The 70,391-nt window shown below is 41.1% G+C and overlaps 1 protein-coding gene across 1 annotated transcript; it reads right to left on the reverse strand.

Annotated features, from left to right (window-relative positions):
* Positions 1-768: 768 nt before the first annotated feature.
* LOC115177964 (integrin alpha-L) lies at positions 769-27,781 on the reverse strand. The gene is made up of 31 exons (XM_029738967.1): positions 27,634-27,781; positions 25,883-25,997; positions 24,956-25,053; positions 24,663-24,730; positions 24,187-24,301; positions 23,845-23,975; positions 22,859-23,001; positions 22,575-22,728; positions 16,286-16,421; positions 15,986-16,062; positions 15,612-15,735; positions 15,327-15,469; positions 12,720-12,860; positions 12,318-12,515; positions 12,065-12,195; positions 10,278-10,432; positions 9,605-9,771; positions 9,282-9,404; positions 9,061-9,131; positions 8,807-8,948; positions 8,291-8,389; positions 7,915-7,994; positions 7,607-7,684; positions 7,429-7,507; positions 4,391-4,498; positions 4,247-4,288; positions 4,011-4,127; positions 2,715-2,828; positions 2,579-2,608; positions 2,369-2,479; positions 769-2,273 (listed from the first exon to the last, which is right to left on the reverse strand). The coding sequence occupies exons 1-31, from the start codon at positions 27,680-27,682 to the stop codon at positions 2,049-2,051; spliced, it is 3,564 nt and encodes a 1,187-aa protein (XP_029594827.1). The 5' UTR covers positions 27,683-27,781; the 3' UTR covers positions 769-2,048.
* Positions 27,782-70,391: the final 42,610 nt, after the last annotated feature.

Consider the following 70,391-nt stretch of genomic DNA (forward strand, 5'->3'; position numbering starts at 1 on the left):
TCAACTGGTCCTTATTCCCATTAGGAAAATGTTATACACAAAAAAATAGCATGTATTGGTTCTCCCTCCTTATAGTAAGGTATATCCTACCTAGGATATAGTAATCCTTCTAACCCCCCCCCCCCCCCCCCCCTTAAAAGATTTAGATGCACTATTGTAAAGTGGTTGTTCCACTGCATATCATAAGGTGAATGCACCAATTTGTAAGTCGCTCTGGATAAGAGCGTCTGCTAAATGACTTAAATGTAAATGTAATGTAAAATATTATGTTGAGGCTTTTCAGGATTTGGCTGTGATTAGTATTAAACGTTTGTTCATAGTTTTTGTTTCTTTTGCATGTTAATTGTTTTTTATGATCTGATCATGAATTTTTCTCAACTTAGTATTAACAGTTACTCAAAAGTATATTGGTATGCAATTAACAAATACACTAGATCTTGAATATACAGTACTTCCCCTGTATACTCTACCCACTTAAAGTTGAAATGAAAGAAGTAACATGTACAACTGAACGTAAAGGTTGTCATGCCTTCAGAAAGTATTCACACCCATTTACTTTTTCCACATGTTACAACCTGACTTTAAAATGGATTATATTGATATTTTGTTTCACTGATCTCCACACACCACCCATAATGTCAGTGGAAGTTTGTTTGTAGATGTATGTCTTTAGGCAATAAGTATTCCTTTCTTTTGGCAAGCCTAAATGATTTAAGGAGTAAAAATGTGCTTTCACATAATAAGTTGTATGGACCCCCCCACACACAATTATCTGTAAGACAACTTTATTGATTAGTTAATTTCAAGCACAAATTCAACCACAAAGACCAGGGAGATTTTTCAATGCTTCGCAAAGAAGGGCACAGATTGGTAGATGTGTAAACATGATTAAAGCAGACGCTGAATTTCTCTTTGCGTATGGTGAAGTTATTAATTAGGCTTTGGATGGTGTATCAATACACCCAGTCACTACAAAGATACAGGCATCCATCCAGTTGCCGGAAGGAAACTGCTCAGGGATTTCATCATGAGGGCAATGGTGATTTTAAAACAGTTGGAGTTATTAATGGTTGTGATATGAGAGAATTGAGGATGGATCAACAATGTTGTAGTTACTCCGAAATACTAATCTGAATGACCGAATGAAAAGAAGAATAAATAAATATATTCCAAAACATGCATTCTGCTTGAAATAAGGCACTGCAAAATAAATACTGCAAAAAATCCAACACAACACATCACTGGCTACCACTCGTCGTATTTTCAAGAAATGGTGGTGACTGCATCATGTTATGGCTATGCATTACTGAGCTCTTCAGTAAGGCCATTCTACTGCCATGTTTGTCTATGGAGATTGCATGGCTGTGTGTTCAATTTCATACACCTGTCAGCAACAGGTGTGGCTGAAATAGCCGAATCCACTAATTTGAAAGGGTGTGCACATACTTTTGTATATATAGTATACATCTTACAGTATAATGTACATTTCTTTAGCAAGAACACAGTCATTTCAATTAATGACATTACAGCAATCATACAAAGTCATATTTTTTACCTTGACATAAACATTGAAACAGTATTTACATTTTAGTCATTTAGCAGACACTCTTATCCAGAGCAACTTACAGTAGTGAATGCATACATTTAATTAAAAAAAATTCTTCCTGTACTGGTCCCCCATGGGAATCAAACCCACAACCCTGGTGTTGCAAACACCATGCTCTACCAACTGAGCCACACAGGACCACTCGTGTATAATATTGAATCACTTTGGTCATGTTTTATCAAACATAAATATCCATGAAACATCTATTTTTTAAAAAGTATTTCAGACATAATCACATATTGAGTGATATGCATGGTTCTGTAGTCAGGTCAGACTCTATATTAATTAATCTAACAATTATTCTATATCTAAGTTTTTTTTGCTTGGACCTCTACTCCTTTCTCTAACCTGCTGCATTAATTATCTTAACCTGCTGCGTAAGTTCTCCTAACCTGCTATTAAAAAGTCCCTTCCATATGGAAGTGGCATGAAAAGAGTTTCTCTACTCCATTAGCCTGCTTCTGACTGACGCATCCTGCTTCTCTTTTGGTCCCTCCCCTACCGCCTCACTAGTGGGGAAGCCATTGTTTTCTGTTTGACTGTCGTCAAGGAGAAGGTTTGACTCCTTTGCTCCACTCTCAGGCTGTAGCTCTTGCTCACACTGTTCCCCTTCTTTCTCATCTTCCTGTGCATTATCAACAGGCCTTTTTCTCTTGAAACATCCCAGCTGAGTAGAAAGGAAAAACAATGTGAAAAATGTGAATCAAAGTGTTGGTCCTTACAATGCAGAAGCAAAGGTTCTGTCGCAGCTTTGATACTCACCATATACATGGCCATTGTGATGATGATCAGGAGGAAGAGTCCTACTCCAACTCCTGTCCCTATTATCAGGTCTCTATGGGGAGGAATGATGATCTCAGCCTGAACATCAATCTGGAGGAATACATTTTGAGACAATGAGTGACGATGGAACAAGCAATTTAAAAACCATTCTTATACAGTAAACCAGTTTCATTCCACAAATGGAATTACCTGTGTTTGGTGGAAGCTTGAAGAGTTATCCTAATGAGCAAATAAATACATACAAAATTGATGCTTTTGTGAATCTTTGCTCAAGAAATATTTATATCTTTGTTGAAGAAAGTTTTTTTTTTTACAGGAAACTTACCCTTGGGTCACTCGCTGTCTGGACAAATCGTTTTTTGTCATAGCTGAGTTTCACAAAACTGATGAAATGGACTGTTTCTCTATCCCCAGTGAATTTCTTTGGCAATGACAAGCTCTGTAGAGTGAGATATTGTTAGTAGAACTAGGTGGTAATTTTACATTAAGTAAAATTGTGTTACTTGCTTCAGTTCTTTAAAAGTATTTTGTGGTAGTAGAAGAAGTGTTCTGAATACAGATTTAAATAGCAGAAAAGTTAGATGAAGCTCTACGTTTTTGTCTAACTTGTTGGGAAAGTGGTCAAAACGGCAATTGTTTCAAAAGTTTAGACGAAAATAGTTAATACTAGAACTAGAACAGCTAATAATACTAGAACAGCTGTCTGATATCAGATTTGAATAGCAGAGAAGTAGACCCCTATGTCATAACGTCTAAGTTGGAATAAAATGCTCGGAAAGTGGTCAAAATTTCAGATTGTAAAAGTTGACAGAAAATGTAGTTGGTGCAGTTACTAACAAAGCTGCATCATTTGATAGGTAGAAGATATTTCTGTTCTGATTTTACATATGAAAAGCAGAGAAGTAGACCAAGATGTCATACCCTCTAAGTTTTTGTCTAAGTTGTTGGGAAAGTAGCTGATTTGTCAGTCACCGTTTACTCATTGTCTCATGCTTAGAATGTGTTCACCCAGTGCTATTCATTTGAAAGTTCTCTGGCAGTTAATAAGCCAAGCAAGTGACACGTTCCTACGTCATACTTCCATGTTCATATCCCTGGTCTTTTGCATGAGCTTCAAGTTTATTAACTATTGCGCTACAATTTTGCCCATTGAATACCATTCAAAAGCCTACAAAAGTTTTTTTAAACTACTAGGCTATTTGCCACGTCTGTTGCATGGCATACTCAACAGTGGGAAGTCAACTTAATGAATGAAGTTGATGCTGTTATTAAGACATCTATCTCTTGATTTGTATAATAGAATGTTGGAATTCATGGGAGTCTGTAACAATGGAACTTTTCGAATGTTGAAGAAATCCCATGGAAGTAGATGGAGGACAAAAAGCTCAATAGTTTAAAAAGTATAATATTTATCAATAAGTTGTATGCAAGCACACTGGTCCTGACCACTCTGCACATTTTAAAGTTTGAATGGCGTTTCTAGCTTAAATGGTGTAGCGTGCTAATGAATAATAAGCATGACAAAGATTTAAAGAGAGATGTTTGCTGTCCCAAAGTCTCATTAATTATTAGCATGTTGTTACTCTGTACCATCATTTGTTCAAGTTGGCTTAATACAGACCCTTGCATGTTGATCGAGGTCCTTGAAGGAAACATTTCCAGACAGCACAAATGTAATTGTCGAAAACTTCTCCAAAAGGAAACTTTCACACTCAATCGATTTTTCTGGAGAGCGGTACTGTTAACACAGCCAGGACAAAATGTGTGTTTCAGTAACATGATTACTATACTGAGTTGTAACCTGATTGGATCGGTTACCAACAATGTCAAGAGTGAGGGGCATATTTGAATACTCACCTCTGTTGTTGAATTGATAATCTTTCCACATTGAGTATGGTTCTTTATAAAAAAAGAAACAAAACTTGTATTAGGCTGTTTCCTATTGAAATAAATTGTGGCAGTAAAATGTCAGCATTTTCGTAAGCAATGTGAACAATTTACCTGTAAGACAGATATTTGGTAGTCCTTCATTTCAAATTTGTGCTCAAGCTTAGTTGGGAAAGTGAAGGTGACTGTGACGGGTACAGGCATAAAGCCTAAGTTCTGCACCTGTAAACAATGACACATTCAATCAATCATTTATATTGAGATTTTATACAAAGGCATTTGTCACAGAACGTGTAACAAAACATATACTTAAACCCCCAAATGAGCAAGCTTAGGGCGACAGAGGCAGTGGAGGCTGCTGAGGGGAGGATGGCTCATAATGGCTGGAATGGAGCAAATGGAATGGCATCAAACATGTGTTTGACGTATTTTATATCATTCCACTGATTCCTCTTCAGCCATTACCACGAGCTTGTCCTCCCCAATTAAGGTTCCACCAACCTCCTGTGGACAGAGAATATGCACACAAATAATTCAATATTTAACTGATTATAGCAATACTAAGTTTAGCATTAGTCATGTAAACACCTTTCTCTGATTATCTTAAACGACGTAAGCTCATGAGCGACGTAAGCTCATGAGCGAAGTAAGCGTAAACCTATTAAAACATCTTATTTGCAATCTTTTCAAATTATTGGAACATGTAAACTCCTTTAAAGGGACACTGTGAGAGAGCTATGCTACCGTACCTATAGACTTCCAGTCATTGCGATAGCTAACGCTAGTTAGCATTGGCTCGCAAAACGACCACTAACTTCCTTCATACTGCACGCAGAGAAATAAATTATTTCCACAAGTTCATCCGACTCTAGGTGAGTAGAACAAGAATCTTGCAGTATCCCTTTAACGGTGTATCTGTATCCTGTGGTGTATCTGATCTGCTCATTTGCTATCATGAGCACCGCGAGCATCCCTCTGTGTCGCGAGTGATGCGAGTCCAGAAAATCCTAACGTATGCATCTTAGAATTACTTTTCACATACAAACTTTATACACTGAGTGTACAAAACATTAAAGGACACCTACTCTTTCCATGATATAGAAAGGTGAAAGCTATGATCCCTTATCCCTTGTCTCTTGTTAAATCCACTTCAATAGGTGTAGATGAAGAGGAGGGGACAGGTTAAAAGATTTTTAAGTCTTGAGACAACTGCGATATGGATTGTGTGTGTGCCATTCAGAGACTGAATGGGCAAGACAAAATATTAAAGTGCCTTTGAACTGGGTATGGTAGTAGGTGTCAGGCGCACCGGCTTGTGTCAAGAATTGCAACGCTGCTGAGTTTTTCACGCACCACAGGTTCCCGAGTGTATCAAGAATGGTCCACCACCCAAGGGACATCCAGCTAACTTGACACAACTGTGGGAAGCATTGGAGTCAACATGGGCCAACATCAAGGGCAACTGCAAGGCTCTCCAGAGGGTTGTGCGGTCTGCCCAATGCATTACCGGGGGAAAGCTACCTGCCCTCCAGGACACCTACAGCACCCGATGTCACAGGAAGGCCAAAAAGATCAGGACATCAACCACCCGAGCTACTGCTTGTTCACCCCGCTATCATCCAGAAGGCGAGGTCAGTACAGGTGCATCAAAGCTGGGACCGAGAGACTGAAAAACAGCTTGTATCTCAAGGCCATCAGACTGTTAAACAGCCATCACTAGCACATTAGAGGCTGCTGCCTATAGGCATATACTAGAAATCACTGGCCACTTTAGCCGCGACCGGGAGACCCATGGGGCGGCACACAATTGGCCCAGCGTCGTCCAGGTTAGGGGAGGGCTTGGCCGGCAGGGATATCCTAGTCTCATCGCGCACTAGCGACTCCTGTGGCGGGCCGGGCGCAGCGCACGCTGACACGGTCGCCAGGTGGACGGTGTTTCCTCCGACACATTGGTGCGGCTGGCTTCAGGGTTGGATGGGCATTGTGTCAAGAAGCAGTGCAGCTTGGTTGGGTTGTGTTTCGGAGGACGCATGGCTCTCGACCTTCGCCTCTCCCGAGTCCGTACGGGAGTTGCAGCGATGAGACAAGACTGTAACTACTACCAATTGGATATCACGAAAATGGGGAGAAAATACAAAAAAAAGAAAAAAGAAAGAAAGAAATCACTGGCCACTTTATGGAATGGAACACTAGTCACTTTAATAAGGTTTACATATCTGGCATTACTCGTCTCATGTGTATATACTGTTTTCTATACTCTCTCATTCACTTAATGTTTCCATATCTTGCATTACTCATATGTATATACTGTATTCTATACTATTCTACGGTATCTTAGTCACTTAATAATGTTTACATATCTGGCATTGCTCATCTCATATGTATTTACTGTTTTCTATACTCTCTCATTCACTTAATGTTTCCATATCTTGCATTACTCATATGTATATACTGTATTCTATACTATTCTACTGTATCTTAGTCCATTCCACTCTGACATTGCTCGTCCATATGTATATAGTCTTAATTCAGTCCTACTTAGATTTGTGTGTATTGGGTATATGTTGTGTAATTTGTTCGATATTACTTGTAAAATATTACTGCACTGTCGGAGCTAGATGCACAAGCATTTCGCTACACCCGCAATAACATCTGTTAATCACGTGTATGTGACCAATAAAATTTGATTTGATTCCTGTGGAACGCTTTCGACACCTTGTAGAGCTCATGCCCTGACGAATTGAGGCTTGTTCTGAGGGCAAAAGGAGGTGTTTGCCACTCAATATTAGGAAGATATCGTTAATGTTTTGTACACTAAGAATCTAATGGGCTTCCCAAAAATGATATGATCGTTGTGATACAACGTTTATTTTGATTGGCGATCTTCAGAATTTCAGTCCGATCAGGTAGCCTGATTATCAGCTGTCCATGTAAAATGGATTTTAAGGGACTTTTTTTTTTTTGCAATGCATTTATACATTTTAATCAAACAATTATATTAATCAGAGAATTCACAATAATCTTATTATTGAATGAATGTAAATGGTTTGAGTAACAATAAAGTATGTTTTGTTTAAAACACAGAACATTACCCCCCACATCGTGTGAATCACACTTAATATCAGTCACAGCAATAGCAGTTGATTGTTTACCTCATATACATTCACCAGTCTTTTAGGTGATGTGTCCTCCAGAGTAAAGTTCATGTAAGTGGTGGAGTCTTGGGGAAGGCTTCAACAACAAGATATATAAGTCACCTTGATTTTATTCAATTAACTTGATGGAGTCATTCTCAAACAAAATGTTAAGTACAGGCTTGTAAAGACTTACGCTTTTACTACCAGGTCAACTGCAAATTGAACAGGGATGGTCCTGGTAAGGGAACTATTGATTGAGTTTCCATTGTCACTGTGAATAAAGGAAAGGCAAATTAATTTTTTGTGTACATAAATGGAATGCTATGAAGTCCTTCAGCTAATTGAGTAGAAGGTATTGAGGTTGTATAAAACGAGTTAGTTTTAAGCAATGTATGTTGAAAACTTCGACTACATGGGGAAAGGAAGGGTGTTTCCTGGACTGATTCTAATCTCTCGTCTAGCTACTGCTCTAACATATTCACACTGGAAGCAGATTTCTACCTCAGTCCGATGACGGTCATCTCCATTGTGTCGTTCCAGTCGTATGTATTCAAAACATGGAATTTACTGGTGAACACTGCCTGAGAAGGAAGATGGCATAGTTCCGAAGAAAAAATAAAGACGATTTGAAATGAGATCATAAAAACTGGGAAAGTGGATTTTTTTTTTTATATAGCCCGAATTCAAAATTGATTAAATTGAATTCTTTCTTTACAAGGCATGTATCACTCAGTGATCAAAGCTGTTTTAATGACATTGAGTTACTGCTTTGTCACTGCTTTTAGCTCTGAGTCTTTATCATCGAAGGACAACATTTTAAAAGCTTTACCAGTGGATTCACAGTATTATTTGCGGGTATATCTAAGTAATCACTCACTGTAGTTTTACTACGGTAGACCGGTATGCTGACACTGCATGTAGTTCTGTCCATTTCACCTTCCAGACCACCACAGCTGAACACCGTTCTCCTTGTAGACTATGGAATACAGACATGTCAAGTGTGTAAATAATTCCGGTTTGTACATCTGAGTCAGTGACATAGTCTAAAATTAACAAACAAGCATATTAACAGTTTAAGGAATGAATCAATTCAACACTAAATATGTTGCTACATTTTATGAATAATTAGCACATGTCGTGAACATTTAAATGTTTGTCGGAAAACTGATGTTTAAATTAACATTCTCCTATCCTGGTTCTGCAGTCCCACATGACGAGCAAGGCAAGCTTTTGTTCCAGCCCAGAAGGAACACCCCTGATTAAACTAATCATCAAAACCTTGATTGCCTGAACATGTTTTAGGTCTCCAGGATTGAATAACACTGGTTTAGATGAGAGCAAGAAGAAAACATCAGAATGAATTACACAATAGATGGAGGGGTGTCGGTATTACCTTCAGAAGATGCATCATGGAGAATGAGAGGCCAGGAGGGTAGAGGAGAGTTAGACTGGTGTTGTAGGAGTCATCCCCGTGATTGGACAGTCTTATAGTCACGTTGAAGTAACTCTGGTCCACCACTAATAAAGTTGATGTGCTGAAAGAGAGACAAAATACATACAGTCAAAGAAAACATGCTTTTTTTGAACAGTCAGTAATTATTACAGCTACAAACAAGTTACTTTATGTTGCCTCTATCAGATACCTACATAAAGTTGAAGTCCACCTCAAGCTCTGCCACACATATTTCATTTTCTTTGCAGTTCTTTTCAAAGGGCACCTATGACGAAGTCAAGACAACTGTGAATGTGTTTAGATGACCTGTTTTTACAGGTCTTTGGCTAAATTACAGTACTCAGTCCACAGTCATTGCTAGTACTTTTGATCATTGTGAACAGGTTTTAGTCAGACCCAGAATGTATCTTTGTACCTCGACCACAGCCTGTGTAGGACTGGCAGTATTCAGCATGGCAGTAAGACCCTCTTGTTGGCTTTCAGATTGAGAAAAATGAAGTTGGATGATTATGGGCGATAATGTGTCGATCACGCATTGCTGGAAGAAAATAAAATGTGGCATTAATTTCCCTATCCATAGTCCTGAAAAACCCTCATTCTTCTCATCACTGAATAAGATCAATACACAATAAGAATTCAACAACCTAACAACTTAATGTTAATCATTAAATCCCCTCCTTACGAGATACATTATAGTTGTTGTATTGTTGCATAGCTACAGTTTGTCATTGTTCATACTGTCATGTAGACTGAGTGGTTGAAGCAAGTCCGCTCCTTTCTCAGCTCCACTGTAGAGAGAAGACTTCTGGCCCCTTTGTTCGTGTCACTGTAAAAGGCTCGGCTCCTCTGTCTCACTGGATCCACATCCAGCGAGTAGGAGACGTTCATCCCTGCACTCAGCACCTCTGGAAAAGTACACAAGAGTCTTCCTTATCAGGGAGAGAAGTTCTGAACCTCATGGTTGTCTGCTGATGAACACCATTAGAAAGGAGAGATGGAGTCAAGACCTTAACTCTTTTGACCCAGATCCAGACCAAGGCCCAACCTTTCGATACACTTGGACTTCATCTTCACCACAAGTTGGTGGCACCTTAATTGGGGAGGACGGGCTTGTGGTAATGGCTGGAGCGGAATAGGTGGAATGGTATCAAACACATAGTTTCTATGTGTTTGATGCCATTCCATTTGCTCTGTTCCAGACATTATTATGAGCAGCCTCCCCTCAGCAGCCTCCACTGGTCTTCAGAATAGGAAGAGACCAAGACACACTTATTGTGGTCAGTGATTTAGCTATTCACAGAGGCTCCGACCTGGACCACCAAGGCCACAATTATGTGGTCTCAGATCATGACTCCATTTCTGTTGGAAAGCACAAAGCCTTTAGTGTTCCTAAAGTTCTGAGAGTTCTTACCAGCTTTACTCTTTGTTGCCTCTGCCATGTTAAAGCAGGCTGTTAAAGTGACCACGGGGGAAATGATCTCTTTTGCCAGACAGTCAAATCTATCAGTGCTGATCTCCGAGGGATGGAAGTGGAGATGAGCAGAGATGCTGAGGACCGGTCTGGACCTGTGAGCGATCGAGATAAAGATTGGGATGTTAGCCTACATTGTACGATGTTGGGTAGCTCTGCCCACACCTCATTGAGCGCAGCCACCGTTCAGTGCACCCTAGTGGGATATTTTTACTGGTTAACCTCTTATGGCTAGGGGGCAGTATTTTCACGGCTGGATAAAAAACGTACCCGATTTAATCTGATTAGTAGTCCTGCCCAGAAACTAGAATATGCATATAATTATTAGCTTTGGATAGAAAACACTCCAAAGTTTCTAAAACTGTTTGAATGGTGTCTGTGAGTATAACAGAAGTCCTATGGCAGGCAAAAACCTGAGAAGGTTCTGTTCAGGAAGTACCCTGTCTGAACATTTCTTGCCCTTGTTGATTCTTTCTATCTATTACAAGGGATCTCTGCTGTTACTTGACACTTCCCATGTCTCCAATGGGCTCTCAGAGCCCGGGAAAACAGGAATAACGTAATTCAAAGCCCTGGCTGAAACACACGAGAGCAAAAGCTAAGTGGTCTATCAGCAGACAAAGGCTTAGGCGCGTGACCTGCCCAGCCCCCGTCTTTCGGTTTTTCCCTCAGTTTAGAGACACGCAGATTCCCGGTCAGAATATTATCGCTTTTCTACGAGATAAATTGCATAAAAATTGATTTTAAACAGCGGTTGACATGCTTCGAAGTACGGTAATGGAATATTTAGAATTTTTTTGTCACGTTCTGCGCCATGCGCACGACCGTGATTTACCATTCGGAAAGTGTCTAGAACGCACTAACAAAACGTCGCTGATGGAACATAACGATGGATTATTTGGGACCAAACCTACATTTGTTATTGAAGTAGAAGTCCTGGGAGTGCATTCTGACAAAGAACAGGAAAGGTAAGACCATTTTTCTTATAGGAAATGTGATTTTGGTGAAGGCTAAACTGGGTGGGTGTCTAAATAGCTAGCCCGTGATGGCTGGGCTATGTACTTAGAATATTGCAAAATGTGCTTCATCCGAAAAGCTATTTTAAAATCGGACATATCGAGTGCATAGAGGAGTTCTGTATCTATAATTCTTAAAATAATTGTTATGCTTTTTGTGAACGTTTATCGTGAGTAATTTAGTAAATTGTTAGTAAATTCCCCGGAAGTTTGCGGGGGGTATGCTAGTTCTGAACGTCACATGCTAATGTAAAAAGCTGGTTTTTGATATAAATATGAACTTGATTGAACAGACATGCATGTATTGTATAACATAATGTCCTAGGTGTGTCATCTGATGAAGATCATCAAAGGTTAGTGCTGCATTTAGCTGTGGTTTTGTTTTTTGTGACATTATATGCTAGCTTGAAAAATGGGTGTCTGATTATTTCTGGCTGGGTACTCTGCTGACATAATCTAATGTTTTGCTTTCGCTGTAAAGCCTTTTTGAAATCGGACAGTGTGGTTAGATAAAGGAGAGTCTTGTCTTTAAAATGGTGTAAAATAGTCATATGTTTGAAAAATTGAAGTTTTCGGATTTTAGAGGAGTTTGTATTTCGCGCCACGCCCATCATTGGATATTGGAGCAGACGTTCCGCTAGCGGAACATCTAGATGTAACAACTGTCTATTTAAACCAGCTGTCTTTTCTTATCATTTTTTGGTCTCGTACCTCAAGACAACAACTGCGCCACGCGCTCCTACTACGATATCAGTCAGTCCATCCTCACCCAGGTCCATCTTCCCATCAATTGACTGGCCAAAGAACTGGAGCTTAGATCTCATCATCACAGCTGAGATGCGCTGCAGTAAGAAAACATACACATTTAATGAAAAGCCATTGATATTGATATCCCAGGAGGGATGTCTGTTTTATTTGATTGTGAAGGGCCGTTTTGAATGATTTCCATCTTCGTCGGCCTCACCTGGCTGAATTCAGGGCGGATCCCCTTTAGCTTTTCACCCAGGTAGATGTACACGGCCCCCCTGTGATCATCCTCAAGTGGAGCGCCCACAGCTACATCCTTCAGCCCATCTCCATTCAGGTCTGTGAGAGACGAGATGGAGGAGCCGAATCTACCCTGAGACAGCACTGAAACATTCATCTCCATCCTCAGTTCCAGCTAATAACGGAAGGGCGAGGAGAGATCACATGAAGATAAATACATATTACACTGTCTTTTTGTGCATTATTATTGAAGATGATGGATATTTATATCCAAATGAATATATTTTGGCTTCCAGATCACCTTGTCCCTGATGAACATATTCAACCAAAAAAATACAGCATTTGAATCTGTTGTTCAGAGGTTCACAGTTCAGCCCACCTTATCACTCAGTGTGTAGACGTAGATCCTGCCCTCTCTCGGAGGTTGGTGAAACATTGGTGCACCCACCAGTAGGAAGTCTGTGTTGCCGTCTGAGTCTATGTCCACAGAACACAGCTCTGCCCCGAAGTAGGAGCCCATCTGAGAAAATCAAAACTTACATTCATACAAAAATAGTTTTGAAATGTTCTAAGAAGTCCCTTGGTTTTGAATGAAACTCATAAGTAAACATAAAAAGTGACATCATGTGTTCCTCTTTACTATCAGAGGAGTGATTCAACCTTTGAAGTAACCCCATGTATCGCCCTGGCCATAGAGAGGGGTTTTTTGTTCTTTATTTTGGTTAGGCCAGGGTGTTACATTGGGTGGGTGTTCTATGTTCCTTTCTCTATGTTTTTGTATTTCTTTGTTTTGGGCCGTGTGTGGCTCCCAATCAGGCACAGCTGAAGCTCGTTGTTGCTGATTGGGAGTCAGACATAAGGAGCATGTTTTTCCTTTGGGTTTTGTGGGTAATTGTTTTCTGTTTAGTGTGTTCCTAACAGAACTGTTGCTAGTCATTTTTTGGTTTCTTTTGTATAGTGTTCGTTGATCATTAAAACCTTTTATGATGAACACTAACTCCGCTGCACCTTGGTCTCTCTTTCACGACAGCCCTTACAGAATTACCCACCACAAAAGACCAAGCAGCGGAGAAGAGGGCAGATGGAAGTCAAGGAGGACTATTGGAAGCAGCGCGCTCGGGAGGAGATGGCATCCTGGTCGCTGGAGGTGTTGGAGTCAAGGATTGACTGGACATGGGAGCAATTGCGGGACCACTGTGACAACCTGCCTGGGAGGCAGGTAGAGCCCGATAGGCAGCCCCCCAAAAAATTTGGGGGGGCACACGGGGTGTGTGGCAGAGTCAGGTTGGAGACCTGAGCCAGCTCCCCGTGCATACAGGAGGCTACGTAGTACTGGTCAGGCACCGTGTTATGCAGTAAAGAGCACGGTGTCCCCATTACGCGTGGAGAGCCCGGTGCGTTACATCCCAGCTCCTAACATCTGCCGGGGGAGATTGGGCATTGAGCCAGGACGGGTTGTGCAGGCCGTGCGCTCTAGACCTCCAGTGCGTCTTCAGGACCCGGTCTCTCCTGTGCCGTCTCCACGGACCAGGCCTCCAGTGGGTCTCCCTATCCTGGTCCGTCCTGTGCCACCTCCCAGGACCAGGCCTCCAGTGGGTCTCCCCATCCTGGTCTCTCCTGTGCCGTCTCCACGGACCAGGCCTCCAGTGGGTCTCCCTATCCTGGTCCATCCTGTGCCACCTCCCAGGACTAGGCATCCAGTGGGTCTCCCCATCCTGGTCAAGCCTGTGCCTCCTCCACGGACCAGACCTCCAGTGGGTCTCCCCATCCTGATCCGTCCTGTGCCGCCTCCTAGGACTAGGCATCCAGTGGGTCTCGCCAGTCCAGAGCCGCCAGAGCTGCCCGCCAGTCCGGAGCCGCCAGAGCTGCCCGCCAGTCCGGAGCCGCCAGAGCCGCCCGCCAGTCCGGAGCCGCCAGAGCCGCCCGCCTGTCCGGAGTCGCCAGAGCCGCCCGCCTGTCCGGAGCCGCCAGAGCCGCTCGCCTGTCCGGAGCCGCCAGAGCCGCCCGCCTGTCCGGAGCCGCCAGAGCCGCCCGCCTTCCAGAGCAGTCAGAGCTGCACGCCAGCCCGGGGAGTCCTGTGCCTACGCCTAGGGCCAGGCCTCTTACATGTCTTCTCAGCCAAGTGAATCCTGGGTCAGTGCCGCCGGAGCCGCCAGGGACGCCCGCCAGCCGGGCGCAGCCTGGGACGCCCGCCAGCCGGGCGCAACCAGGGTCGCCCGCCAGCCGGGCGCAGCCATCACCGCCAGCTGGGCGCAGCCATCGCCGCTCGCCAGCCGGGCGCAGCCATCGCTGCCCGCCAGCCGGGCGCAACCAGGGTCGCCCACCAGCCGGGCGCAGCCATCGCGGCCAGCCGGGCGCAGTCAGGGTCGTCCACCAGACCTTCGGCGCGGCCAGGTGCGCCACCTAAGAGGGCGACGCCAATGGTGGAGCAGAGGCCACGTCCCGCACCTGAGCCGTCGCCGTAAGAAGGCCCACCCGGACCCTCCCCTTCAATGTCAGGTTTTGCGGCCGGAGTCCGCACCTTGGGGGGGGGGGGTACTGTAGCGCCCTGGCCATAGAGAGGGGTTTTTTGTTCTTTATTTTGGTTAGGCCAGGGTGTTACATTGGGTGGGCGCTCTATGTTCCTTTCTCTATGTTTTTGTATTTCTTTGTTTTGGGCCGTGTGTGGCTCCCAATCAGGCACAGCTGAAGCTCGTTGTTGCTGATTGGGAGTCACACATAAGGAGCATGTTTTTCCTTTGGGTTTTGTGGGTAATTGTTTTCTGTTTAGTGTGTTCCTAACAGAACTGTTGCTAGTCGTTTTTTGGTTTCTTTTGTATAGTGTTCGTTGATCATTAAAACCTTTTATGATGAACACTAACTCCGCTGCACCTTGGTCTGTCTCTCACGACAGCCCTTACACCCCAAAAGCTGGTTTCATGCTGTCCCTATTGTATAACTTGATTCAGATACCACACTGCTTGCAGAAATAGCTAATGTTACCAACCTGTTCTCCAGGCAATCTTTGTGCCACAATCCAGTTGTTGTTAACCTTGTTAAAAAGTAGGATCCGTCCCATGTGTTCAGATCTTGGTGCTCCGGTAAAATATAGAAGGTTCTCATTCTTCTTCCCAACAGCTACAGAGTATCCTGTAATAACAATGAAGAAATGTAGGTCCATTGTAACTACACTCCTTTCACTGAAACATCTGAACTAACAGAGCCTTGAAAATAGTGTTTGTTCAAATTCACATTTGAGCAATATCATTTTTTGAGCTTAATATTCCATTACCCATATAGGAATCTTTGTCCAATGTGGGGTCCTGAATTTCCCTTTCCTCTGATCTCAGACCCTCAGTCTCAAAGAGAGATCCACGCCAGTTGTTTGATCCCACTGAGCCCAGAACCAAGGTGTCCTGTAGAGGAAATAAAACATTGGGTCATATTGTATGACATTTTATTAATAAGCATTCATTAACTATATACTGTGTCTATAAACTAGCTGCAATGGTGGTCATTACATTTATAAATGCGTATTTAAGCATTTACAAGGATTTGTAGTACAATGTAGAAGCATTGTACTAAACATTTTAAAACAATTGATACATATTACAAATGAACATTTAAGATGATAAAACATGCTGGACATACTATTGTGTATCTCACCTTATCAACGTAGACAGCACTGAACCCACTCTGAGACATCTCCTTAGTCAAGTTTCCAGCCAGAGCAGTCTTGGAACCTAGAACATACGGACACTGATATAACTAGCGATACATTAATACTTCTACTGTGGAATTTCTTGAGTAAGGTGTTATCACCAAAAATAAATACCAGTATATTTCAGGAAGTGACCAGTATTTCCACTTCAGGTTTTTTAAATGAATAACAACTTTCAGTTGACAGGGACTTTGCTGAAAAATAAGTAAGTAGTACTAAGAGTTTATCTGAATCCGGAGTTGTACCTTCAATGTTGAAGATCTTTTTTTGAAAGTTGTCAAGGATTCCTTTTAGTCCGTTGTAGTCCTCGATGAGGAAAGTGTTGTTCTCTTTTGGCTCTGATGCCAGGGACTTTAGTTTCGTCAAATCGACATTCTTGACCTGCCAAGAAATATAGCATAATGCAATTGTAGATAAAATAAAAACCTGATATCACATTAAGATAAGTATTCAAACCCTTTACTCAGTACTTTGTTGAAAAACCTTTGGGAGCAATTACAGCCTTGAATCTTCTTGGGTATGATGCTACAATCTTGTCACACCTGTATTTGGTGAGTTTCTCCCCTTCTTCTCTGCAGATCCGCTCAAGCTGTCAGGTTTGATGGGGAGCGTCTTTGCACAGCTATTTTCAGGTCTATTTCAAGTTCGGTCTCTGGCTGGGCCACTCAAGGACATTCAGAGACATGACCCTTAGCAACTCCTGCGTTGTCTGGGCTGTGCTTAGGGTCATTGTCCTGTTGGAAAGTGAACCTTCACCACAGTCTGAGGTCCTGAGCGCTCTGGAGCAGGTTTTCATCAAGGATCTCTCTGTACTTTGCTCCGTTCATCTTTGCCTTGATCCCGACTAGTCTCCCAGTCCCTGACGCTGAAAAACATCCCCACGGCATGATGCTGCCACCACCATGCTTCACCGTAGAGATGTAGCCAGGTTTCCTCCAGACGTGACACTTGGCATTCAGGGCAAAGAGTTCAATCTTACTTCATCAGACCAGAGAACCTTGTTTCTCTTTTGGCAAACTCCAGGGGGCTGTCATGTGCATTTTACTGATGAGTGGCTTCTGTCTGGCCACCCTACCATAAAGGCCTGATTGGGTGAGTGATGCAGAGATGGTTGTCCTTCTGGAAGGTTCTCCCATGTCCAATCAATTGAATTTACCACAAGTGGACTCCAATCAATTTGTAGAAACATCTCAAGGATGATCAAAGAAAACAGGATGCACCTGAGCTCAATTTCGAGTCTCATAGCAAAGGGTCTGAATACTTATATATACACATTACACACACATTTGCAAACATTTCTAAAAACCTGTTTTCGCTTTGTCATTATGGGGTATTGTGTGTATATTGCTGAGGATTTTTTTTATTTAATACATTTTAGTGTAACATAAAATGTGGAAAATGTCAAGGGGTCTGCATACTTTCCGAAGGCACTGTATACAATACATAGCCTACCGCATATTACACATGGCAGAAAAACATTTTTAAAAAACACTGATTTAAGATTGGTACATAATTGGTCTAGCCTAATGATGCTAATTCAGAGTTAGCCTATAGCACATTTGTATTTGATTTTGAATAACCTAGTAATAGGGAATTTTATATATTTTCAAAATGAATAGGTTGACACCTTTAGCTACAGAATATCTCAACACAAAGTGTGCAGAGAGAGGGGCTGAACAGTTTAATGAAATATGTTTAGTTGTGAAAACATGTTACTGTCGATGTTCCCGAACAGATTTCACTTGGTTTCCCAAATTAAGCACTCGGTAGCTGCAGGAACAGGGTTGGAGAGTCCATGGCATACAGAGTTTGGGCGAAATATCACCTGTCACGCAGTGAAATAACCGGAGTAGCTTGACCAATGCCAGTTAAAAATTTACAAGCGGGAAAGTGGCCTCCATTCGCTATTTGAGTGCATACCCATGACATGTCTTTTTTCTTGCCCCTGTTCCTGCCCATTTGACAATAGGCCATTCTAAATCACAACTAATTTTACATATTAGTAAAGTAAATATTTAATTGAGAATATTTAGATGTGCGAAAATATGATCACTTGATGGGAGTGTGTGCAGCCTGAGACAATGAACAGAGCGCAAGATTTTTTTGCGACTTTCTCAAATCACCAACAGCCTATAGTCACATCATGTAGCCCATATATCTTTTGATTTCTAAGGCATTCTAAAGGTTTGTATCGTTCACAACTAAAGATTCCAAATAACTATAAATCTAGTTTATCGGACAAGTGTCACGTGTGCTACCTCTCCGGCCTCTAGGTCACCAGGCTGCGCGTCATCAGAATCACCTGGACTCAATCACTTCCCTGATTACCTTCTATATATATATATATATATATATATATATATATATATATATATAAACACACACACACACACACACACACACACACATACACACTATATATATAGTATAGTAAGTTGGTGGTTGGAGATATCCCTCCAGTGGTGTGGGGGCTGTGCTTTGGCAAAGTGGGTGGGGTTATATCCTGCCTGTTTGGCCCTGTCCGGGGGTTTCATCGGATGGGGCCACAGTGTCTCCTGACCCCTCCTGTCTCAGCCTCCAGTATTTATGCTGCAGTAGTTTATGTGTCGGGGGGCTAGGGTCAGTCTGGTACATCTGGAGTATTTCTCTCTATTATCCAGTGTCCTGTGTGAATTTAAATATGCTGTCTCTAATTCTCTCTTTCTTTCTTTCTTTCTCTCTCTCTCTCGGAGGACCTGAGCCCTAGGACCATGCCTCAGGACTACCTGGCATGATGACTCCTTGCTGTCCCCAGTCCACCTGGCCGTGCTGCTGCTCCAGTTTCAACTGTTCTGCCTGCGGCTATGGAACCCTGACCTGTTCACAGGACGTGCTACCTGTCCCAGACCTGCTGTTTTCAACTCTCTAGAGACAGCAGGAGCGGTAGAGATACTCTCAAAGATCGGCTATGAAAAGCCAACTGACACTTACTCTTGAGTTCCTGACTTGTTGCACCCTAGACAACTACTATGATTATTATTATTTGACCATGCTGGTCATTTATGAACATTTGAACATCTTGGCCATGTGCTGTTATAATCTCCACCCCGGCCGGCACAGCCAGAAGAGGACTGGCCACCCCTCATAGCCTGGTTCCTCTATAGGTTTCTTCCTAGGTTTTGGCCTTTCTAGGGAGTTTTTCCTAGCCACCGTGCTTCTACACCTGCATTGCTTGCTGTTTGGGGTTTTAGGCTGGGTTTCTGTACAGCACTTTGAGATATCAGCTGATGTAAGAAGGGCTATATAAATACATTTGATTTGATTTGATATACACTGCTCAAAAAAATAAAGGGAACACTTAAACAACACAATGTAACTCCAAGTCAATCACACTTCTGTGAAATCAAACTGTCCACTTAGGAAGCAACACTGATTGACAATAAATTTCACATGCTGTTGTGCAAATGGAATAGACAACAGGTGGAAATTATAGGCAATTAGCAAGACACCCCCGATAAAGGAGTGGTTCTGCAGGTGGGGACCACAGACCACTTCTCAGTTCCTATGCTTCTTGGCTGATGTTTTGGTCACTTTTGAATGCTGGCGGTGCTTTCACTCTAGTGGTAGCATGAGACGGAGTCTACAACCCACACAAGTGGCTCAGGTAGTGCAGCTCATCCAGGATGGCACATCAATGCGAGCTGTGGCAAGAAGGTTTGCTGTGTCTGTCAGCGTAGTGTCCAGAGCATGGAGACGCTACCAGGAGACAGGCCAGTACATCAGGAGACGTGGAGGAGGCCGTAGGAGGGCAACAAACCAGCCGCAGGACGGCTACCTCCGCCTTTGTGCAAGGAGGAGCAGGAGAAGCACTGCCAGAGCCCTGCAAAATGACCTCCAGCAGGCCACAAATGTGCATGTGTCTGCTCAAACGGTCAGAAACAGACTCCATGAGGGTGGTATGAGGGCTCGACGTCCACAGGTGGGGGTTATGCTTACAGCCCAACACCGTGCAGGACGTTTGGAATTTGCCAGAGAACACCAAGATTGGCAAATTCGCCACTGGCGCCCTGTGCTCTTCACAGATGAAAGCAGGTTCACACTGAGCATGTGACAGACGTGACAGAGTCTGGAGACGCCGTGGAGAACGTTCTGCTGCCTGCAACATCCTCTAGCATGACCGGTTTGGCGGTGGGTCAGTCATGGTGTGGGGTGGCATTTCTTTGGGGGGCCGCACAGCCCTCCATGTGCTCGCCAGAGGTAGCCTGACTGCCATTAGGTACCGAGATGAGATCCTCAGACCCCTTGTGAGACCATATGCTGGTGCGGTTGGCCCTGGGTTCCTCCTAATGCAAGACAATGCTAGACCTCATGTGGCTGGAGTGTGTCAGCAGTTCCTGCAAGAGGAAGGCATTGATGCTATGGGCTGGCCCGCCCGTTCCCCAGACCTGAATCCAATTGAGCACATCTGGGACATCATGTCTTGCTCCATCCACCAACGCCACGTTGCACCACAGACTGTCCAGGAGTTGACGGATGCTTTAGTCCAGGTCTGGGAGGAGATCCCTCAGGAGACCATCCGCCACCTCATCAGGAGCATGCCCAGGCGTTGTAGGGAGGTCATACGGGCACGTGGAGGCCACACACACTACTGAGCCTCATTTTGACTTGTTTTAAGGACATTACATCAAAGTTGGATCAGCCTGTAGTGTGGTTTTCCACTTTAATTTTGAGTGTGACTCCAAATCCAGACCTCCATGGGTTGATAAATTGGATTTCCATTGATTATTTTTGTGTGATTTTGTTGTCAGCACATTCAACTATGTAAAGAAAAAAGTATTTAATAAGATTATTTCTTTCATTCAGATCTAGGATGTGTTGTTTAAGTGTTCCCTTTATTTTTTTGAGCAGTATATATAAACACACACACACACACACACACACATATACACCCATTGGAACCCTTTGGTTCCTTCCTCAGGCGTTATTGTTTCTCTTTCAGTTTCCTGTCTGTGCGTTGTTCGTGTTTATTGTTTTGTTTATTAAATTATGCTCTCCTGAACTTGCTTCCTGACTCCCTGTGCACTCGTTACAACATGTTTCAAATTATATATATGTGGTTAAAGATGCAAGAGCAAACTACTTCTCAAGAGCAAACTACTTAAATCCTTTTGCATGACAATAACTGTATGACAAAATTTCCTGACCACCACAGCCCTTCATTATTGATTTTCAATAAACCAGTTTCCGTGCTGTGAAGTGAGCTGAAGCCCGATTGGCACAAACAATATGTTCAATTGTCTTAAACAGAATTTTCGAGTTGTGGGAGTTCTCAGAGATCAGGGTAGAGAAGTAGTTTGCTCTTGCATCTTTAACCACAACATTGTAATTTCACGTTCAGCATTTTTTTTAAAACCCTTTTTAAGGGTAACGAGTGTGGTCATCTAACCAAGATGAGACTCTGGCAGACAGTTTATTCTTGCTTTTAACTGGTGCCACTGAGTCAAACGTAGCCTGACATACAGTATGTAATTGAACCTGTTCAGCAAATCATCAGTGTGATGACACAGAACAGGATCCTTAGTAGAGGATTAAAAAGCATTTGTAAATTTACTAGCAGTTGTGGAGGTATTGATGGGAGTGGGAACAGACACATTTTTAGGTGGGGGGGAAGCATTTTAAAAGCAATACTGATATGGTCAGAGACACACACATCAATAGTTTCCAAGCTATCAATATTCAGACCATAGAACAGCACGAGATCAAGAGTATGTCATTCGTTGTGTGTAGGCCCTGTGGAATGTAGATTATAACAGGTTAAAGATGCACTATGCAGAAATCACTCTGCCATTTCCTGGTTGATGAACTTCTAATAGTTCGCTTAATTTCAGTTTGTGACAAAACAAGCAAGTGTGGAGAATCATTGTACCATCCAAATCGCTGTAGAATATATTTTCCATGATCAAAAATATTGTATTTTCAGCTGTTTGAGGCTGGTGTACAAAACGGAAAGTAAAAGATGCAAAATCGAAACTTAAAAACGGGGAGCATAGAAATAGCGCACATAGAAGATATCTACCAGAGCTACCGCTTCTTAGACTTGCATTCAATGAGAATGACAGATCTATAACACACATTTCTATGTGAAATTGGTCAGGTGGCCCAAAAAGGTACATACATTGCAGCTTTAAAAAACTCCCACCTAGTGTAATATTTGAGAAACACACATGAATGTAAGCAGCATACATTGAAATCATACATTAAAAGCACTAACACTGGTATACACTGGTGATCAACTAGTCGAAACGGCCATATGCCAATACATTTGCACCTCGGTGAAGTTCAAGTGAAACAATTTGAAAATGTATCTCAATCCAGGGATGGAAGGTGTTGCTGTACTCCTAATTATCCCACAACAATTTATGGTAAATGGAGAAGATAAAAATACTGCTTCTTTAGCATTAGCTAACTAACATGAGGATGAACAGTTGTAATTGAATTAAGTCATACAATTGTGTGGTGTTGTGTAGGGGGTATTATAGGTATTATAGGACTTACCCCGATGACAAAGCGGATGATGTTTTTCTCATCACTTCTTTTGATAGAGTTTAACCTTCTATCACTATCACTGGGATTTCCATCTGTTATTATGACCAGTACTTTAGTTGCATCTGCGGTGGCGCCGGCAGCTTGGTTTTCAAAAATGTTGTTCCTGAAATAGATGTATTCAAACAACAGATCAAGCTATCTTTCCTACACCACATTCCCCTTTGATCAGATTCAGAGTATTCGGTTAGAACTTTGAAAGTAAAACTGATTAATAATTATCAACTGGGACCTACAAGACAAAGTCTATCGCCTTATGTGTGTTGGTTAGATCAGCCATGTGCTTTTCTTTCCAAAGATTATCCAAGGCTCTCTCCTCTTGGTAGTCTCTGAAGTTGAAAACTGTCCTGGTGTTTGTTGAGAACTGAACCGCTGCGAACTGTCGTTTACAAAAGAGGAAAAGATGACTAATATTGACTAATACCATACTTTACCATAATACCATACTTTCCATTGCACATACACTCTTAGAATTAGTGGTGACTCGAGGAAACCTGAAGATCCTTAAGGAACCCCTGGAGTTCCTCAAGGAACCATTGCTAGTCAAGTGGTTCATATTTGCACCTTTGGTTAGTTGAGGGGTTCTTGGAGGAACTTTGAATGGTTCAATGTAGCATTGGGTTCGTGGAGGGACCCTGGAGTAGAGGCGTGGCTTAGTATGGGCGTGGCTTTAAGATACTGTATATATTTTGTAGGCCACCCGTAAGAGTAAATGTCACTCCTGTTTATCTGTTCTGCTGTATTGTCATCACATGTGAAGGTTAAACAATAATATTTTTGTATTGTCAATGAGGCTTACAATGAGGCTTATTGAAATATATAATATGTATAAATATTCAAGGATTTAGTTTGCAGTGTGAAACTTAACATGATGAACAGGAATGACATTTACGCTAACGGGTGTCCAAAAAGTGCCTATCTGAAAGCCACGGCTCCAATCTGATAGGCTGCCACCACTACAATATATTATTAAAAAGGTTCAAAATGTAACTCCTCCCATCAGAAAAAGGTTATGGTTTGAACCTTTACACAGGGGTTCCTCCAAGACCCTTTTAAGAAGAGGTTCCTCAAGGAACCTGTTTGAACTGGAAAGGTTCCGCCGGGGTGGCAACTCAAAAGGTTCTTCTAGGCACCTTTACTTCTAAGAGTGTAGATAAACAGATGTATGTTCAGCAACCTCACGAGCATGATTTAAGTTATGAACTTTAAAGGGGAAGAATACCTTAATTGAGGAGTTTTTTAGGGTTGTCATGATATTGTTTATGAAACCTTTGTTCTTATCAAATTCATCCACTGTCATGCTTCCTGATCCGTCAAAGAGGAAAACGAGGTCCACTATTTTCTTAGTACATTCTGTAAGAGAAAGTGAATTACATAAATGTATATGATGTACAACATTCACAACATTCTTCACATATTCAGGAATCCAGATCTTATCATTCACAATTAATATTTTGTGACCTAATCCTAATGTAATTTAGCATGACATGAATAAACAGTCAATATATACCAAAAAATCTTAGGTTATGTTATCTACAGATATGTTCAAGTTTCACTGTTATACCTTGGAAGGCAGGTGTGAAGTTCGAGGTGATGTGGAGCTGGCTGTTGAACTGATAACAGATACTGTTCAGATAGGAGTTCCCATCACACTCGTGTGCCAGGCCAGGGCTGCAGGCCTGAATGAGGAGAATACGTCATTGTAAATGTGATAAAATAATGGATTGTCTGGTGGACCTCAGATGTCTTCAAAAGAGAGTTACAGGAATTTGGCATGATCATTTTTAGATTGCTTAGCTATTGTTTTATAACTCAAGCGAAACAAGTCATTCAGGTTTACACAGGCAGCTCAATTCTGACCTTTTTTCCACTAATTGGTGGAGCTGATCTGATTGGTCAAAAGACCAATTAGTGAAGAAAAATTCTGAATTGGGCTGCCTATGTAAATGCTGGCAAACATATTACATATGCACAGTACACTCACATGGAGTATTTGAAAACAAGAACACGATCAAATTAAATATTTGGTGGTTTTCTTACAGTGAACGTTGGAGGAGAAGTAGATTGTCCAGCCATAGACAGTCCAATGTACTTGATTGTGTCAGTTTCTGTTGGAAGGGAAAAGGCAGACTTGCAGAATCAACTATTGTTTCTCATTTTCAAGATCTTGTTGACATTTCAACAATATTTTAATACTCGATTAGCCATGGTTACCGTGATAGCTGTTACATGTTCTAATAATACTTATAATTATTCATTTTGTTAAGGTAGCCACCTTTCTAAATTGCAGTCCAGTAAGTACAGTATAGTGCATCATCAACATCCATCTCTACCTTCAGGAGTGTAACAGTCTGTACAGTTTGTTCGGTCTTGAGCACATCTACAGATTCCACCAGATCCGTTCTTCTGATGTGGCGCACTGACCATTACCCTGTGTGCGAAAAATAAAAAGCTTAGTTTGGCTGATTTAGATGAGACTGCATCCACTTCTTATATATATGACAAACTTTAGATCAAGAATGGTTGCATAACATTTCTGACAATGTGGTAAATTACTTTTGTATATCTGTTTTCTTTTGGTTACTAAGGTTAGAATAGCAAATGCATGGTGAAGGAGGAAAGCAGGATGTTGTCAGAGGTGTGATATGACGGAACACAAGTCAGAATTTCCATTCCATCAACGTATGCATAACTAATACACTGATGCACATTAGTCATGGGCATTGGATGCAGCTCACATCATTTAAGAAACTAAATAAGAATATAATATGTGGATGCTACCATGAAAGGATAATCCTCAATGAGTCTTGAATAACAATGAGTGAGAAAGTTACAGAGGCATAAACTCCCCTGTTATTGTAGTGGTGAGAGGTTAGCATGTCTTGGGGTGTGATATTTGTACGTCTAACACTCAAAAGGTGTTGTACTTTCTAAACGCTTCACCAGACACGGATGAAGATACCCTCAAATTAAAGCTGCCAGTCTGCACTTTAACCTCATAGTCATTATGTCATTTAAAAAAAAAGTACAGAGTACAGAGCCAAAACAACAAAAAATGTGTAACTGTCCCAATACTTTTGGAGCTTACAGAAACATATATATATTTCTAAATACATAGCTATGGATATATATAGTGCATGTTTGCAGATACAGGTGCATTTTTCTGGTCATTTTTGTTTCCTCAGGTTTGTGATATTGTTTTGCAGATGAAGTTTGTAATACTTAGCATTTTTCACTATGACGATAACAGTAACACTTGCCCTTTCTCCTTGCCAGATATGAATTGCAGGACTTTGTATCCAAAGAAATCCTGTTCCGCCCCCTTGTAGATTTTTGGGTTTGCTTCATCGATGTTGAAAGCCATTGAAGAGACAGCTGGCGAGTGAAAAGAAAGAAGGGTACAATCGGATGACAGACACAACTATTTGGGTTAGATGCATAAAAATTATATTCGGAAATATTTGCTGTCTATTAGGCCACGATGTACACGATGTACCACGATGTACAATAAAATACGTCATCTAAACAGCATTTCACACAAATGTTAGATATCCGATCTTCCCTACAACACAGGAAATTGGCATATTTTCATATTTTAGATTGTGGTCAGTGAAAACCAGTGCCGGCACTATGGGGGCATTGGGGCGGGGGGCAATGACTTTGACTTTTAACTTTTGTGCCCACCCAAAAAACCTTCTATCAACATTTGGATACAGTCATTTATTGATATAAGTATTACTACACCAGAGCTACATGCTCTAGCCAGTCAAACTGCCCGCCAGTTCATTGCCAACCCTGTAGCCTATTTTATACTCAGCAAGCAAGAGCAAGCTGCTTCTCCCTATTAGTTAAAAGAAATTGCTCAAAATAAGTGACCAAACTATATTGCTATTCCTGGGACTTGCATTGAGCTAGGATACTCGTACAAGAGCTATTATCAATAGAGAGAGGAGAGGGGAAGAGAGAGAGGCCATTGGAGCTGATGCTTGCAGAGATACGTGAATTGTGCAAGATGGGAATAGTGAAGACAGAGATGTGTTACACATTTGGGTAATTCATATATTAATCAATCATTCGTAGGCCTAGGCTGCCATACCCCCTGACCTGTGCTATGTAAGACCGGGTCATAGAATATCCACCAGAGACAGATTTAAATATCATATAGGCCTTCATAATAAATACCCCCAGCTGATCATAGTCTGGCGCAGGCTCTGGTGAAAACAAGTAGTGTGTAAGATGTGCACATGGATGAAAAGGTGCATAAATGTATTTTGAGGAATCATCATTTACATTTTTTGGACTGAACATAGGTGTGCTATAGGCTACTGTGGTTCAACCAGAACTGCCATCAATAGTTAATGTAGCTGTAACATTGTAAATAACTTCTTTATAACTTTTTCACTATGAAAAATGTGTGATAAATGGCCAAAAGTTAATGCTTATCATTGAGTGACTAAAAAACATGAATCGACAAGGAAGTTGTATCTAGGTTTAAAAGGTTAAGTGGCCTATGGTCCCAACCAACTACTGCCTTAAATTGTAAAAAGTGGAAGTCGGTTACCGTTATTGACTTGAAACCACAAGATAGTGTATGACTAGTTCTGTTTTCTAAAAAGCCCCCAAATAGTGACAATGAAGCATCTAACAAGTAAATTAAATTCAGAGCATTGAATTTTTGATTTTATTGGGATCCCCATTAGTCGATGGCAATGGCAACATTAGGCACCTTCCTTTTACAGAAATGATCCTTGTGCAAGTTAAGCATCCATTTTGAAAACATATCCTCCTCTACAATACTTCAAGTTTGTCTACTGATTGCAATGGTGTGAACAGTTCAACATATTTAGATTTAGTCAGGAATAGCAAAACTCAAACTAAACTGTAATTTAAAACGTGTAATATTGAAAGTAATTTACTTCTTTTTACTATTTGAGCTAATGATGTTTTGTTCAACCCCTTTAATATGTAATTGAATATTAAGTTGAGTGAAATCCTGATAGTCAGCGCTTACCCATGGCTGCCATGCAGGTGAGTAGGCAGAGGGGTCCCTGCCTGGACATCTTCTATTTCACTTTGTTCACTAGCATGCAGTGAGGAAAATATTGCAACACTCAACCTTTGCAAATGAAACTTACTCGTCTTCCTGCACTTGGTTTCCTGTGTGCCTCGTCTTATATGAGGTGTCTCCACCCCCAAAAGTAGCTGTGGTAGTTCACTATCATTTGGGTGAGTATGTGGATGTACATTCCCAGGTTAGCCTATACATGTCTCCATTTTACCTGGGCTTCTCCCAAATCGTTACAACATGCCACTGTGTTCTGAATTACATTTAGACTAACAGTTGGTTAAATATATTCTTGCCCTGGGTCCCATAATTGGTTAGTCCAGCCCAAATAAATGGCTCTGGTCAGGTGTGTGTTGGAACCTTCATTGTTAATGCTTTGCTTATTGGTTATGTGGTGCATTGCCACAGAACCATGTTGGTGGAAGATTCATAAATGATCCCTGTGCAAGTTAAGCATCCATTTGAAAACATATCCTCCTCTACTTCAACTATACTTATTGGTTACAATGGTGTGAACGGTTCAACATACTTCAGTATTTCATACTCAGCTCCCCATAAAATAAACTGTAATTTCAAATATGTAAGTCATTTACTTTTTTTACGAGTTCAGCTGAGGTTTTCTCCAACCACTTTAATATGTAATTGAATATTAAGCTGAGTGAAATCCTGATAGTCAGCGCTTACCCATGGCTGCCATGCAGGTGAGTAGGCAGAGGGGTCCCTGCCTGGACATCTTCTATTTCACTTTGTTCACTAGCATGTGAGGAAAATATTGCACCACTCAACCTTTGCAAATGAAAATGACTTGTATTCTTGCAATTTGTTTCCTGTGTGCCTCGTCTTATAAGAGAGTGTCTCCACTCACGAAAGTAGCTGCAAAGTAGCTGCGGTGGATTACTATCATTTGGGTGAGAAAGTGGATGTACATGTTTTATGCAATTTCCTCTTTTGCACTATTGGTATTGGTACATTGCCCCATCCCCTTCTTTTATACTTCCCCAGTGAGAATACCTTAATAAGTATCAAATGTGAGAACCCTGTCAAGAAAACCGGTACAGAGTACATACTGTGGTGGCTAATTTCTGCATTACCAAATGAGGAGAGTTACAAACACACCAGTCTGAGTTAAACTACATCTTTAATACTTAAGATACTTTTGCAAAAGCACTTGACCTTCAATAATGCACTCTCTCGAATGAACCATTGAATAAGGTGCCTACACCTCAACACAAAGAGTTTTTATACTCAAGGTCCACCCCTCTCAACGTACATGACAAACCACAGATACATAGAATGGGTCACAAGGTTAAGTTTTGTATGACAGATATCCATAAAACACAGCAGGCAGTAACTGCTATATCAACAGGGTTCATTAAATAGCCCAGTATCTGGTCTCCTTAGAACCGTCCCTCCCTGGTACGGTATTGAACAGAACTATTAGCTCATGTCCTCTGGAATGCTTTTTAGGCGTTCTTATCAAAATACATCATAAATCTCTTCTGTCAGTGCTATCTCATGGAGGCCCATCCTCAGTAAAACACCTCTTGTTACTACTCCTGGACAGGCTCACTGGGGGGAGTGAGCCTCTAGGCCATATACTGTCACAGGACAAGTGCGAGATCTAAGAGAGGACATACAATGGTCCCAGACACTACCATAAACCTCCCCACAATAAAGAAAAGGAGGGAGTGACTTGCTCGCAGACATTGTGGAGACAAGTCATTGGTTTGCCCATTAATCATGCCATCCCTTCACATGGTTTAAGAATAGGTAAAGACACATTCACATATAAAAGACAAGTCTGACCTCTCCCCTCTCTGGGCCCCAAGTGACTGAGCCCCAGCTAAGGGAAACGTGCAACTGAAACATACCAGAGTGCAAAGGACACTTTCTAATGACAAGTATCTCACATAAGCATATTATACGAATAAAACATCTTAATCATCTATGTTACCCAACTAATTCTGATTCATCCACCACAATACTACAGAGGCAACAACAAACATATGAGAAAGCTTATTTGGCTATTCAGTTGAGTTTCATTTTATTTCACGTATGACTATAGTTTAGTTTTATTGATTGTGTTTGAAATCACATAGGCCTAGCAGCAGCGCAAGAAAAGTTACTTTGTCTAACCTCAGACACTTCTGGATACCAGTTTGATTGAGATTCTCCTTGCTTCAATTTGACTTAATCATTTTAATCAAATTTTGTCCTAATTGCCACATTGTACACATTGACATTTGCTCTAATAAGATAAATAGTTAGCTAGTTGCTAAATGTCTGTCAGGGGAAGGGTGTTGGTACCTTTTTAACCACAATGCTCTTTGGCTATGCAGTGACATCAGTTTCACACTTGCACAGTGTGAAATGTTTCATCACCTTAATGTTTGCTGTTTGTGCTGTTTTGCATATCATAATTGTATTTGATGTGTGTATCTTTGTAATTACAGGTCTCATTTGCAAAAGAGACATTGGTCACAATATGACTCCCTGTCAAAATAAGGTTAAATATAAGAAATATTACGTTAGTGTTGGGAACCCCCTATGTGTTTGGACTGTCACTGCATGACTTATTGCAGTGTATTGTAGAGTGCAAAGTTCAGAGGATGTCCTCTGGTGATTGCAACATTTCACTTCTGTTTTGACACACCATCTAGAAGTTTTTGTTTGTGTTGTCTCTTTCTTCCTGCCTCCTCTTCTACCCTATCCCAGGTAATTTGTTGCTTTTTTTGTGTTGGTTTTCCTTATAGTTGCTTATGTAGCATCTTTGGGTTTTAGAAAAGCAATATATAATAATATGTATTAAACGAAAAGCGTAATTTCTGCAAATTATTAATTGCAGAACTGCCTACATACTTGCCACTGGTTTAAAACCCTCAAGCAGGTATTCCCAAACTGGGGCAATGCCGTCGGGGGTACGCCAAATTAAAATGTGATTCACATCTATAATTTTTTTATTTTTTAATATAAAATAAATTCACATTTTCAAACAGTCCATTTCCTAAGGTCCGCGTCCATAGAGACACATACCAGCTCTACTGGTAGTACTGCTACTGTAACAGTGTAGGTTCCGTCCCTCTCTTCGCCCCAACCTGGGCTCGAACCAGGGACCCTTGCACACATCAACAACTGACACCCCACGAAGCATCGTTACCCATCGTGCCACAAAAGCCACGGCCCTTGCAACGCAAGGGGAAACCCTACTTCAAGTCTCAGAGCGAGTGATGTCACTGATTGAAACGCTATTAGCGCGCACCACCGCTAACTAACTAGCCATTTCACATCGGTTACACTACTACCAGCAGTACTACACCTGCACCTGTTGACGATACAAGTTGTTCTGCTTCCACGAGCACATCTAATGCTAGCATCAGTAATTCTACATTTGTTGTTAGCTCAGCTAGCATGGACACTGACGGTTGTGAATCTGATGCAGCCGAAGAGCTACTGCCCCCTTACCCGGGAAAGCACAGAACAACAGACAGGGACGTTGGACCATCAAAGAGGCGCAAATATGATGAGAACTACATTGATTTGGGGTTCACTTATATTGGAAGTAGTGTCTTTCCTAAGCCACAGTGTGTTATATGTGCAAAAGTACTATCTCACAACTCTATGAAACCTTCACTCTTGCACAGACATTTAGAAACAAAACATGCCAATTTGAAAAATAAGCCACAGGAGTTTTTTGAGCGAGAATTAAGACGACTTTCGAGTAGTAAGACATGTATAAAAACAACAGGTACCATTAATAAGAAGGTGCTAGAAGAGTCTTATATGGTGAGCTACCGAGTAGTTAGGACAGGCAAGCCTCATACTATTATGGAGGACTTAATTCTTCCAGCTGCCGCGGATATGGCTGGGACAATTCTGGGGGAAAAGGCCCAAAAAACTATACAGACAATATCATCATCAAACAATAGTTTCATGACGCATCAGTGACATGGCAGGAGATGTTTTGAAACAATTACTGCTTCGCATACAAGCCTGTGAATTCTGTGCGTTACAGCTGGATGAGTCAACAGACGTGGCGGGCCTGGCACAGCTTCTGGTATATGTCCGTTACGTTTATGGGGGGTAAATTAAGGAAGAGATCCTCTTCTGCAAACTACTGGAAACAGGACAACAGAAGAGGATATTTTTTAAGTACCGGACAGCTTTGTGACATCAAATGAACTTTGGTGGTCAAGATGTGTTGGTATCTGCACTGATGGAGCAGTTGCTCCTGACGCCACCTGGGTACACTGCAGCCTCCACCGAGAGGCTCTTGCTGCCAAGGGAATGCCTGACAGCTTGATAGACATTTTGGACACTACAGTGAAAATGGTTGACTTTGTTAAAGGAAGGCCCCTGAACGTGTATTTTCTGCACTATGCAATGATATGGGCAGCGACCATGTAACGCTTTTACAACATGAGCTGGTTATCAAGGGGCAAAGTATTGACACGCTTTATTGAATTGAGAGACGAGCTTAAAGTTCTTTACTTATCATAATTTTCACTTGTCTGACCGCTTGCATGATGACACGTTTCTCACACAACTGGCCTATCTGGGTGATGTTTTTTCTCGCCTGAATGATCTGAATCTAGGATTACAGGGACTCTCCGCAACTATATTCAATGTGTGGGACAAAATTGAGGTTATGATTAAGAAGTTGGAGCTCTACTCTGTCTGCACTACTCTGTCTGCAAGGACACAGGTCTTGTCATCATTGTATGATTTTTTGTGTGCAAATGAACTAAAGCTTACAAATGTGATATAGCGAAACACCTGAGTGAGTTGGGTGTGCAATTACGCAGGTACTTTCCCAAAACGGATGACACAAACAACTGGATTTGTTATCCCTTTCATGCCCAGCCTCCAGTCCACTTACCGATATCTGAACAAGAGAGCCTCATCGAAATTGCAACAAGCTGTTCTGTGAAAATTGAATTTAAATCAGAAGCCACTGCCAGATTCCTGGATTGGGCTGTGCTCAGAGTATCCTGCCTTGGCAAATCGCGCTGCTAAGACACTGATGCCCTTTGCAACCAGGTACCTATGTGAGAGTGGATTCTCGGCCCTCACTAGCATGAAAACTAAATACAGGCACAGACTGTGTGTGGAAAATGATTTAAGACAGATTCTCTCCAATACAACCCAACATTGCAGAGTTATGAGCATCCTTTTAAGCACACCCTTCTCATTAACTAGTTGTGAGTTATTCACAATTTTCGATGAACAAATAAGGTTTTATATGTAAGATAGTTAAATAAAGAGTAAAATTATTGATTATATTATTATTTGTGCCCTGGTCCTATAAGAGCTCTTTGTCACTTCCCACGTGCCAGGTTGTGACAAACTCACACTCATTCTTATGTTTAATAAATGTTTTGTATAGTGTGTGTGTGGCAGGCTTACAATGATGGCAAAAAACAACATTTGAGAGTGCGCTGACCCTGGTGCTAGAGGGGGTACGCAGCTGGAGGTGTTTGAAGGGGTACGCGACTATGAAAAGTTTGGGAACCACTGCTCTAGAGTCTATTGACGCTCCGAAGAGTCAGTCTAAGTCATGTAATACAAAAATTCCTATCAAAATCAGTCAGTTTAAGCTATAGATATCTGTTTTTTTGCATGGGCTGTGGCTAAATCCACCGAATCCGCTTATGGCGGCCTTCTGCATCTGTGGTGGAAGATTGCCGAGCTACAGCGTTTTTTGAAAAACCATGAAACATCCTGAAAATTGGTCTTCTCATGAAAACGACTGTATCGTTCGGACGGTTTGGCTTGTATGGCCACTTTATGGAAATATAGAGCAAAACGGAGAACACTACGACCCCCACAATTGTCAGAGGACTCGTCTGAAGGTACCCGGTACCAGTTTAAAAGATTAATGGAAGTATGGAGGTAGTTTGTGCCTACCCAAAAAATGGGGTTCAATGTGTGTCCAATAACAACAACATCCAGAGCTTTCTTATACAGTATCTCCTAGAAATGGGACAGACATTTTAAAGCCTTATTCCTTTTGATTTATTTTTTACTGTTTTATTTGCCATTCATGAATGTGCTATTCGGTTTAGACTCTTAAGTATTATTAACAGCTCTACTGATCTGGTTAGAAGCAAGAGAAATAAGTAGTGCCATTCTATTTCTGGAACTTCTGCATTTTCCTAGTTCTTTGGTAGCCTTATTGATATACCAATATGTTTTCTCTTATAGGTTAAGAAGCCTATACACCATATTATTTTATCAAAGTTGATGTGGCCACCGAATGAAACCACCATGCTACCCAACATTGGCTTGCATAACTTTCTCCTCCAGTTGTATTGATACTAGTGGCAACTTTAATCCTGTCTTTCCACTTTATTTGTATGCTTTTTGTGTCTTTGTTTTGCTTAAAATTGTGTTTTGTTCCCTGTGGGGCTTTTATGCTATACTGGATACCACGTGTTATGACTGGGTGAGATTCTTCTTTTTGTAACAGGATCCACTCCTATTCTTGCTCTACATAAATTACATGGATTCAGCCTGTTCATGCCCTCTGTTCCAGTATGTGGATGACTGGTTTCACAAAAGAATAAGGAGACCATTGAAAAGACCCTAAGCAATGAATTGACTAAAGTCAGTAAGTGGTTATCCGACAACAAACTGTCTCTGCATTTAGGCAAGACAGAATGTATCCTGTTTGGTTCCAAACACAAAGTGAGAAACTCTTCCAACTTCTCGGTCAAGTGTAATGGTCTAGCGGTGAAGGAGAAATGCTGCATTACATACTTGGGATGTAATCTGGACCAACACATGACAGGTGAACTCATGGTTCTGAAGGTCATTGGGAAGGTTCACTACAGGACAAAGTTCCTGGAAATAGACACCAAGTTCCTGGATACAGAGACTATGAGGACCCTGACAACATCTCTGATTCTCAGTACATCATGCAGAGAGGAATAAATATCTCTCCGGAAAGCAGAAGGGCGGAGGTCTGTGTTTCATGATTAATGACTCATGGTGTAATTCTGGGCACATACTGGAACTCAAGACATTTTGTTCACCCGACCTAGAATAGCTCACAATTAAACGCTGACCATATTATCTCCCAAGAGAATTCTCCTCCGTCATCGCCACGGATGTTACATCCCACCTCAAGCCGAAACCTTGGCGGCTCTCAAAGAACTTCACTGGACTTTATGCAAACTGGAAATCACATATCCTGAGGCTGCATTTATTGTAGCTGGGTATTTTAACAAAGCAAATCTGAGGACTAGGCTGCCGAAGTTCTATCAACATATTGACTGTCCTACTCGCGCAACTAAGACTCTCGACCATTGCAATTCAAACTTCCGGAATGCTTACAAGGCCCTCCCCCGCCCTCCATTTGGAAAATCTGACCACGACTCCATCTTGCTCCTCCCGTCCTATAGGCAGAAACTCAAACAGGAAGTACCCGTGCTTCGTACTATTCAATGCTAGTCTGACCAATCGGAATCCACACTTCAGGATTGTTTTGATCACGTGGACTGGGATATGTTCCGGGTAGCTTGTGAAAATAATCTAGACGCATACACGGATACGGTGACTGAGTTCATAAGGAAGTGTATAGGAGATGTAGTACCCACTGTGACTATTTAAACCTACCCTAACCAGAAACTGTGGCTAGATGATAGCATTCATGCGAAACTGAAAGTGCGAACCACCACATTTAACCAGGGCAAGGTGACTGGTAATATGGCAGAATAAAAACAGTGTAGCTATTCACTCCGCAAGGCAATCAAACAAACTAAACGTCAGTATAGAGATAAAGGGGAGTCGCAATTCAACGGCTCAGACACGAGATGTATGTGGCAGGAACTACAGACAATCACGGACTACAAAAGGAAAACCAGCCACGTCGTTGAGACCGACGTCTTGCTTCCGGACAGGCTAAACCCATTCTTCGCACGCTTTGAGGATACCACAGTGCCACCGACGCGGTCCGCTACCAAGGACTGTGGGCTCTCCTTCTCCGTGGCCAATGTGAGTAAAGCATTTAAACCCTCACAAGTGAGTAAAGTGTTAACCCTCACAAGGCTGCCGGCCCAGGCGGCATCCCTAGCCGCGTCCTCAAAGCATGCACAGACCAGCTGGCTGGTGTGTTTACGGGCATATTCAATCTCTCCCTATCCCAGTCTGCTATACCCACATGCTTCAAGACGGCCAAGGTAACTGACTTTAATGACTATCGCCCCATAGCACTCACCTCTGCCATCATTAACCTGTTATGGATAGGGGGCAGTATTTACACGGCCGGATAAAAAACGTACCCGATTTAGTCTGATTATTACTCCTGCCCAAAAACTAGAATATGCATATAATTATTAGCTTTGGATAGAAAACACTCCAAAGTTTCTAAAACTGTTTGAATGGTGTCTGTGAGTATAACAGAACTCATTTGGCAGGCCAAAACCTGAGAAGATTCCTTACAGGAAGTGCGCTCTCTGACCATTTCTTGGCCTTCTACACTCTCTTTATTGAAAACTGAGGATCTCTGCTGTAACGTGACACTTCCTACGGCTCCCATAGGCACTCAGAAGGCGGCAAAACGCTGAATGATGCTTTTGCAGGCCCAGGCTGAAAAACAGTAGCGCATTTAGATAGTGGTCGATCAGAGAACCATGAGACTGAGGCGCATGCACGAGGCGACACCATGTTTTTATTCTTTCGTCTTTGAACGAAAACAGGGTTTCCCGGTCGGAATATTATTGCTTTTTTACGAGAAAAATGGCATAAAAATTGATTTTAAACAGCGGTTGACATGCTTCGAAGTACGGTAATGGAATATTTAGAATTTTTTTTGTCACGAAACGCGTCGGGCGCGTAACCCTTCGTCACCCTTCGGATAGTGTCTTGAACGCACAACAAAACGCCGCTATTTGGATATAACTATGGATTATTTGGAACCAAACCAACATTTGTTATTGAAGTAGAAGTCCTGGGAGTGCATTCTGACGAAGAACAGCAAGGGTAATCCAATTTTTCTTATAGGAAATGTGATGTATTGTATTGTATAACATAATGTCCTAGGCGTGTCATCTGATGAAGATCATCAAAGTTTAGTGCTGCATTTAGCTGTGGTTTTGTTTTTTGTGACATTATATGCTAGCTTGAAAAATGGGTGTCTGATTATTTCTGGCTGGGTACTCTGCTGACATAATCTAATGTTTTGCTTTCGCTGTAAAGCCTTTTTGAAATCGGACAGTGTGGTTAGATAAAGGAGAGTCTCGTCTTTAAAATGGTGTAAAATAGTCATATGTTTGAAAAATTGACGTTTTTGGATTTTTGAGGAATTTGTAATTCGCGCCACGCCTATCATTGGATATTGGAGCAGGGGTTCCGCTAGCGGAATGTCTAGATGTAAGAGGTTAAGCTCGAGGCCCAGGGTCTGAACCCCGCCCTGTGCAACTGGGTCTTGGACTTCCTGACGGGCCACCTTCAGGTGGTAAAGGTAGGAAACATCACCTCCTCTCCGCTGATCCTCAACACTGGGGCCCCACAAGGGCGCGTGCTCAGCCCCCTCCTGTACTCCCTGTTCACCCATGACTGCGTGGCCATGCACGCCTCCAACTCAATCATCAAGTTTGCAGACAACACAACAGTAGTAGGCTTGATTACCAACAATGATCAGACAGCCTACAGGGAGGAGGTGAGAGCTCTGGGAGCGTGGTGCCTGGAAAACAACCTCTCACTCAACGTCAACTAAACAAAGGAGATGATCGTGGACTTCAGGAAACAGCAGAGGGTGCATCCCCTTATCTACATCGACGGGACTGCAGTGGAGAAGGCGGAAAGCTTCAAGTTCCTTGGCATACACATCACTGACAAACTGAAATGGACCACCCACACAGATAGTGTGGTGAAGAAGGCGCAACAGAACCTCTTCAACCTCAAGAGGCTAAAAGAAATTGCCTTGTCGTCTAAAACCCTCACAAATTTTTACAGATGCACAATTGAAAGCATCCTGTCGGGCTGTATCACCGCCTGGTACGGCAACTGCACATCGAGCAACCGCAAGGCTCTCCAGAGGGTGGTGCGGTCTGCCCAATGCATTACCGGGGGCAAACTATCCGCCCTCCAGGAAACCTACAGCACCCGATGTCACAGGAAGGTTAAAAAGATCATCAAGGACATCAACCACCCGAGCCACTGCCTGTTCACCACGCTATCATCCAGAAGGCGAGAAGGCGAGATCAGTACAGGTGCATCAAAGCTGGGACCGAGAGACTGAAAAACAGCTTCTATATCAAGGCCATCAGACTGTTAAAACCTCTTATATCTACACGTTCCGCTAGCGGAACGTCTGCTCCAATATCCAATGATGGGCGGGGCGCGAAATACAAACTCCTCTAAAATCCGAAAACTTCCACTTTTCAAACATATGACTATTTTACAGCTATTTAAAGACTCTCCTTTATCTAACCACACTGTCCGATTTCAAAAAGGCTTTACAGCGAAAGCAAAACATTAGATTATGTCAGCAGAGTACCCAGCCAGAAATAATCAGACATCCATTTTTCAAGCTAGCATATAATGTCACATAAACCCAAACCACAGCTAAATGCAGCACTAACCTTTTATGATCTTCATCAGATGACACACCTAGGACATTATGTTATACAATACATGCATGTCTGTTCAATCAAGTTCATATTTATATCAAAAACCAGCTTTTTACATTAGCATGTGACGTTCAGAACTAGCATTCCCACCGAACACTTCCGGTGATTTTACTAAATTACTCACGATAAACGTTCACAAAAAGCATAACAATTATTTTAAGAATTATAGATACAGAACTCCTCTATGCACTCGATATGTCCGATTTTAAAATAGCTTTTTGGATGAAGCACATTTTGCAATAATATAAGTACATAGCCCAGCCATCACGGGCTAGCTATTTAGACACCCACCCAGTTTAGCCTTCACCAAAATCACATTTCCTATAAGAAAAATGTTCTTACCTTTCCTGTTCTTCGTCAGAATGCAGTCCCAGGACTTCTACTTCAATAACAAATGTAGGTTTGGTCCCAAATAATCCATCGTTATGTTCCATCAGCGACGTTTTGTTCGTGCGTTCTAGACACTATCCCAACGCTAAATCTCGGTCACGAGCATGGCGCAGAATGTGACAAAAAAATTCTAAATATTCCATTACCGTACTTTGAAGCATGTCAACCGCTGTTTAAAACCAATTTTTATGCAATTTATCTCGTAGAAAAGCGATAATATTCCGACCGGGAAGGTGCATGCCTGTAAACTGAGGGAAAAACCGAAAGCCGGGGGCGGGGCGGGTCGCGAGCGTAAGGCTTACTCCACATGAGTGACCACTTAGCTTTTGCTCTCCTTTGTTTCAGCCAGGGCTTTGAATTACGTCATTCCTGTTTTTCCCGGGCTCTGAGACCCCATTGGAGCCGTGGGAAGTGTCACGTAACAGCAGAGATCCTTAGTTTTTGGAAGAGATGTCAAAGAAAGCAAATAAATGGTCAGACAGGGTACTTCCTGAACAGAACCATCTCAGGTTTTTGCCTGCCATAGGAGTTCTGTTATACTCACAGACACCATTCAAACAGTTTTAGAAACTTTGGAGTGTTTTCTCTCCAAAGCTAATAATTATATGCATATTCTAGTTTCTGGGCAGGACTAATAATCAAATTAAATCGGGTACGTTTTTTATCCAGCCGTGAAAATACTGCCCCCTAGCCATAAGAGGTTAAACAGCCATCCCTAGCACATTAGAGGCTGCTGCCTATAGGCATGGACTTGAAATCACTGGCCACTTTAAGAACTGGAACACACTAGTCACTTTAATAAGGTTTACATATCTTGCATTACTCATCTCATATGTATTTACTGTTTTCTATACTATCTAATTCACTTAATGTTTCCATATCTTGTATTACTCATCTCATATGTATATACTGTTTTCTATACTATTCTACTGTATCTTAGTCCATTCCACTCTGACATCGCTCGTCCATATGTATATAGTCTTAATTCATTCCTACTTAGATTTGCGTGTATTGGGTATATGTTGTGTAATTTGTTCGATATTACTTGTTAGATATTACTGCACTGTCGGAGCTAGAAGCACAAACTAATTATGTAAAAATTACATAATTAGTCATGCCATCCCATTTTTTACTGCCTTGTTATATGATAGTTTTTTTCTAAACTGATACAAACTTGTCTTTCTGTGACTTAGTCATAAGACTGGGCTTACAGCTGAGCCGTTTTGGGTGTGACCGCAGCATGCGACATCCCATGGGTTTATTATCTACAAGTATATTACAAGTATATTATATTTGCAGAAAGGAGCACATTATTGTGTATTCTGTTGTGAATGCAGTTAGCATGAGGTTGATAGACCGAGGGCTCAACCATCTATCTTAAAACGAATTGCCTTTTACACACTATCTGTTGACTGACACATACAAAAAGGGGTTGTATTTTTTCTATAAAAGCAGAGACCCGACTATGTTTGTTAAGCTTTCAACTCTGAAACATTCTTGGTAATGGTTGATTGCTTCATTTTTGCAAATCTTATAATAAAGTTGTTGTGAGAGGAATCTACAGTCTCTCACTTCCTATAGTATGCTACCACACACTATGACTATTCTTGTATCTCGTGGTTCAGTGACATAACAACAAATCTGAAGGACAAATCAAAAAGGGCCCAAAACAAACTAATGAAGAGAGTAGCTGGCTAGCTGTCTGAATCGCCGTGACCGCAACCGACCTCACTACTCACTGGACCCTTTTGATCACTTGGCTAAGCATGCCTCTCCTTAATGTCAATATGCCTTGTCCATTGCTGTTCTGGTTAGTGTTTATTGGCTTATTTCCGTGTAGAGCCTCTAACCCTGCTCATTATACCTTATCCAACCTCTCAGTTCCACCACCCACACATGCGATGACATCACCTGGTTTCAATGATGTTTCTAGAGACAATATCTCTCTCATCATCACTCAATGCCTAGGTTTACCTCCACTGTATTCACATCCTACCATACCTTTGTCTGTACATTATACCTTGAAGCTATTTTATCGCCCCCAGAAACCTGCTCCTTTTACTCTCTGTTCCAGACATCCTAGACGACCAATTCTCATAGCTTTTAGCCGTACCCTTATCCTACTCCTCCTCTGTTCCTCTGGCGATGTAGAGGTGAATCCAGGCCCTGCAGTGCCTAGCTCCACTCCTATTCCCCAGGCGCTCTCTTTTGATGACTTCTGTAACCATAATAGCCTTGGTTTCATGCATGTTAACAAACAGTCTTCTCATGTGCCCTGCTAGTATATCTTCAACTTCTATGTCTACCTGTTCTGGTCTCCCTAACTCTGGCATTCTATTTTTTCTACCTGATTAGCTAAATGTAATTCATCATTTAAAGAGATAGATCCTAGTAAACCAACTCTAGGGATAATATCTTGACCTAATATTTTAGCTGCCATAATCGTGTCCACCAAGTAAGTTGGGAACACTTCTACCCATTTGCTATACTTATCTATTATTGTTAAACACCCCTTCTTCCCCTCACTTCAGAATAGTTCAATAAGGTCCATTTCCAAACGTTGGAATGGATATTCTACAAACAATTTTTTAAAGTAATTATCGTCTAGGCCACTAAGTCTTTCCTAACCTGCAGTGTTTCCTTACCTGCTCTACCATCCTTCCTCCCTGTTGACACCTGGCTCTGCCCATGTGTCAATATTACAGTATATCTTAACAGTGTCTTTGGTAAGATTAGTAAATTATCTCTATGTCAGACCTTATCTTGTAGGATTGCCCCTTTCATTTTCCACATGTCCAATTCTCCCTGGGGCGTTCGTTCTTGGCTATCCTGTAACAATTCTCTGTCCAGTGTCCTGTTTTATCTTCTTTAAGATTTATCTGTGCTGCTTTGTGTGGTTTTAAATGCCTATGTGCTTGTCTGTGTAAATAGTAACATTTCTATCATTTCTCATTTCGCAGGCTCTAGTCAATGCTACTATTTCGGCCTGCTGTGCAGAATAGTGTCTGGGCAATGGTTCAGTGTCTAACACCTTCATTCCTGAAACCAACTAAGCTTTCATTCCCCATTTAGTTAGGGCAACAACTACTTTCAACAAAATCATCATATCTCTTCCTAGCGAATTTACCAAACATAAACTGAAAATCAAAACTAAAATACATGCCTCTCCTCCTAACTTTTCATATTTTTTTCAAACCAATGGAGCCGATAGTCTCTCCATGAATTACTATCCTAAAGCTAAGCGAACCAAATTCTCTTCCCCTTTTATTCTTATTCTGTCTTTTCTGTCTGTCACGGTATTATTTCTGTCCCCCATTTCTCGGGAGAGCCTTACACTCTGCCATCTAATCCTGTTTATAATTTAACTATGCTGGTCTCCACTCAGTAACTGTTATCTAACCCTTCTGTGTCACTTCTATCTTCTCTTCCTGGCCCCCCTCCTTTCTTCCTACTATTCCCAAACCATCAAGGTCTCAGTAGTGCAGGGGAGGACTTCTCGGTCTGCCCTTCCTTCTATCTGTCTGTCGCTCTTTCTCATAACAGTCAGTGTCAAATATTGGTTCTGTTTCCACCTATTGACTAACTGTCTCACTGTCTCCCTGGTTGCACTTCTGGATTTTAGAAAAATCAACATGTCTATGGTAGTAATATCAAAATTATTGCATAGTTAAGTAAGTTTATCTGATACTCTCAATGATCCTGGATCTGTAACAAGCGTCATTGTAGGTAGACCAAAATGCAGTGGGTATATTGATCACCTTATTTTTTTTAGAAGGAAAAAAACACTTACACAAAACAAACAACGAAAACAGTCCCGTAAGGTGCACAGACTAAACAGGAAACAACCACCCACAAACACAAGTGAAAACACACACAACTAAATATGGCCTCCAATCAGAGATAACAACAAATAGCTGCCTCTGATTGGAGGTCATTGACAAAACTAACATAGAAATAGAAAAACTAGAAAAACCACATAGAAATAGAAAACAGAACATAAACCAAAAACCCTGAAACACACTAAACAAACACCCCCTGCCACGCCCTGACCAAACTACAATAACAAGCAGCCCCTTTTACTGTTCAGGACGTGACAGGATCACCACAGATGTCATATATCCCTGTCCTGTTGGCTTAGAATATGTCCTAAATACTTAACCTGTCTTACCATTATTCAACTTTTCTTGCTAAGATTATAACCTTATTCAACAACAAAATCTAATAATACTATTATATCAATTTCACAGCCTTGTTGTGTTACATTTCTTACTCTGCATACAACAACAGCTGACTACCTAAGGGAAAATAAACTTAGCTAGATAATGTATAGAAATACTACTACTGGTCAAAAGATATTCAAATAACATAATCAGATCAAAATCACTAATCTGAACAATTCCACAAAGAAAAATCATTGTACCCTTAGGGTTCTAGGAAAATAGACTTATTAAGGAAGCCTACCCTTAGTCTAAGGCTTTGCCCTTTCAGTCTCTCATTGGTTCAAATTACAAATATGTCTAAGAACTTTAAACTCTATCATCATTATCAGTTATTTCCTTAAAATTAGTATTAGAAATGACCTTAAATTCACTATCCAAATGGCTTTTCAATGAGGCTGATCAGACCACAAAGGAAAGCCATGATAGAGGTCAAAATTCATACCACCCTTTCAAAACAGTCTTTCTTACAACATTAGACAAATGAAGGAAAAACCATCACACATTTTCCACATGTTGGATCCCAGGTTCCCAGAACATTTCCCTTATCAAAAGACTTCACGTGTTTAATTAAAACTCAGAAAACAAAACTTCAACAATTCCATGTGTGTGTAACTTCTAAGATTCCTTATGTGTGTATACCCCTTTAAGAAATTGTGGCTCTAGGAAACATTCCAAAGAGAGACAATGAAGCATTCCTTTTCCCCCAAAAAAACAACCACTTGGTCAGCATTTCATTATCCTACACCGATTCAGAAACCCAAACGTTAACTACAAACAAAACTTAATAACACTTATAATTCCATTGTACTCCCTCCAATCATGTAACGCCCTGGCCATAGAGAGGGGTATTTTGTTATTTATTTTGGTCAGGCCAGGGTGTTACATTGGGTGGGCGTTCTATGTTCCTTTCTCTATGTTTTTGTATTTCTTTGTTTTGGGCCGTGTGTGGCTCCCAATCAGGCGCAGCTGAAGCTCGTTGTTGCTGATTGGGAGTCACACATAAGGAGCATGTTTTTCCTTTGGGTTTTGTGGGTAATTGTTTTCTGTTTAGTGTTCCTAACAGAACTGTTGCTAGTCGTTTTTTGGTTTCATTTTGTACAGTGCTCGTTGATCATTAAAACCTTTTATGATGAACACTAACTCCGCTGCACCTTGGTCTCTCTCTCACGACAGCCCTTACAAATCATTAGTTTTAAACTTCCTCAATGGTTATTTGTATTTAATTGAACATGCGCTACCCTTGGATACAATACTGTACTTCAAATTTATGAAACTCCCCTACTTAATATACTAATTTGGGCCAAGCTTGCTTTACAACATTAAAACCCCTTCAGTCTGTCTGCAAACAGGCTCTCAAAGTGTTTGATAGGAATACCCTGTCATTATACACACGCAACTGTGATTAATGTGCACTGTCCCTGTAAAATAAAATTAACTCAACCTGCAATTCACTTTACTGACCTGACATTGTTCCACGTAATGGGAACAGATTATAATGTTAGAATACATTAACTTCATGTTCAAATTCACTGGTGTTACCTAAACAATCAAACCAAGAATCAATAACCAGAAACTATCACAAAACTTTTACGATTCAACTATAGAAACCTGAATCGCTTTACAGCCAATATATATCCCATTATTTTGAATGAATTAGTCTTTCAATTTAACCTAAACAATCTATTAAAACGTTCAGTTTATATCTTTAACAACCACTAACAACCGTATCGTTCCAGGCAAAACATACCAATAGTTGAATTACAATCAGTAACTCAAACTTTAATCCACTGGTGCATAGGCTGGGAAACAAACCCGAGTCTCCCACGTGGTAGGTAAGAATTCTACCACTGGACCACCAACGCTATTGAAATGATGGAGACTCCTCGCAAATAACCCTATTTATAACCCTATTTATAATTGTCTGTAGTCGTAAAATTAGGCACGTACTACCGATACAATTTCCAGAAAATAGCCCTAATTTAAAGGTCTAAACCTTTCTCCTGCGATTACTCTCCTTAATTTCGCTCTCGTTGTCTCTGCCTCTCTCTTTCTCTCCCGATTGTCACGCCTGTCCATCCCCTTATGTTTGCAATTTCGGTGGTTGTGTCCTACTCGGTCACAATGTTTACAGGGAGCCTTACACTCCCGGGCGAGATGTCCTGTCTCATCGCAATTGAAACATTGTCTATCGTCTGATCCTGTCCATTTTTTTCTCTCTTAACCACAATTACCCCGATTGTTACTGTTAGATGCTCTGACTCAACCTGTTCTCTCTTTTCTTTTTTTCTCGGCGATTATGGCCTACTTTATTGCAGCGTTTACACGGTGCCTCACAATCTCTAGCAAAATATCTCCCCCTTTCTTTTGACTGTCTCGATCCGCTTTTCTCGATAAAGTTGCTAAATCCTGTCCTACTTTCTGTGTCTCTTCCTCCCTACCTCCCTCGGCTCCCTGAGGACCAGCATATGGGGGAGGGGGTAACGGGACGGGCGGCACCTGGTTTGATTGCCTCCGTTTCATTACCACCTCGTCATCGGGATTTCCCCTCCACGCTTGGTCTACCAGCGATGGGTATAGTTTTTGACCCCCACCCCCACCCGATTGGCTTATTCTTTCGGCTGGAGGAGCGGAGGGTGGTGTTTCTTGACTCTCTGTGACTTCCTTTTTCTTCTCTCCTTCCACCCTCTTTCTGGCTTCTGAAAGCCAGACCCTAGCTGTGTTCAAACCTTGTTTTTTTCTGCTTGTTCTCATCTCTCCCACATTCTTTATGCATCAGTTTAATCATAGACTCCAGTTTATCTACGTCCAGGCGACCCTCAAACCCACATTTCTTCCTCCATTTTGGGCCACAATCTACATTCCGTTTATCTTTTAGCTCCATATATCTCTCATCGCCTGTGAGTTCTCCACACCCCTTAGACCCTTTACTTCCCATTTTAACCTGGTTTTGTTCTATTATGACTACTAATTTGGATCTATAATTATCTTACCTTGTTTTGTTTAATTCCAATCTGTTAATTTGGATCTATAATTCATTTACCTCGTCTTGTTTAATTTAAATCTGTTCATTTGGATCTACAATTAGTTTACCTTGTTCTGTTTAATTTAATGCTCTCGCCTCTCCTCCTTTTTGGACTTTATTTCAGTGTTGTCTTTTGAATCGGATCTATGGTTAATTCACTCTTGTTAATTGACCATTTGAGTTATCTTGTTTGCATAGAATTACCGTCCTATCTCACAAAACCTATTTTATAGCTTCTCCTCTCCTCAATTTAGGACTTTATTTAGGTATGTCTCTTGACTCAGATCTATGGTTAATTTACCACTCGTTAACCTCTACAGGCTAGGGGGCAGCTTGAGAATTTTAGAAAAAATATGTGCCCATTTTTAACTGCCTCCTACACCAACTCAGAAGCTAGAATATGCATATTATTGTTCAGGTTTGGATAGAAAACACCCTAAAGTTTCTAAAACTGTTTGAATGGTGTCTGTGAGTATAACAGAACTCCTATGGCAGGCAAAAACCTGAGAAGGTTTCATGCAGGAAGTACCCTGTCTGACAAGGTGTTGTTGTTCTTGCTTCTGTTTATTGAAGAGTCAGGATCTTAGCTGTAACGTGACAATTCCTAGGGCTCCAATAGGCTCTCAGAACCCGGGAAAAACCTGAACGATGACGAGGCAGCCTCAGGCTGAAACACATTATCTCCTTTTCCAAGTGTCCCGTCAGGTGACAATAGAATTAGGCGCGATTCGCCCCCGTGGAGTATTTTCATTCGGCTGTTTAGCTAATTGCAGATTCCCGGTCGGAATATTATCGCTTTTCTACGAGATAAATTGCATAAAAATTTATTTTAAACAGCGGTTGACATGCTTCGAAGTACGGTAATGGAATATTTAGAATTTTTTTGTCACGTTCTGCGCCATGCGCACAACCGTGATTTACCATTGGGATAGTGTCTAGAACGCACGAACAAAACGTCGTTGATGGAACATAACGATGGATTATTTGGGACCAAACCTACATTTGTTATTGAAGTAGAAGTCCTGGGAGTGCATTCTGACGAAGAACAGGAAAGGTAAGACCATTTTTCTTATAGGAAATGTGATTTTGGTGAAGGCTGAACTGGGTGGGTGTCTAAATAGCTAGCCCGTGATGGCTGGGCTATGTACTTAGAATATTGCAAAATGTGCTTCATCCGAAAAGCTATTTTAAAATCGGACATATCGAGTGCATAGAGGAGTAATGTATCTATAATTCTTAAAATAATTGTTATGCTTTTTGTGAACGTTTATCGTGAGTAATTTAGCAAATTGTTAGTAAATTCCCCGGAAGTTTACGGGGGGTATGCTTTTTCTGAACGTCACATGCTAATGTAAAAAGCTGGTTTTTGATATAAATATGAACTTGATTGAATAGACATGCATGTATTGTATAACATAATGTCCTAGGTGTGTCATCTGATGAAGATCATAAAAGGTTAGTGCTGCATTTAGCTGTGGTTTGGGTTTATGTGACATTATATGCTAGCTTGAAAAATGGGTGTCTGATTATTTCTGGCTGGGCACTCTCCTGACATAATCTACTGTTTTGCTTTCATTGTAAAGCCTTTTTGAAATCGGACAGTGTGGTTAGATTAACAAGAGTCTTGTCTTTAAATAGCTGTAAAATAGTCATATGTTTGAGAAATTGAAGTAATAGTATTTCAAACGTTTTAAAAATCGCGCCACTGGATTCAACTGGCTGTTACATAGGTGGGACGAATTCGTCCCGCCGGTCCCATAGAGGTTAATTAACCATTTAAGTTATCCTATTTGCACAAAATCACCGTCCTCTCACAGCACCTATTTTATATCCCTTAATAACCTCTCGGCCACTTCACAAAGTAAAACACTGACCTCAATTATTAAGCTAGTTTTATTTATGGTAGTGCACATGTACCTCAGGTCTTCACGGACCTGCTCCCTTATTGATTTTGTTAAAAACACCTTAGTGAATCTGTGTAGAATAACTAAGCTCCCATTATTGATAAATTCCATGTATTTAGAACATCAAATCCAAGATATCTTAAATTATTCCCCCAAATTCGTGAATAAAGATTTACTGACCTTCATCTTGTAGGCTGGGAAAAGCAATGTTGGTTGGATTCCATCACCGTCTCTGTCGACCTTAGATATATGCCGGCCTGTTATGGAACCCCAATGTCATGGGTCAGGTCTTTAATTTACGGGTCAAAGACCCGCCCGTGCACGGTTTTTGGTGTGTCACCTTTGGACGACAGGGACAGGTATTGGAATCCGGCTCGAAGGACCAAATTGTTATGAGAATTCTGTTCCCAATCTTCATAAACTGAACTTCAATTAAACTACTCAGTCTGCACCCCAGAGTTTATAAGATTCTGGTGAAATGACACAGACGGAGGCCCAGCTTACAATAGTCAACCATGTTTATTCACGAGAGCTCTGCCTAAAAACGAGGGCACAGTCTTTTCATATGTACACACACACAAATTAACTCACATCAGTAGAGAACTCCACCCCGCTTTAGGCGGCTGTATTTTTCCACAGTACACATACATTCTTTATCACACTTCTGCCACCTGTCTCCTAATCTTCTGCCAGCCTAGCCGTTTTCGGGCAGTTGTTCCCCTCCCTAACTCAGGGAGGCCTCTTTTCCTGTTCCTTTCACAAGGTCGTCTTATCAACTATGCCCTGCTCATTTTGAAATAGTAACAGTGTCCTAGTCTTAAAAAGTCTACTCACACACAGTATTGGATTATAGTCTTTAACACATTATTATAGCCTTATAATTCTAATACATTTCACAAAGTTGTATGGTTTCAGAGTGGAATACTTTAGTCAAAACCTTAAACAGATAAATTATCTTATCAATAAAACATACCGGTGCTCATCGGCCATTGGACATAAACATTACACAATTTGGAAATCGCAAATTCAACAATGAGTGGTTTGGAAGGAATCAGTGGCTATCTGCAAGCATTGCAAAGCAATCACTAGCCTGCTATTCAGTGGAGTGTTTGTGGTCCCAATTCTCGGTTTCAGGGTCTCTTTTCCAAGCTTAAAATGATAAACATTCAACATTGGCCATGCTGTCACTCCAGCATGATTTCTGCCCACTCAAAACAACTGTTCACTCAGAACTGGGACATCTGACTTAAGTGAGTTCAAGACAACTGGGAACTCAGGAAAAAACTAGCTCCAACTAGGAAAATGGTCATCCAACTTTTTGGAACGGTCATCCAACTCTGAATTGTAAGTTGGGAACTCTGGCCTCTTTCTAGAGCTACGACCTGAAGGTCACTGACGTCATCATGATTCTACCTTTTTTTACTGAGTTCCCAGTTGTCTTGAAAGTACCATAAAGTACCATAAATCCAGAGAATGCCAAATTTCATGACAAAGTTTGAAGTTTGATGACAGAATTTGCCCCCTGTCACGTCCTGACCAGTAAAAGGGGTTGTTTGTTATTGTAGTTTGGTCAGGGCGTGGCAGGGGGTGTTTGTTTTAGTGTGTTTCGGGGTTTTTGGTTGATGTCTATGTTTTCTATTTCTATGTGGGTTTTCTAGTTTTTCTATGTCTCTGTTAGTTTTGTCAATGACCTCCAATCAGAGGCAGCTGTTTGTTGTTTTCTCTGATTGGAGGCCATATTTAAGTGTGTTTGTTTTCACTTGTGTTTGTGGGTGGTTGTTTCCTCGTATAGTCTGAGCACCTTACGGGACTGTTTTTCGTCGTTTGTTTTTGTATGAGTTTTCTTTTCCCTTCTAAATAAATAGAAGATGAGCACCTTAACCGCTGCATATTGGTCCGATGATTTCTCCTCCTCAGACAACGAACTTTGTGACACCCACAAAGGACCGCCATGCCTCCTTCCTGTACAATGAGCACAGCACAACAAGGTGAGTCCAAAAATATATTGTATGCTGCTGCATAAATGATGTAATATGCCAGGGAGATACAGTACCAGTTTTTATATTTTCTACATTGTAGAATCATAGTGAAGATATCAAAACTATGAAACAACACATATGGAATCATGTAGTAACCAACAAAAAGTGTTAAACAAATCTAAATATATTTTATATTTGAGATTCTTCAAAGTAGCCACCCTTTGCCTTGATGACAGCTTTGCACACTCTTGGCATTCTCTCAACTAGATGCATGAGGTAGTCACCTGGAATGGTTTCAATTACAGTTTTTTACCATCGCTTACGCACTAAAAGTGGTACTTGAGGCACACTCAGTGAAACCATTAACTCATGTACTGCAAAACTGCAAGCACATTATCTGCTTTACACAAAACACTAAACACAGTTCTCTACATTAGACACATCATTCAAAACTAACAGGTCTTGAGTTTCGTTTGGAAACCACTGCCATTCCAAATGCCACACTCCTTTACCGATTACCTACACGCAGTGCTCACGTGTGAAAATACTTACAGCGAATTTCTTCACTTAGAAATCAGAGCTTGAGTACTATAAATAGGCTTCAGGTTGGCTTTCTTGGTTTGGACAATTTTGGAGAGAGTTGGAGGAAGAAGAGAGAGAGTAAGAGGGGGACGAGGACAAGGAGGAGGAGGAAGAGGACAAGGACAAGGAGGAGGACGAGGAGGAGGACTACAAGGACAAGCCTATTTGTTTATCTTCTACTGTATTTGTTTTGTCTGTTTCTGTTCATCCCGAAATCTGGATGAAAATACAATGTTTTGAGAAAGAAATACATTTAATTTTTCCCCCCTTGCATTTCTGTTTATAGTGTAAATACACTATAAACGCGTTATTCAAATACCTTAGAAATGCTATTACTTCAATTTCTCAAACATATGACTATTTTACACCATTTTAAAGACAAGACTCTCGTTAATCTAACCACACTGTCCGATTTCAAAAAGGCTTTACAACGAAAGCAAAACATTAGATTATGTCAGCAGAGTACCCAGCCAGAAATAATCAGACACCCATTTTTCAAGCTAGCATATAATGTCACAAAAACCCAGAAGACAGCTAAATGTAGCACTAACCTTTAATGATCTTCATCAGATGACACACCTAGGACATTATGTTATACAATACATGCATGTTTTGTTCAATCAAGTTCATATTTATATCAAAAACCAGCTTTTTACATTAGCATGTGACGTTCAGAACTAGCATACCACCCGCAAACTTCCGGCGAATTTACTAACAATTTACTAAATTACTCACGATAAACGTTCACAAAAAGCATAACAATTATTTTAAGAATTATAGATACAGAACTCCTCTATGCACTCGATATGTCCGATTTTAAAATAGCTTTTTGGTGAAAGCACATTTTGTAATATTCTAAGTAGATAGCCCGGCATCACAGGGCTAGCTATTTAGACACCCACCAAGTTTAGCCTTCACCAAACTCCGATTTACTATTAGAAAAGTTTGATTACCTTTGGTGTTCTTCATCAGAATGCACTCCCAGGACTTCTACTTCAATAACAAATGTTGGTTTGGTCCCAAATAATCCATAGTTATGTTCAAACAGCGGCGTTTTGTTCGTGCATTCAAGACACTATCCGAATGGTAAATAAGGGTTACGAGCACGGCGCAATTCGTGACAAAAAAATTCTAAATATTCCATTACCGTACTTCGAAGCATGTCAACCGCTGTTTAAAATCAATTTTTATGCAATTTTTTTCGTAAAAAAGCGATAATATTCCGACCGGAATCTGCGTTTAGGTAAATAGACGACAGAAAATAAAGCACGGGATCGACTCGTGCACACGCCTAAGCCCATTATCCTCTTATCGGCCACTTGCCAAAAGCACAAATGTGTTTCAGCCTGGGGCTGGAATGACATCATTCAGCTTTTTCCCGGGCTCTGAGAGCCTATGGGAGCCGTAGGAAGTGTCACGTTACAGCAAAGATCCTCAGTCTTCAATAAACAGAGACAAGAAGAACAAGATCTTGTCAGACAGGCCACTTCCTGTTCAGAATCTTCTCAGGTTTTTGCCTGCCATATGAGTTCTGTTATACTCACAGACACCATTCAAACAGTTTTAGAAACTTTAGGGTGTTTTCTATCCAAAGCCAATAATTATATGCATATTCTAGTAGTAACCAGATTAAATCGGGTACGTTTTTTATCCGGCCGTGTAAATACTGCCCCCTAGCCCTAACAGGTTTAAACAACACAATGTAACTCCAAGTCAATCACACTTCTGTGAAATGAAACTGTCCACTTAGGAAGCAACACTGATTGACAATAAATTTCACATGCTGTTGTGCAAATCGAATAGACAACAGGTGGAAATTATAAGCAATTAGCAAGACACCCCCAATAAAGGAGTCGTTCTGCAGGTGGTAACCACAGACGTTTTGGTCACTTTTGAATGCTGGCGGTGCTTTCATTCTAGTGTTAGCATGAGACGGAGTCTACAACCCACACAAGTGGCTCAGGTAGTGCAGCTCATCCAGGATGGCACATCAATGCGAGCTGTGGCAAGAAGGTTTGCTGTGTCTGTCAGCGTAGTGTCCAGAGCATGGAGGCGCTACCAGGAGACAAGCCAGTACATCAGGAGGAGGCCGTAGGAGGGCAACAACCCAGCAGCAGGACCGCTACCTCCGCCTTTATGCAAGGAGGAGCAGGAGAAGCACTGCCAGAACCCTACAAAATGACCTCCAGCAGGCCACAAATGTGCATGTGTCTGCTCAAACGGTCAGAAACAGACTCCACGAGGGCTTACAGCCCAACACCATGCAGGACATTTGGCATTTGCCAGAGAACACCAAGATTGGCAAATTCGCCATTGGCGCCCTATGCTCTTCACAGATGAAAGCAGGTTCACACTGAGCACATGTGACAGACGTGACAGAGTCTGGAGACGCCGTGGAGAACGTTCTGCTGCCTGCAACATCCTCCAGCATGACCGGTTTGGCGGTGGGTCAGTCATGGTGTAGGGTGGCATTTCTTTGGGGGGCCGCACAGCCCTCCATGTGCTCGCCAGAGGTAGCCTGACTGCCATTAGGTACCGAGATGAGATCCTCAGACCCCTTGTGAGACCATATGCTGGTGCGGTTGGCCCTGGGTTCCTTCTAATGCAAGACAATGCTAGACCTCATGTGGCTGGAGTGTGTCAGCAGTTCCTGCAAGAGGAAGGCATTGATGCTATGGACTGGCCCGCCCGTTCCCCAGACCTGAATCCAATTGAGCACATCTGGGACATCATGTCTCGCTCTATCCACCAACGCCACGTTGCACCACAGACTGTCCAGGAGTTGGCGGATGCTTTAGTCCAGGTCTGGGAGGAGATCCCTCAGGAGACCATCCGCCACCTCATCAGGAGCATGCCCAGGCGTTGTAGGGAGGTCATACAGGCAGGTGGAGGCCACACACACTACTGAGCCTCATTTTGACTTGTTTTAAGGACATTACATCAACGTTGGATCAGCCTGTAGTGTGGTTTTCCACTTTAATTTTGAGTGTGACTCCAAATCCAGACCTCCATGGGTTGATAAATTGGATTTCCATTGATTATTGTTGTGTGATTTTGTTGTCAGCACATTCAACTATGTAAAGAAAAATTTATTTAATAAGATTATTTCTTTCATTCAGATCTAGGATGTGTTGTTTAAGTGTTCCCTTTATTTTTTTGAGCAGTATATATACTGAATATGCATACCTACTGTATATATTTATATACTTATATACTGTATATATTTATATTTGTATGCCTGAGTGCTATGACGAACTGCCGTGGACTCCACTGAACATGCAAAAGACACAAGATAGTGTTTTATATGTGTCACATCCGTGTGTAATTGACGTGTATAACAGCTAATCATTTGATGGTTTGTGTGTAGATTTGATGCAAAAACACCATTTTGAGAAGAGTTAAAATAGTTTTGAATTAAGTGTTTGGTTTTGCAAGAGTTGTGTGACGTTTTGCATGTTGTGTGTGTGTTTTGGGGTTTTGTGTCTAGAGAGAAGGAGCCATAGTTTCAGAAATCATGTGTAAGCAGTTAACAAGAAACACATGTTACAGTTTTTGACAAGTTAAAGTTGTTGAATTTCTTTCCTTCTTAATGCATTTGAGCCAATCAGTTGTGTTGTGATAAGGTAGGGGTGGTATACAGAAGATAGCCCTATTTGGTAAAAGACCAAGTCCATATTATAGCAAGAACAGCTCAAACAAGCAAAGAGAAATGACAGTCCATCATTCCTTTAAGACATGACAGTCCATCATTCCTTTAAGACATGAAGGTCAGTCAATCTGGAACATTTCAAGAACTTTGAAAGTTTCTTTAAGTGCAGTCCCAAAACCATCAAGCGCTTTGATGAAACTGGCTCTCATGAGGACCGCCACAGGAAAGGAAGACCCAGAGTTACCTCTGCTGTAGAGGATAAGTTCATTGGAGTTACCAGCCTCAGAAATTGTAGCCCAAATAAATGCTTCACAGAGTTCAAGTGACAGACACATTTCAACATCAACAGTTCAGAGGAGACTGCATGAATCAGGCTTTCATGGTCGAATTGCTGCAAAGAACCCACTATTAAAGGACAATAATAAGAAGAAGAGACTTGCTTGGGCCAAGAAACACAAGCAATGGACATTAGAGCAGTGGAAATCTGTCTTTTGGTCAGATTTTTTCAAATTAGACATTTTTGGTTCCAACTGCCGTGTCTGAAAAGATGATCTCTGCATGTGTGGTTCCCACAATGAAACAGGGAGGAGGGGGTGTGATGTGTTGGTGACACTGTCTGGGATTTATTTAGAATTCAAGGCACACTTAACCAGCATGGCTACCACAGCATTCTGCAACAATACACCATCCCATCTAGTATGCGCTTATCATTTGTTTTTCAACAGGCCTAACTGAAAGGCTCGTCATGGCTCACATCAACAGCATCCTCCCTGATACCCTAGACCCACCCTTAATTCGCATACCGCTCCAACAGATCCACAGATGACGCAATCTCAATCACATTCCACACTTCCCTTTCCTACCTAGACAAAAGGAACACCTATGTGAGAATGCTGTTCCGCTCAGCGTTCAACACCATAGTGCCCACGAGGCTGAACATTAAGCTAAGGACCCTGGGACTAAACCCCTCCCTCTGCAACTGGATCCTAGGCTTCCTGACGGGCCGCCCCCAGGTGGAAAAGGTAGGCAACAACACATCTGCCACGCTGATCCTCAACACTGGGGCCCCTCAGGGGTTTGTACTTAGTCCCCTCTTGTACTCCCTGTTCACCCACAACTGCGTGGCCAAACACGACTCCAACGCCTTCATTAAGTTTGCTGATGACACAACAGTGGTAGGCCTGATCACCAATAACGATGAGACAGCCTATAGGCAGGAGGTCAGAGAACTGTCAGTGTGGTGCCAGGACAACAACCTCTCCCTCAATGTGAGCAAGACAAAGGAGCTGATCGTGGACTACAGGAAAAGGCGGGCTTAACAGGTTACCAATAACATCGACGGGGCTGTAGTGGAGTGGGACGAGAGTTTCAAGTTCCTTGGTGTCCACATCACCAACAAACTATCATGGTCCGAACACAAAGACAGTCGTGAAGAGAGCACAACAAAACCTTTTCCCCTCAGGAGACTGAAAAGATTTGGAATGGGTCCCCAGATCCTCAAAAAGTTCTACAGCTGCATCATCGAGAGCATACTGATCGGTTGCATCACCACCTTGTATGGCAACTGCTCGGCATCTGACCGTAAGGCGCTACAGAGGGTAGTGCTTCACTGGGGCCAAGCTTACTGCCATCCAGGACCTATATAATAGGCGGTGTCAGAGGAAAGCCCATAAAATTGCCAGAGACGCCAGTCACCCAAGTCATAGATTGTTTTCTATGCTACCACATGGCAAGTGGTACCAGAGTGCCAAGTCTAGGACCAAAAGGCTCCCTAACAGTTTCTACCCCCAAGCCATAAGACTGCTGAACAATTCATCAAATGGCCACCGGACTATTTACATTGACCCCCCCCCCCCCCATTGGTTTTGTTTCTGCTACTCGCTGTTTATTGTCTGCATAGTCTCTTCACCCCTACTTACATGTACAAATTACCTCAAGAAAATATTTACCAAATAAACTAAAGTAAAAAAAGATTTAGAAAAAAAAGAATAAAAACAAGTAACACAATAAAATAACAATAACGAGGCTATATACAGGGGGTACCGGTACCGAGTCAGTATGCAGGGGTACAGATTAGTTAACTCTTCTTGAACTGCACTGTTAGTTAAGGGCTTGTAAGTAAGCATTTCACAGTAAGGTCTACACTTGTTGTATTTGGCGCATGTGACAAATAAAGTTTGATTTGATTTGACAATGACCCAAAACACACCTCCAGGCTGTGTAAGGGCTATTTGACAAATAAGGAGAGTGATGGAGTGCTGCATCAGATGACTTGGTCTCCACAATAACCCAACCTCAACCCAATTGAGAGGCTTGGTTCAAGTTGGACCGCAGAGTGAAGGAAAAGCAGCCAACATGTGCTCAGCATATGTGGGAACTCCTTCAAGACTGTTGGAAAAGCATTCCTTATGAAACTGGTTGAGAGAATGCCAAGAGTGTGCATGTAACAGTTCTCGTCGGAATGAGTGGACCAAAACGCAGCGTGGAAAGTGTTCATGATTTTTATTGATCAACGAAACACTCGAACAAAGTAACAAAACAAAAAGCGAACAGTTCTGTCAGGTAACAGATACTAAACAGAAAATAACTAACCACAAAACACAGGTGGGAAAAGGCTGCCTAAGTATGATTCCCAATCAGAGACAACGATAGACAGCTGCCTCTGATTGGGAACTACACTCGGCCAAAACAAAGAAATGGACAACATAGAATGCCCACCCCACATCACACCCTGACCTAACCAAATAGAGAAATTAAACGTCTCTCTAAGGTCAGGGCGTGACAGTGCAAAGCTGTCATCAAGGCAACGGGTGGCTACATTGAAAAATGTCAAATATAAAATAGATTTTGATTTGTTTAATAGTTTTTTTGGTTTCTACATGATTCCATATGTGTTATTTCATAGTTTGGATGTCTTCACTATTATTCTACAATGTAGAAAATAGTAAAACATTTAAAAATTTAAAAAACTTCAACGAGTAGGTGTGTCCAAACTTTTGACTGGTACTGTACTGGTATGGGTGTAGCTGGTGCAGAGGAGTCAGGCACAGGACAGCAGAGATGAGTAACACAAGTAACTTTACTCAAATATTCCAATAACATGTTGTAATACCGAGCCCACAATAACGGACCGAACATACATAAAACAATCACGCATAAAAACCATGGGGAAAACAGAGGGTTAAATAATGAACATGTAATTGGTGAATTGAAACCAGGTGTGTAAAACAAAGACAAAACAAATGGAAAATGAAAAGTGGATCGGCGATGGCAAGAAGACCGCTGAACGCCGCCCAAACAAGGAGAGGGACCGACTTTGGCAGAAGTCGTGACAGGTACTGCATGTATACTGTAGCTAAGAAGGTAATACTAAGTGTATGTTGTGTGATAAGCTGTTAGTAGCCCATGTGCCTGACCCTAATAATTTGTTCTATTTTCCCCTCTTAATTGTCGCCCACTGTTCTGACTTGGTGGTGCACTATGTAGCCTATATCGGTTTTAGAGAAATGTAACATAAACGCTGTGAGTTGAGAAGCAGGTGGTAAGTTTAATATAACAAAGAACATGGAACAATACAACATAGGAGTATGACATGAAACACAGAAACAATACTGCCTGGGGAAAGAACCTAACGGACTGCCAGATAAAGGGGAGGTAATGAGTGAGGTAATGGAGTCCAGGTGTGCCTCATGATGAAGCGCAGGTGCGTGTAATGATTGATGCCAGGTGTGCGTAATGATGGTTGCCAGGACCGGTGGTAAGTAAACAGGTGACGTTGAACGCCGGAGGGGAGGAGCAGGAGTAGACGTGACAGTACCCCCCCCCAGCCACAGGACGGCACCAGACAGAGGGACTGACCCGAGGACGAGGAGTGGGATGGTCCGGATGGCGAAGATGAAATGCCCCCACGCCCACCTCTGAAATGTACACCTCCACCACTAAGGGTATCGTGGAATCCTGATGAAACGGCGGTAGAAGTTGGCAAACCCCAAAAAACATGTAACTCCTTTAATGTGGTTGGGACTGGCCATGACCTGACCGCGTTTGGTGATGTGTGTGATGGTCCCGGAACCTAGTGGCCGATTATCAAGGGGTTGAACCAGGAAAGGAGAGGAGAGCAGGTATGAGGTGATGTTAAGTTTCCAGCGGCACCAGAATTCACTAACACTATAGAAACAGTACATGAGGGACAGTCAACAAGTGTGATCGACACCAAAAAGGATTTGGCAGAAAGTGATGAAGAGGGGATGCTCACACCTGCCCAAGGAGGTGGAAGATCACGTGAACAAGACACTACTTCATGGCTCTGTTCAGTGGTATCCTCCATCTTCCACCGGAGGGCAAAGAGGGGTGTGAGCATCCTACTCCAACTACAGCAGGGAGGACTATGATGGAATGCGGATGGAAGCGGAATGAGCCAGACACGGCTGGAGCTGTTGCCCTCCTTGACCACAATAGAGAAAGCGCCCCAGCTGTCTCCTGCGTCGGTCCGCCACGGGGAGACGTGTGACCCCTACCTCCAAGGGTTCAGGCCCTGATCCAAAGTGTTCATTGAGGGAGGGTGAGAAACAACGAGAGTACCGACACTACCGAAGTAGGTTATCCAGACGGATGGCCATTGCGATGAGTGTGTCCAAAGAGAGGCTGTCGTCTTGACAGGCCAGTTCCTTCTGGACCTCCTCGCGCAGTCCTCTTCTGAATAGCGTACAAATCGCCGGCAGATTTTTTTTTAAACTCCAAGCAGTGAGCCCAATCAGTCCTCCATGACAGAAAAATACTATGCAACAGAGTAGGGCAGGCTAATTAGTCCTTAGTTTTGGGGTTATGCTCAGGTAAAACACTTTAGGTAATCTATACTTCCAAGTCCTATTCTTGAAGATCAAGGGGTATTAAATTCATTGGAATGACTGGAAATCTGACAGACTTCGTTTTTTATGTAAAGATATAACCCAATCGTATTATTATCTGTAGTATAGTGGTGTAAAGTACTTAAGTAAAAATAATTTCAAGTACTAATTAAGTTACTATCTGTTCTTTACTACAAAAATATTAAAATATAAAGTGTGGCCCCATGTTTCATGAGCTGAAATAAAAGATCCCAGAAATGTTCCATAGGCACAAAAATCTTACTTCTTATTTCACAAATTTGTTTGCATCCTTGTTAGTGAGCATTTCTCCTTTGCCAATATAATCTATCCACCTGACAGGTTTAAAATATCAAGAAGCTGATTAAACAACATGATCATTACGGGGTGGCATTTAGCCTAGTGGTTAGAGCGTTGGGCCAGTAACTGAAAGATTGCTTGCTGGAATCCCTGAGCTGACAAGTTAAAACTCTGTTGTTCTGCCCCTGAACAAAGCAGTTAACCCGTTGTTCCTAGGCTGTCATTGTAAATAAAAATTTGTTCTTAACTGACTTGCCTAGTTAAATAAATAAAAATTACACAGGTGCACCTTGTATTGGGGACAATACATGCATGACAGGTTTGTTTTGTTTAGTTTTTATCTGTATTGTTGTCTATCACTTGTTTTCTTGGGTGCAAATAAATACAAATAAAACTAATATAAGGCCAATCTAAAATGTGGAATTTTGTCACACAACACAATGCCACAGTCTCAAGTTTTCAGGGAGCGTGCAATTGGCATGCTGACTGCAGGAATGCCCACCAGACAGGGGCGGAAATCCCAGGGGGGACGGGGGGGGACACGACCCCCCCATCCTGGGAAAAATATAATTTGTCCCCCCCAATATATCACTGAAACATAACTATGTAATTTAAATAATATTAATAATGAAAGCAATTGTGCTGATTATAGACACTTAATAGCGCGTTTTTAAGTTTCAAAAGATTGTGACCCCCCCACCCTTTGCCTCACAATGGTTTGATCCACTGCCAGTTCCTTAGTTGGCAAGGTAACAGAGGGGTCGTATCCACTGTCTGAAAGGCACTCAATGAACGTAACTGACGTGAGGTTAATCCAGTCAATCGCACACACACACTAGCTGAATATGCAGAGCTAGCGCGCAAATATTAACTATTAAGCTAGCTAGTACCTATTCCATTTATGTGGCCTCGTCAAAGATGGAATCTTTGCTATCGTCAATTTATTCCAAGATCAGCATGCATATGATGTAAGTTAGTGCTTCAAAGTCCCTGTGATAAGGTTAGCAATAAACTGAAGTCCAAACTGAACAGAACTACACTCTCTTCTACCATTGTTTTAAATATATTTAATGGTCTCGTTGCAAAAGCTAAATTGTCGCAAGGGAACTTTTATTTATTTTATTTCACCTTTATTTAACCCGGGTAGTGTTGGGTTTTATTTCACTTATTAGATGTGATGCATTACCATTTACAGTAGATGTAGGCCTAAGTATGAACGGACTGTAATGCACTAAGAGGTTTATATTGTATTAACATAGATTGAGCAACATATAATAGACATGACTAACTGGAGGGTTGCTGGCTAGTAGGAGTGTAGGCTGAGTAGACTCGTGACACACACACACAATGCCTGGTTGTGGGGCCGCTCAAGGACAGGTGTACGGGAGGGGCTGGTAGAATGGAAGATAGCTGTAGCACAAAAGCAGAAACTGTCCTAACTGTAGCATAAAAACAGGCACTGTCCTTGAGTGTCTGACTCTCGGTTACACACACGAAGATAAGCTAGAAGACAACTATGCCTGGCAACAAAGATGCGTCTAGAGGCTGGGACCAGCCTGCACGCCAACGATAGGCTGGAGTAAGTCTAAACCACACCCAAGCCTCTACTATGACAGGCCCTCAGGGAGAGGGAACTAAGTCTGTCAAGAAGTATTTAAAGAAAAACTTGTGATGTCATTCCAGTTCTCTGTCTGCCATGCGTGGTGTCACAGTGAGCCCATATATACGAACTTCATATTTACCATTTAAATGTTTGCTTCATTAAATACATAACTAAAGGAATTCTATTGAGTTAACTGTTCCAATACCAGATTGAATTGACGTGACCCGACAGTAGCAAAGATTATAGCAAACACCACTGAAACGGAATTGGTGCTCGCTAGCTTTGCAAATTCAGCTATTGTTGGAAGCCAGCCAATATGAAACAAACTATTAAAATTACAAAAGGTTGCAGCATATGTTGTGTAAATGGTGAACTCATACAGCTGTCAACTCTTGTCATTTTAATCCATTTCACATTTGCTAGCTACCTTTTAGATCGAAGCCCAAATAGAATGATAAAAGATAAGATGATAGAAGCCCATCTCCTACTGTAAATAACCTATGGCAGAAAAATAAAAGACGGACATCAGAGTATTTTTCAATACACCAAAACGCAAAGTAAGAACCCTAGTAGCCTAATATCTCAAAGACTAGTTGATAAAATGTTCATAAGAAATAAATGAAATTCTAATGGAAATGTTTCACAATGATGTCATTAGGCAGAGCAGGCAACAGATGGCACACAGACAGCAGAGTTGGGGACAGATATGCAGGGACAGACTGGCAGAGACAGGGAGTATCAGGTAAGTTTGTTGAGTCTTTGTTTGGCAACATTATGAAAGGTTCTCCATTTTTTGGACTTGTAAAATAGGAACATAATTGGAAAATGCCATGGATACCCCCACTCTCAACTTAAACTGGTGACTGAACTAAGATTTGTTAAAGGCAATTGTATTGCTGTTGTGATTAGTTGTGTAGTTTTGGGTACCGGTAGTTAGGAGTACGGCAAACACCTTATTTCTTTGGTTCCTCAATATACAATTACCATATTACAATGTAGGCTATGTGTTACAGCACTACTTTTGGTGGCCCCGTCAGGAATTGCTCTTGAGAAAATGTAATGTAATTGTCCCCTCCAAAGTTGATATCAGATTTTTGCCCCTGCCACCAGAGCTGTTGCCAGAGAATTGAAGGTTAATTTCAATACCATAAGCCACCTCCAACGTCGTTTTAGAGAATTTGGCAGTACATCCAACCCGCCTCACAACTGCAGACCACGTGAATGGCGTCGTGTGGGCGAGCGGTTTGCTGATGTGAACAGAGTGCCCCATGGTGGTGGGATTATGGTATGAGCAAGCATAAGCTACGGACAACAAACACAATTGCTTTTTATTGATAGCCATTTGAATGCACAGAAATACCATAACAAGATCCTGAGGCCCATTGTGATGCCCATTTTTTAAGGTGTCTGTGACCAACAGATGCATATCTGTATTCCCGGTCAGGTGAAATCCATAGATTAGGGCCTAATGAGTTTATTTCAATTGACTGATTTCCTCAAATGAACTATAACTCAGTAAAACCTTTGAAATTGTTGCATGTTGTACTTATATTTTTAACGACTTAACAACTTTAACAACATTACATTTCTAAAGAAAATAATGTACTCCATACATTTTTCCTGACACCGAAAAGTACTTGTTATATTTTGAATGCTTAGCAGGACAGAAAATGGTCCAATTCACACACTTATTAAGAAACCTCCCTGGTCCTCCGTATTGCCTCTGATCTAGCGGACTCACTAAACACAAATGCTTTGTTTTTAAATTGTGTCTAAATGTGTTGTGCCCCTGCCTATCTGTAAATTTAAAAAACAAGAAAATGGTGCTGTCTGGTTTGCTTAATATAAGGAATTTGAAATTATTCATACTTTTACTTTTGATACTTAAGTATATTTTACTCAAGTAGTATTTTACTGGGTGACTTTCACTTTCACTTGAGTCATTTTCTATTAAGGTAACTTTACTTTTACTCAAGTATGACAATTAGGTACTTTTTGGGTTAGAAGAAGCCTACATAACCAACCCATAATGTAAAATGCATCATCCATTTATGGCCATGCAATGTAAACTCAAACATTGATTTATCCTGCAATAGATGTCATTCAATTGGTAATATACACTACCGGTCAAGTTTTAGAACACCTGATTCCAACCGGCGTGTCTTTGTGAGACGCGGTGTGGGTGAACGGATGAGCTCTGCATGTGTGTTTCCCACCTTAAAGCATGGAGGAGGAGGTGTTATGGTGTGGGGTGCTTTGCTGGTGACACTGTCTGTGATTTATTTAGAATTCAAGGCACACTTAACCAACATGGCTACCACAGCATTCTGCAGCGATACGTCATCCCATCTGGTTGGGGCTTAGTGCGACTATCATTTGTTTTCCAACAGGACAATGACCCAACACACCTCCAAGCTGTGTAAAGGCTATTTGACCAAGAATGAGAGTGATGGAGTGCTGCATCAGATGACCTGTCCTCCACAATCACCCCGACCTCAACCCAATTGAGATGGTTTGGGATGAGTCGGACCGCAGAGTGAAGGAAAAGCAGCCAACAAGTGCTCAGCATATGTGGGAACTCCTTACATTTAAGTCATTTAAGCCTTCATTTCTCAGAATAGACTGACGAGTTTCAGAAGAAAGTTCTTTGTTTCTGGCCATTTTGAGCCTGTAGTCGAACCAATAAATGCTGATGCTCCAGATACTCAACTAGTCTAAAGGCCAGTTTTATTGCTTCTTTAATCAGAACAACAGTTTTCAGCTGTGCTAACATACTTGCAAAAGGGCTTTCTAATGATCAATTAGCCTTTTAAAATGATACACTTGGATTAGCTGACACAGCGTGCCATTGGAACACAGGAGTGATGGTTGCTGATAATGGGCCTCTGTTAGCCTATGTAGATATTCCATAAAAAAATCAGCCGTTTCCAGCTACAATAGTAATTTACAACGTTAACAATGTCTTCACTGTATTTCAGATCAATTTTATGTTATTTTAATGGACAAAATATGTGCTTTTCTTTCAAAAACAAGGACATTTCTAAGTGACCCCAAACTTTTGAACGGTAGTGTGTATAAAATCCATCCTACGCTAGTTTTAAGATAAACCTTAATAGTTTATGGGCAACATGCTTTAAAACTGCACATGCTAAAATAACTATAATTGTATCAATGAACGCTACTTGGTCATCTATTTTACTGTTTCCTCCTTATTGATGAGATGTATTTTATATATGCTATAATCTTGTGTATATTTTGTTTTCGTGTATTTCCAAGAGCACCACAGTGGTTGTATAGTTTAAAATGGTCAAATAAAATCAACAACAAAAGAATCAATGCCAATAAGAATGTAATTTACAGTCTAAGAGTCGTTTTATGCACATCAATGAAAATCAGTATTTCATAGTTTGTGTTGATTTATTTTACCCCTCTACCCCCACTAGGCACCACCCTTTCCCTGTTCGAAGGATAACTTCATGTGATACAGAAATACAACTAAATTGACAGACACTCATTTGACAAGGAGACAAGACACTGAACACATAAATATTGACAAACAAATAGACAGCAGATGTACCTTTCTAAGGAGAATTAGCTACACAAAAATACATCCAAGGACTAATGGGAAGAGTGAAGGTTGTGGGGTAATATATACACTGAGTGTACAAAACATTAGGGACACCTTCCTAATATTGAGTTCCCCCCTTTTGCCCTCAGAACACCGTCAATTCATCGGGGCATAGACTCTACAAGAAGTCGAAACCGTTCCACAGGGATGCTAGCCCATGTTGACAACAATGCTTCCCATAGTTGTGTCAAGTTGGCTGAATGTCATTTGGGGCGGTGAACCATTCTTGATACACACGGGACATTTTTTAGTGTGAAAAACCCAGCAGTGTTGAAGTTCTTGATACAAACCGGTGCAGCTGGATTTCAGAACTGACATCAATAAGAGATCATAGCTTTCCCCTGGATTCACCTGGTCAGTCTATGTCATGGAAAGAACAGGTGTTCTTAATGTTTTGTACACTCAGTGTATATATCAACATTACATTTACATTTACATTTACGTCATTTAGCAGACGCTAAAGAGCGACTTACAAACATCTACACTTACTAAAGCCTCTTTGGCTACACCTATACTACACCTATACCAAGAGGCCAACAAACGACAGATGTGAGAAAATAAATACACATCAACATATTTACATTTAAATCTAGAAGAAATAATCATATAGCCTACTGTGCAGTATTTACATAATCATAAGAGTGTACCAATGTCATATTTAGGCTACAGTGGCCTAGTTCACACTGAGGTGATACAACTGATGTGGGTAAGTTTGTATGCACAAAAATCTTTACACAACTATTGCCGATTTGTTTGTGTGCCCATTAAAAGGAGCCTTAAATTGTATCACAACTGATGTGTGAGATGTGTTGTACAACAGGAGTGTGAACTAGGCCAATGTTTTGATGACCAAGCTACCCAACAGATGGGTAGCTAATGGCGATTTTAAAGGCTGTCTTCGTTTAAAGACAGTCTTCATTTATAGGCTGTCTTCATCATCTTTTCTTTCTCTCCAGATGCAGAAGTTGAGATTTCTTGAGGTGATCTGTAAAGACATCCAGATGACAGTGTTTGCACCATATGTTTGCGCAAATATTTGAAGAAGTGAGTGATTGTCCCCAAAGCTGTTAGTGCAAGTTCTACAAATGTGCAGACACGTGATGTACATTATAAAGCCCTTCAGCTCTGACATTTTTGACATAAGAGGACCAGTGACATTCTTCTTGATCTTAGTTGTAAATGGTTTAAATGGTAGTTTTGCATGTTCTCTCTTTTTCACAAGGGGCTGTTCCATTACTGACACAAAAAAAAGTGATTTCATAATTTGATATTAATAACATAAATTGTATGCCGTCATACCCAGTCCATTTCCTCATTGTGCTCCTCCTCCTGGCATCAGGTCCCTCCCACTTCCTGATCAGGCTGTTTAGACAGACAAGACAACAGCGGCTTGTCATATATTTTCCATAACCGCATCCTTTGGCGCGCGCGCGTGTGTGTGATGTGTACCCTAGTGAAGAATAATCAACCACGTACCCAGTCCATCTTTGACTCTCCATACATGTTCAGATGGGGGAAGTTTTTGATGAGATCTGTAAAATCCTGGAAGACGAGAAAATATCCTATCTGCTTCACTTGAATGTGGTATTACTTTTAATATGACAGATTTATCAGGTTCAACATAGCCTACTCAAAGGCAAAGAATATTACTGTTCATTTTGAACTAGTGTTGAGTGAAGTTCTTGTTGGCTTTAAACTGTACACGTTCAGATGGAGAAAGCATGCTGATGTGGACAGAGACATGGTGAAAAGATGTGTATGACATATTATTGTATACAACTTACTCCATCCACATTGTCCTTTGCTGCAGGGTAAATCTGTCACTTCATTATTCTGGGGAAATTATTAATAATAGTTAGTAATTGACTTTTGCCCTCAAATGTTTCCATACATAACTTATATAAAGGAAACATTTGATGTCTTATCAATTAAATGAAATTGTAGAATGTTACTTGATTTTACAAATACAAGGTAATAGCCTACTTTATGAATAGATATACAATTTCTTGCAATAAGTGCACAAAACATATGTCATTTATATGAGAAGATGGAAGAGAAAAGAAAGCTGACTGTTCTGGACATGGGCCGCGTCACTGACCCACGATTATCGTTGACTGTTATTAACCATGGACCGCGTCACTGACCTACGGATTACGTCGATGGCACCACCCATCAGTGTTGGTTTGTATGTTATAAGGCAACATACAGCCTGTTCTAGAGGTCGACCGATTATGATTTTTCAACGCCGATACCAATTATTGGAGGACCCAAAAAAGCCGAAACTGATTAATCGGACGATTTTTATATATATATATACACATATTTGTATTAAATGACAATTACAACAATACAGAATGAACAATGAACAATTTTATTTTAACTTAATATAATACATAAATAAAATCTATTTAGTCTCAAATAAATAACGAAATATGTTCAATTTGATTTAAATAATGCAAAAACACAGTGTTGGAAAAGAAAGTAAAAGTGCAATATGTACCATGTAAAAAAGATTACGTTTAAATTCCTTGCTCAGAACATGAGAACATATGAAAGCTGGTGGTTCCTTTTAACATGAGTCTTCAATATTCCCAGTTAAGACATTTAGGTTGTAGATATTATAGGAATTATAGGACTATTTCTCTCTATACCATTTGTATTTCATATACCTTTGACTATTGGATGTTCTTATAGGCACTTTAGTATTGCCAGCCTAATCTCGGGAGTTGATAGGCTTGAAGTCATAAACAGCGCTGTACATCTCAGCATTGCTAAGAGCTGCTGTTTGAATGAATGCTTACAAGCCTGCTGCTGCCTACCACCGCTCAGTCAGACTGCTCTATCAAATATCAAATCATATACTTAATGATAATAAACACACAGAAATACAAGCCTTTGGTCCTTAATATGGTCAAATCCGGCACTATCATTTCGAAAACAAAACGTTTATTCTTTCAGTGAAATACGGAACCATTCCGTATTTTATCAAACGGGTGGCAACCCTAAGTCTAAATATTACTGTTACATTGCACAACCTTCAATGTTATGTCATAATTATGTAAAATTCTGGCAAATTAATTACGGTCATTGTTAGGAATAAATGGTCTTTCAACAGTTCGCAACGAGCCAGGCGGCCCAAACTGCTGCATATACCCTGACTCTGCTTACACTGAACGCAAGAGAAGTGACACAATTTCCCTAGTTTGCCTGCTAACATGAATTTCTTTTAACTGCATATGCAGTATAAAACATATATACTTGTGTATTGATTTTAAGAAAGGCATTGATGTTTATGGTTAGGTACATTATTGCAATGTTTGTGCTTTTTTCACGAATGTGCTTTTGTTAAATCATCAAGTTGAAGTAGGCTGTGATTCGATGATACATTAACAGGCACTGCATTGATTATATGCAAAGCAGAACAAGCTAGTTAACCTAGTAATATCATCAACCATGTGTAGTTAATTAGTGATTATGTTAAGATTGATTGTTTTTTTCTAAGATAAGATTAATGCTAGCTAGCAACTACCTTGGCTCATTGCAGCCACAAGGTCCTTTTGATGCTGCACTCGCGTAACAGGTGGTCAGCCTGCTACGCAGTTTCCTCGTGGATTGCAATGGAATCGGCCATAATCGGCGTCCAAAAAGGCTGATTACCGATTGTTATGAAAACTTGAAATCGGCCCTAATTAATCGGCCATGCCGATTAATCCATCGACCTCTAGCTTGTTCAGAGGTGGGTGAGAGACACTCACAAAGGAGAGGAGAAGGGTCATATAAACATTAGTGAACTCAATACATCATCAACTATATAATTTTCACTTGAAGAGTTTTTGTTTTTTACATTAGTTTAAGCAAATTCAGAAAATCTAAATAACTCCTTGAAAATTCATGAATATTGAATTGATCTTTGTCCAACGGTGAACTGCCACAGATTACCATCGTGATTTAGCTGCAAATGGTGTTATTTTCTTCAAGGTGTTGTAGGAGCTTCTTGATGTTGTCAACTGAAGCTGCAATGTAGATAAAATGCCATTCTCAGCTAGGCCTAATCTAATGTATTATTTTGTTATTTTGTCTTCCCCTTTTTTTCAAACAACTCTGGTGCAGACATTAAAGTAAATGTCCAGTGAAAATCTCACTTTTAAAAGTTAATATTCTGTTAAATTATACCCAAATAACATTGTTGACTCATCCTATACTCTTATTTGTGGCCAAAGCATAAATTGGAGAAAAAACACACTTCAAAAATACCACCTCAAAATATCTCAAACAGACGTTTCAAAAATGATTGCTTTCATCATAGAGGATGATGTCATCCTCCTGAGGAGAATGAGCTGGCCAATCAGTGGTCTACTCCTTTTCAACATAGTTAATTTTTTTTTAAATTGGAAGGAAGAATATTTCACTCATATTGTAATTAATATTGTTCATATTTCATAGAAATCTGGAAACACTAGACAGTAACACTAAGAGTCTGTTCTTTCTCCTGCTAGAACAAAATACATTTATGTTAACTGTTGGTCACTAGAGACTAGCATTCCAATAAGTACAGGTACTCAGATTTTCTATTCTGTTAGGGCTCTGGCTCTATTCAATCCGCATCAAGGAAGTTCAGCTTTACAGCGTGATTGAAATTTAAAGGCAATGTTCCCTCTTTAGCAGAGACTGCATTCACGGTATACGCTGCATATGTCTGCTCAATCTGAAATGACCTTTACATTTCTATTGCGGAATCTGTAAAGCTTCAGCGTTACAGATTGAATAGAGCCCTTTAATTATTTTCCCATATTTCAATGGGTTAGGGTTATGGTTAGGGTTAGGGTTATGGTTATGGTTAGGTTTAGGGTTAGGGTTAGGGTTATGGTTAGGTTTAGCAACTTCCTTTCCCGTCAGCCTGGATTTGGAACCATCATGGCTCATGGTGCCACTCCCTTTCTGGTTACACAGTAATGTTGTATGTGTCAGTTGTCTAACCAAATACATCTTTCGTTTGTGTATATCCTCCTCTCTAGCACCACTCTTTTACATTTAAAATGTTAGTCAGTTAACAGACACTCTTAACCAGACACTCTTTGAAGTTATAAACAATTCTATTGAGCCATATCCATTTAATTGTCTAGAATCCATAAACAATGCAAGCAACTGTAAGCAACATGACTTTACAGATCACATTTGTATAATTTGACATAATGCAAGAAACAAGCTTAGCCAGTAAAGAAATTAATTTACCAGTGACAATAAGATCACCTGCTCAAACCTGTTGTGTACAGGTATTTATGCTCCAGCCAGCACAGACTTTACATAAGCCAGCCACGTCATATCAGGGAAATACTGCCTACCTTCAAGAATTAAAAGGGGAAATTAATTCCCATAGTTATGTAAAAAGAATAATATTAAATGCAGACCCTCCTCTCTTCGACGGGGACAAGAAGATAAAGCTTTCAAAGCCTTGTTTTTCCCGCAATTGCATTTTTCTAGCGCGCTGGGGGGAGGAGAGTGCCTTGCTCATCACATCAGCAAGCCCCAGAGAAACAGGCACAGGGCAGGGCAGACACTTTCATTACAGCAAACGTGAGGATAATGCAGTGGCGTGTACTCATGATTAACAAGGGAAAAAAAAACATTTTGTTTTGCAAAATTCACCTAAAAAAAAGAATATATAAGTAGCAGTCATTCCAGGGTTTTTCTTTATTTTTACTATTTTCTACATTGTAGAATAATAGTCAAGACATCAACACTATGAAATAACACATATGGAATCATGAAGTAAGCAAAAAAAGTAGCCACCCTTTGCCTTTGACAGCTTTGCACACTCTTGGCATTCTCTCAATCAGCTTCACAAGGTCACCTGGAATGTATTTCAATTAACAGGTGTGCCTGTTAATTTGTGGAATTTCTTTCCTTCTTAACGCGTTTGAGAAAATCAGT

This window comes from Salmo trutta, chromosome 38 (assembly GCF_901001165.1).
Source record: "Salmo trutta chromosome 38, fSalTru1.1, whole genome shotgun sequence".
In the NCBI taxonomy this organism is placed as follows: Eukaryota; Metazoa; Chordata; class Actinopteri; order Salmoniformes; family Salmonidae; genus Salmo; species Salmo trutta.

Coding starts and splice junctions, on each gene's coding strand:
- LOC115177964 (XM_029738967.1), bottom strand. CDS start 27,682: ATGTCCAGGCAGGGACCCCTCTGCCTACTCACCTGCATGGCAGCCATG. Junction 23,976..24,186: donor CTTCACACCTGCCTTCCAAG/GTATAACAGTGA, acceptor TTTCTCTTACAG/AATGTACTAAGAAAATAGTG. Junction 23,002..23,844: donor TAAAAAACTCCTCAATTAAG/GTATTCTTCCCC, acceptor TGTAAACGACAG/TTCGCAGCGGTTCAGTTCTC.